This window comes from Peromyscus eremicus, chromosome 6, assembly GCF_949786415.1.
Source record: "Peromyscus eremicus chromosome 6, PerEre_H2_v1, whole genome shotgun sequence".
In the NCBI taxonomy this organism is placed as follows: Eukaryota; Metazoa; Chordata; class Mammalia; order Rodentia; family Cricetidae; genus Peromyscus; species Peromyscus eremicus.
The window spans coordinates 4,454,580-4,526,668 of NC_081421.1; positions in this window are offsets into that span (position 1 = coordinate 4,454,580).

Sequence of the window (72,089 nt, forward strand, 5' to 3'; positions counted from 1 at the left end):
TATTTTGGCTTACAGCTTGAGGGGATACATCCCATCGTGGCAGGAGGGCTTGGGGCCAGGACTGGGAAGCCAGCTGGTTATATACTGCATAGGCATCCAGGAAGCAGACGTCGGACAGGAAGTGGGGCTGGGCAATTTTCTTAGTTAGGGTTACTATGGCTGTGATGAAACACCATGACCAAAGCACTTGGGAAGTGAAGGGTTTATTTGGCTTACCCTTCCACATCCTTGTTCATGATTGAGGGAAGTCAGGACAGGAACTCACACAGGGCAGGAACCTGAAGGCAGGAGCTGATGAAGAGGCCATGGAGGGGTGCTGCTTACTGGCTTCCTCCCTCCGACTTACTCAGCCTGCTTTCTTATAGAACCCAGGACCACTAGCCCAGGGATGGCCACACCCACAGTCAGCTGGCTCTTCTCCATCAATCGCTAATTAAGATGCCCTACAGGTTTGCCTACAGCCTGATCTTATGGAAGCAGTTTCTTAATTGAGGGTCTTCCCCTCCCACTTCCCACTCCCCCACCTCTGCTCCAGTGACTCTAGCTTGTGTCAAGTTGACACAAAATTAGCCAGCACAGGAAACCCTAGTCACCCACTTCCTCCAGCAATGCTCCTCGACCTTCCCAAACAGTTAGGCACCCAGTGTTCAAACACACGAGCCCACGGGAGACATTTAATATTCAAATCACAACACTTCTGAAGTTTTAAAAACCTCAGACTCTAGGGAAAGGATGCAGGTGAGGTGAACAGCAGGAACTTATTTCTACATGGTAGAAATCCCTTTGGAGCAGGGCGGTGGTGAAATGTGCCTTTAATCCCAGCACTTGAGAGGCAGAGGCAGGCGGGTCTCTGTCAGTTCAAGGCCAGCCTGTTGTCTACAAAGTGAATGCCCAGGACAGCCAGAGCTGTTACACAGAGAAACTCTGTCTCAAAAATCCAAAGAAATCCCCTTTGAAGTAGGGCTCTCCCTTCCCTGGAAGCTGACTTTCTCTGCTTACCCATTTGGTCTCCAGTGACCGTTGTAGAAGTTGCCACAAACAACAGGAATTTCCCCGTTTATGTACTCAGAAGTCTGAAATTCGTATCATTGGTTTGAAGCCAAGGTGTCAGCAGCAGGGCCATCCACTCTCCAGAGGCCTCGGATGAGAGTCTATCCATCATCCTTTTCAGCTTCCGGTGGCTGCCCAAAGCAGCCACATGGCTTTGCCTCTCTCTTGTAAGGATACTTGTGATTGTATTTAGGGCCCATCGAGATTATCCAGGATAATTTCTGCATCTCAGGATCTTTAACTTAATCACATCCGTGAAGTTGTTGCCAAAGAAGGTAACATTTACAGGGTCCAGGTATTAGGAGCGCCACCTCTGGGGCCGTTCCGCAGCTGGTGACACCACCTCTGTTAATTTTTCTGTAGCGCTGTGTTTGACTGTGAGTGTAGCTCTAATCACTGGTAATTGTTGAGTGGCACTGGGACACTCTTCTGGGGACTGCCTGCCAATTCAGGGCTCTCTGGCCTTGAAGCATACCGAGGGGGTGAGGAGTGAGATAAAATACGCTGGCAGGGAGGAACGATTCAGCATAGACATTGCTTTCTATTGCCTGGGAACCGCGATTTTAGGAAAAACCTGAGTGGCTGAGTTTTGATTTTAGTGTTGTTTAAAGAATGTCTGACAAGAGTCCTTGGGCCACTTTGGTGCCCACCAATCTGGCTTACTCCTCAGTAAAGGAGCCAGATCCTACCCTCTGCTCACCACAGGTCCAGAGGTCTGCCCTAGCTCCCAGAGGGAAGCACAGAAGGAGCTGTAGAGAAGCATGTGCTTTCTCATAACCCAGGGCCTAGTCCCCATCCAATGTGTCCCTCATCAGGACCTGTAATGGCTCACCAAGCTTTAAAGACCCAGAGATTCAGCTGGATCTTCATGCCCCTTCTCAGAGCTATCTTTTTTTTTTTTTTTAACTTAATTTTATTCCCTTGAAGGTTTTGCTCCCTCCTCATTTGTCTTAATAACCTGGGGAGGAAGAGTTTATTTGGCTTACATGTCCCAATCATAATCTATCATAAACAGAAGTCAGTGAGGTAGGAATTCAAGGCAGGAACTGGGAGGCACAAACTGGAGCAGAGGTCATGGATAATGCTGCTTACTGGCTTGCTCTCTATGACTTCTTCAGTTCACTTTCTTATACAACCCAGGACCACCCACCCAAGGGTGCTGTGCACACCCACAGTAGGCTGAGTCCTCCCACATCTATCATTAGTTAGAAAAATGCCCCCCAAACTTGCCTCCAGTCCAACCTTAGGGAGGGATTTACTTAATTGAGGCTTCCTCTTCTTAGATGACCCTAGCTTGGGTTAAGTTGACAAAAACCTAATCAGAACACCACTCTAGTGTGGGAGATTCTTCCTCTAGGTTTCCGGTCTCCTGAACATCTGTTTCAAGAGTTTGAATGAATGCCACTCACTGCTGGGACACAGAAGAAGGCGCACAAAATAGCAACAGAGATGTAGCAAAGATTCAAAGTATTTTATAACATTTCTACAGCAGTGGTTCACAATCCAGTCTATCTTCCCTCTTAAAATGTATGGGAAAACCCTCTAGGAAGTTCCTGATTCCTTCTTGTTTTATCTGCCGGTTGTAGCTACCCATGTCTGATGAGGCTGGATGCTTACATGCTAGCATGGATAAACTCACTGAACCTTTTGGCCGCATCCCTTAATCTTTCTGGATGTGAAACTCTTAAATTAGCCGTCAGGGTCCCTGAAATTCTTAATGGGAACTGTTTTACACAATGGCTTGTGAAGGTTGTGCGTTTGTTTCTCTCTTTTGTAGTTATTCCAATGTTTTCCCCAACTATACGCACAAATCTGAGGGCAGGCTGATTTTCTTCACCACTTCATTTACACTGAAAACACCAATGTAGTTGCTGGCTAGCCTGGGCAGAATACTTAGTCACCCAGTTTTCCTAGATTAGAGCATAGTCATTACTTATCTATTGCTGTGACCCGATGTCATGACCAAGGCTACTTACAGAAGAAAGGATTTATTTTGGGCTTAGGGTTCTAGAAGGTTAGAGTTCACACTGGCAAGGGCAGCAGGCAATAAGTGGCTGGAGTTGGAAGCTGAGGACCCACATCTTGAACCACAAACAGGAAGCAGAGAGAACACATTGGAAAGGTTGTGAGTCTTCTGAAACCCCAAAGACCCCAGAGACATACTTCCTCCTGCAAGATCACACCTCCTAATTTTTCTCAGGAAGCCAGCACCGAGGACCAAGTATCTAGATACCTGAGACTTGTGAAGGATGCTCAAACTGCCACATAGAGGCAGCGTCTGTGTCCTTCAATGCTGCAAGTGGCCAGGTGACGTCTGTACTTTTTGTCCTTGATTCCGTCTCTATATTCCTTTGTATTAATTACCTTTCTCTTTGCTGTGACCTGATAAGAAGCAACTTAGAACAATTTATTTTGGTTCATGGTTGAAGAGGGTATAGTTCATCATTTTAGGATCCCAGCCCATGGGACTGTCCACATTCAGGGTTAAACATCTGGGCACGGGGAGGCTGACCTCAAAGATATACTAGTAGCTGTATCTCCTACATGATCCCAAATCTAGATGGGTTGACAATGAAGACTACTCACACCCCTTTCCCTTGCCCCAGACCATTCTTAATGGAGGGGCAGTTCTCATGGGGAGATATACCTATGTTGTCACACCTCTATGGTGTGGTGGTTTAAGAGAAAATGGCCTCCAAAGGGAGTGGAACTATTAGGAGGTGTGGCCTTGTTGGAGGAAGTGTGTTACTGTGGGGGCGGGCTCTGAGGTCTCTTGCTCAACTTCCCTCAGTGTGGTAGTCAGTCAACTTCCTGTTGCCCACAAGATGGAGCACTCTCAGCTCCAGCACCATGTATATCTGCCTGCACACTGCCATGCTCCCCGTCTTGATGATAACGGACTGAACCTCTGAAACTGTAAGCAAGCCACCCCCATGAAATGTTTTCTTTATAAAGTTGCCACGGTCATGGTGTTTCTTCACAGCAATGAAAACCCAAACTAAGACAAATGGGAATGGATCTCAAAGGAAGTAGTCATATTTATTGTTCCACTTGAAAAGCTCCATGCTGGCGCTTTCAAGACAGAATCATGTGCTTTAGTGTGGCTTCAGAGCACGTGTGTGTGTGTGTGTGTGTGTGTGTGTGTGTGTGTGTGTGTCGGGGGGTGTTAGGAAAAGGAGAGAGAGAGAGAGAGAGAGAGGGAGGAGATGGGATCTCACAACCTCCTCCTAGGACAAACCTCCAGGGACAGACGGCCTCCCTGCAGACTCCGCTTCTTCCCGGTTCTGCTGCCTTCCAATAGGACCAAGCATTTAACACACGGGCCTTTGGGGAGCACTCCAGATCTGAAGTCATGGCGCTGCCTTCCTGCCCCATTCTTCCTCTCCTCCGTCCTTCTGTGACCTTGCAGCTCTTGTTAGAAAACTCATTCCCCCGTGTCCCCTGCTGTTTTTACATTGGTCCCTGAAGCTTCTTGAAAGTTTCCTCTTTGCCTCTCTTGGGAAGACTGTTACCCCAGGAGTCTCCTGTTCCTCTAGAGCCCGGTTCTGCTCCGCGCCCCCCCCCCCCTTGCTGTTCCTCACTAGCCAGCCTACTGTGGGATTCTAGTTAGCTGAAAGCCAAGTCTTTTCCTATCACTTTGTGTCACTGGTTCAGCAGCTGTTTGAGACAGCTTGGCCTTTTGGGAGAGACCTGCTTGCTTGCTTTCATTCTTTCTTTTTATTTTCTAGAGACAGGGGTGCAGCTCGAATGTTAAATGGTCTTTAAATAAAAAACCCTGGACCAGATATTGGGGTAAAAGCTGAAAGATCAGAGAAGCAGAGCAAGCCACAGCCAACCTCATCTCGCCAGCTCCTCAGCTGATCCTGTTCTCTCCTCAGAATGAAAGCCTCACCTGAAAGGCCTCAGCCACAAAGAGCCTTTAGTTCCTGTCTCCTCATGCCTTATATACCTTTCTCCGCCCTGCCATATTGCTTCCTGGGATTAAAGGCATCTGTGCTTCCCAAGCAAAGGCATGACATCTCAAGTGCTGGGATTAAAGGCGTGTGCCACCACTGCCTGGCTCTGTTTTCTCTCCTAGACAGAGTCAATCTCATGTAGTCCAGGGTGGCCTTGAACTCACAGAGATCTAGACGGATCTCTACCTCCTGAGTGCTAGGATTAAAAATGTGTGCCACTACTTTGTGCCTGGCGTCTATGTCTAATCTAGTGGCTGGCTCTGCCCTCTGATCCTCAGGCAAGCTTTATTAGGGTACAAAATATATCACCACACAGGGGTCTCATGTAACATAGGCTGCCCTCCAATTGCTATGTAGCCTGGGATGACCTTGGATTTATTACTCTTGCCCCCACCTCCAAGTGTGACGATTAGGGTTTGTCTCCATATCGAGTTTACATGATGCCGAGGAACAAGCTCAGTGACGTGTGTGTGCTAGGCAAGCGCTCTACTCACGAGCTGCATGCCCAGCCTGAAGGCATCTTGCTTCATAAGAGCATCTCCTTCCTGCTGCTCCCAGAAGTTTTCCCTCAGCCCATGCCCCTGTCTTCTGCAGACGTGGCTCCCTCTGGAACAGCGGTGGCATGATCTGGATGTGGTGGCTCGCATGCTGTGGGCAGTGGCCCTTCTTGTGTCCTCTCCCCTCCCTGGTTCTCTGTTCCCAACAGCCTCCTCAGAGGAGTCATTAGAAAAGAAAATACTTCAGGATTGAGGCTATCCAAGGCTGGTTTGGAGGGTCACTGCCTTCCCCGTGCTTTCTAACAGTTTGGCAAAGATGCTTCCCAAACGTCGGCTTTGAATCCCCCCCATCCCCCACTGGTACGTACGTCATTCGGTCATCAAGTGACTATCACTCAGGATTGCAGTCACTTCATGGCCTGAGAGCAGCCAGGCCAGCTTTCTGGACTCACTTTGGTCCATGACCCACTTTGGGGCCATGAAAGGTTTGGCAGCTGCGGCTCATGGCCTTGGAAAGTGGCGACATTGTCTCTTTTCTAGCACAGCCCCTGAATGCCGACCTGCGGGTAATTTAGCTCCCCGCGCATCCAGCTTCCGCTTCACAGATGAGAAAAACGAGGCAGTGAGTAGTGAGAGATTAGCTCCTGAGTGCCTGGGCCTCCATCCTGGAGCTGAAGAGGATGGACGAACGTTACCTCTCGTTCTGAAATGGGCTGATTCTATGAAATCACTCCTTCCAAATTTATACACGGCTGCTGATGAGTGCGGCTGCCTCTCTAATTTCCGTGGGATGTGAAGGGTTTTCTAGCAATCTGCAGGCTGAGCTGAATGCTTCTTTGTGCTTTCCAGTGTGTCTAAAATAAAATCTGTGGAATTGTAGGAAGGGGGAAAAAAAACCCTCCTGAAAAAGTCTCAGTGAAAGAAAAGTGCCTTCCTCGTAGCCTCTGCTCCACAAAAGGAGAAAGATCTTGACATTTTCCCAGGATTGAACGAGCAGGTGCAGAAATTGCAAGAGGTAATGGCAAGGTTTCCCAAGAGCTCTGGGGTAAGGACAGGATCACGACCAAACTCAATGAGCTTTTCAGGGGAGGACGCACAGGCTGGAGTCTTGGATGCCATTATGTCTCTTAGGTGAGGAACAAATAGCTGATTTAGTGGGTCTCTTGCTCTGTTCCCTCTCAGTGGTCTGACGATCTGGTTCACTATGAACCTAGGTACCAATGTGTATATGTAGACATATATGAATATATCTGTCTGCTATCTGCCTATCTATCTATCTATCTATCTATCTATCTATCTATCTATCTATCTATGTATCTGTCTGTCTGTCTGTCTATCTATCTATCTCTATCATCTATCATTATCAGCTGTATCATATTTACTATCTATGTTTATAATCTACCTCCACATCTATTATCATCTGTATCTATCTTCTTTCTTTTCTTTTTACCTATCATCTAGGTATATGTCATCTATCTACCTATCTATGTGTCTACAAATCATCTATGTATCTTCTGTTTTTCTATAAGTTATCTGTCATCTGTATAACTATTTTTGTCTATCATCTATACCCGACCTCTTTCTCTCCATTGACCCATCAATCAACTTATCTCTCCTCCATCCATGCATCCACTCTCTCCTCTTTCCTTTTATCTCACTGGCTTGTTCTTTCTGCCTCTTCTCATTTTCATCTTGCTGGGCTGAAATCGCTTGTCTTCCTAGAAAGATGAATAATGAATCAGTGTTTCCCCACCTGTGCTCTGTCAATCTTTCTCCTGAGTGGACTGTTCAGTTATTTTCATCGAATTAAAAATTCTAGTTCTGCCCTGAAAGATAAGACATCCATTTATAATGGTTCCTAAGGGTTTTCAGAAATTCCAAGAGAGGTGAACACTACTGCTGACCGTGAGGGCCTCTTCTTCTGAAGGCCCCAGGGCCCTCTTAGTGTGATCCTCAAGGGGACGTCTTTAGGTACCTGTTACATTCCAATTTTCTTTGCCTCCTGAATTGCAGGTGGGATTTGGTGGCTGTGGAGTCCCACAAAGGTAGTATTTTTATTAATTCTTTCAGAATTTCACACAATGCATTTTGATCACATTCACCTCACCTCCTTCCCCTCACTCCTCCCAGGCCCACCTCCATCTCCCCACCCTATTCCAACTTCTTGTCCTCACCAAAATAAAATTAACCCATTGACTCTACTTGTGTTGCCCGTATACTTATGAGTGTGGTTCTACCCACTGGAGTGTTAGTGACCACCAGGAGCCACACCCTCAAAGAGAATCGCCTCTCCCTCCCCCATCAACTGTCACTAGCTCCTCAGTTGGTGATGGGCTTATGGACCTCTTTCCAGTCCGTGCTAGAGTGTTTGACTGGCTTGATCCCATTCAGGTCTTGGTGAAGGGAATCACAATTGCTGTGAGTTCATTGAGTTTAATGATCTTGTCATGTCCACAAGATACTGTTTTGCTCTGTTCCTTCCTGACCTCTGGATCTTGAAGTCTTTCATCCCCATCTCCTGTGCTAGTCCCTGAGCCGTGCACGTGTGCACATGTGTGTGCATGTGCGTGCGTGCGTGTGTCCGTGTGTTCGTGTGTGTGTGTGTGTGTGTGTGTGTGTGTGACACATGTCCCATCTGTCCCATCTGTGATTGAGCATTCTCTGCTTTCACTTTGAGTGGTTGTGAGCTTCTTTGTTAACTGCTGTCCACTGCACAAAGAAACTTCTCTGATGGGATCTGCACCCGTCATGGGCACAGAGAGAGAAGTTTAGAAGGCAGTTTGATGCTGTATCCAGTTAGCAAACTAATTGTAATAGGCTCATCCCGAGTGGGAGCCCTAAGACAGTTCTCAGGTCTGAGAAAGGAGACATGCATTTTCTGGAAGCAGATGTACTCACTCAACCACAGAAAGACTTTTTGAAGGGCAAGTCCTCCACGGCTCCCCCAGCTCAGTTTGTGCTCATGTCTTAGAAGCTACAGCTGACATGTGTTAGTGAGCATTTAGTACAGTCATGAACATTTAACATATGCCAACACACTTGATCCTCAAAGTGACCCAGTGAGCAGGTCCTTTAAGTAGTCCTGCTTTTCAGGACAGGAGTTAATAAGGAAGCCACAGTCCTTTTTATGGGAAGGCATAGAATCTTCTAGGAGATGAAATAGGCAGGGAATCAGAGTAGTGGATTTCTATCCTACCCACATTTTACTTTTACATTACCCACTGATAGTAGAAAATAATTACAAATGATTAAAATAGGGCAATAAAAATAAACAGGGCACAGAATGAAGCAGCAGTGACTACTTATTACGTGGTCTCTTGGGTTGAAGGGAGTAGGGGAGGTGCTTGTGACCACGCTCAGCCACTGGCTGGATCTTGAGAGCATCTCCATGATAGGCATGGCTTGAACTTTCTGTTCTGGATGTTCTGAGCCTTACAGTGTCAACAATGATTTCTCACCATCTCCAACTCCCTCCTTCGCAAAAACAAAAGATTGGCGTGCTATGGAGTCTATTCCCATCAGCGTCTGAGTTCTCTTTGACCTTCCGCTCAAGGCTGAGGGCCATTGTGTTAGCCAGCTCTCAGATATCGCATCAGAAGATGACATTTTCTGGGCTGGAGAGATGTCTCTGCCGTTAAAGGCTAGGCTCACAACCAAAAATACAAGAAGATGACATTTTCTAAGAAAAAGGCGTGGCTTGGGGGCCATGGTTTCCATCCATGGTGACTTTGCTTTGGACTTGTGGCCTCACACTACACCATGGTGGGAACACACAAAATGGAGGCGGGCTCCCTCTCGGCAGCCTAAAAACAAGAAGAGATGACGGGGTCCTAGTAGCACCTCAATGGCATGCCCCAAATGGCCTAACTTCCTGCCGCTAGACCTCACCCCTTAGAAGTTACACCACCTCTCCGTATTCAAACATGATTCTTAGGGAGACATCGAAGATTCAAGTTACAGCAGCTAAAGTGTGACTTCTGAGTGGTGGGCTTGACAGAAAAGGAAGGGGAATCAATCCATAGGCCAAGTCCTCCGGCCTCTGACCGCTTGGCTTCTGGGCTTCTGGCAAGTATAGGGCTGAAGAGGAGGCGTGAGATGGAGACTCTGCTTCCATGAAGCTGGCAGGTTCCAGATCACATTCCATCAAGGGCAGAAGCTGCTGTCTATCACACCCCTGGACCCTCCCATTCCCCGACTTTCATGTGGACTATACCTGGCTTCTGTGTTTAAACCTTTAAACCATAGTTCAGAGGAAGAAGGCCTCTCTAGTGCAGGATTCTGACAGATTGCTTAAATTTAGAAGTCGTGTGTAGTGTGATTCTGCATATGTCCCTTCCTGATGCCACTTGGCAATGGAGCATTTCAGGCTCCCCTTGTGTGGCCACACAGACACAACACACACACACACACACACACACACACACACACACACACGATACACACACATACTATACACACACAGACATATACAGACACACACACACACACAAACACACACACAAACATCATACACACACACACACACACACACACACCATACAGACAGACACGCACATGCACACGCACACCATGCACTTCAGACAGCTTGCTTCCAGCAGATGACTAAGCAGGGGCGGCTATGGGATCTGGTTGCAGCTCTCTCTGGGAGCCAGTATAGAAATGTCATGTATCCAGCACACTGTTTCCAGGCACAACAGTTCTGGTGTGGGCCAACGCTGTTTACTGCCAAGCCCATTTAGAACTCTGAGTTTTCTGTGCCAGGGCTTCTCAGTCTCTTCAAATTCCTAGAGAAAACCATTGGTGAGACATGACATAATATAACCACTAGATGGTACTGAAGGTCCATGGAACTTTTATTTTTGGGTGGCTCTGAAATCTTTAATTCTGCCTTTTAGAGGTGAAGAATCCTTACAGGAGAGAAGAGACCTCGACCATAAATCCCGCACGCAATAGCAGGTTCATAATGCATTGGAGTGACTGCATGCCGTATTTTTTTCTCCTCGAGAAATAAAATTTCTCTTTCAATGGAGAAGGTTGTTCCTTTACATCTAACAGGAGCTAATGTTAAATCTCTCTCCTAAGCAGCAGGAGGACGGAGCCTTTAATATGTGCACTGACCAAGACACCTGGGCTGTGTCTGCAGTGAAATGCAGATTGATATCTTGAGGGACTGAGAATGAGTAAGCCACATATTCTGGATAGAGAGGGCCATTTCTCCTCTTAATCACAGACATTTGACTTGTCAAAAAATGTTTTCTCATTGATTGCCCAAGACAGAATCTGCAGGTTGGAGAGACAAGTTTACCAAAAATATCCTTCATTTGGAAGAGATGTTAAGGGGGGAACCAGTGACTAATACCTTTCATTTAAAACACATTTGCCTGTTGGACAGTGTGACAATAAAATATTGGTGGGACAGAAATACATTTATTTATTTTTTTGCCCCTGCTTCTTAACTTTCCTTTGGTATTACCTGAGAAACAGGGCTCATAGACATTAAAATTAGTGGTAAAAGAAGCGAGCCTATCATATAAGCATCCAGGAGTCAGGGCGAGAGAACCAGAGTTCAAAGTCATCTCTGGCTACGTTGAGTTTGAGGACAGCCTGGACTGCGTGAGCCCATGCCACAAAAAAGAAGAAAAATTGAAATGAGACATTACCAATAGAATCTGTATGTATGTATGTATGTATGTGTGTGTGTATGTATGTATGTATATATATGGTACCATTTGTTCCTCTACCTCCCAACTTATTCATACTATCAATCCCTTTCTTAGTAGGGACGTACAACCAAAGAGCTGAAATGTCTGGATTATGATATTATGATGTACTTTTTGGCACCTTACCGGTGAACTCTTGGCTTATCAACTGCAAAATGTGAGATTAGAAAAACAGGAAATCTGTAAGAGAAGAAATGAAATCCCCCAAACTTATTTTGCAGCCGAGTTACGGTTCTTTTGCCATCTCGGCTGCGGTGGGCTCACAGCTGATTCCTCACACTGATCGCTTGGCACTGGAGCAGGAGGGCAGGTGTCTTGGGCGTCATTTCTGCTCTGCTCTGCCCAACTCTTGGCATGCCGTCTGTGGTGTAGGGGGGTCACTGCCTGCTTGATGAGTGAATGGCATGCGCCTGGCTGCCGGCCTGGCATGGCGAGAATATGTTCATTCCCACATTTTGGAGGTGTCATATTCTGAAGCCTGCTTGTTTCACGTTGATGCTCCCAGACACAGAGATCTACCTAGAGGCCCCCAAATAGTTTGTGATTTGAAAAACTAGGATAATCCCCATCACACTCCCACTCCCCAACTGAAGATGAGTCTTGAAACTTTTCCAAGAAATCAAAACAAGATTTTCAAGGAAGATTGTGGCAAGTCATTTGTGTGTGTGTGTGTGTGTGTGTGTGTGTGTGTGTGTGTGTGTGTAGGCCAGAGGTCAGTATCACTGCCTTGTATTGCTGTCCACTTTACTTCTTGAGACATGGTTTTTCACTGAACTTGGAGCTCACAATTGGCTAGACTGGCTGTCCAGCAAGCCCTGGGCTCCTTCGGCCTCTGTCCCCTCCTGGATCCAGGATCATAGGCTTGTGTACCACCCTCACAGTTTTTATATATGTGCCAGGTGTCCAGAGTCAGGTCTTGGCACTTGTACAGCAAGTAGTTCACCGGCTGAGGCATCTCCCTAGCTTGTGGCAAGTTACGTTTAATAATTTTTAAAGTTTGCTTTTACGTGTATGAGCTGCTGTATCCTAGCATGGACTTGAACCTAACAGGGACAGCAAGGGAATGAAGAAAAAACAGACAGACAGACACATAGGAAAGCTGGGGACAAGAGGACTGAGAGCTCTGTTAGATCACAGTGGCCTGGAAGCTGAGCATCTTTATGATACAGAGTTGAATGGAGAGGTGGGTTACTGTACACAGTTGAACAAGGTTACTACATGCAGATAAACAGGGAGGCAGGGCTTATGGTCTACAACTGGTCAAGAAGACAGGTTTAGCTGATCTCAGGGGAGCATTTTCTGTAGGGGAACAGACTTCAGGGGGAAACTATTAGGGGGGAAGCCATGGTGGATATTTTCTGCACATTCTATCAATACTAGCACTTGGTCCCTGGAGGAAAGTGATGTGGGCTGGCTTTCTGTGTGCTGTGAATATGTGTTGCAATGATTGGTTAATGAAGAAGCTGCTCTGGCCTATGGCGAGTCAGGTTATAGCCAGGCGGAAAATCCAAGAGAGAGAGAGGAAGAAGAAAGGCAGAGGTGGAAGAGACACCGGCCACTGCCCATGGAACAGCAAGATGCCAGCAGACTGGTAACACCACAGCCACATGGCAAAGCATAGATGAATAGAAATGGGTTAATTTAAGATGATAGAGCTAGCTAGCGAGACACTTAAGCCATTGGCTATACAGTTTGTAATTAATATAAGCCTCTGAATGTTTATTTTATAAGCAGCTACCAGACTGAGGACTGAGGGGCCGGGTGGGACCGGAGAAACTTTCAACTACACGAAGGCGTTGCCATCTCTCTCCTCCTGAGGCTATGAGGTCCTTGACATGGCTGAGCCCATTTGCTCAGGACTTCACTCACTCCAGGTTTTTGCTCCTCCCTATAATGAATATTTTTCCTCCATGTATGCACGTACATGCAATGAATCCCTGGTGATGGAGGAGGCCAGGACAGGCCACCGATCCCCTGGAACTATAGTTACAGGCGATTGTGAGCTGTCATGCGGGTGCTGGGAACCAAATCTCAGTCCTCTCTAAGAGCAGCTAGTGCTTGGAATTTCTGACTTGTCTTTCTGGCTTATTTCTCATTCTTGGCTCTTACTACTGTGTTATCTCAAGGAGGAAGCATTTACTTTGCTACTATTTTTACTTTCCAGAATTTGATAGTGTTTCACCAATTTCCAGAATATTAAGTAGTCATTCCAAGCTGGGCAGAGGTGGTGCACACCTTTAATCCCAACACTTGGGAGGTAGAGGCAGGTGGATCTCTGTGAGTTCGTGACCAGCCCGGTCTACAGAGTGAGTTCCACGACAGCCAGGACTACAGAGGGAAATTCTGTCTGGGAAAAAAAAATAAAAAAAAGTAGTCATTCCACATTTTGTTCATTTACAAAAGGGATGTCAGAGGGTGTCCTGGGCATGTCTTCATGGTTGGAGTCTGAGCTACACTGAGCATTGACTCTCTTTCAGGCAAGAGAAGGGTTTCCTCTTTGTTTCCAGGAACAGAATTACAGGAAGCGGGTGATTCATCCGATCCAGGATATATATGTCTCCTACCTACAACGTTTCCTCGTTCCCTCCCTCCTCCTTCTCCAACATCCCTTCCAGAGACCCCGCTACAGACCTCAGGATTGTCAGTAAGTCTGTAGAGGGAGCAGCTCCTTCCAAAGCCCATCAGGTCCAGTGGCTGGTGGGAAAAGGGGAGCTGTGATTCTGTGGAGAAAGCAGCCAGCGTGCTGAGGAGCTGCCCCGACACAGGCTGTGTGAGGGCAAATAATGACAGATCGGGCAACTGGGAAAGAAGGGTGCTGCTCTTTCCTGATGCCCAAGGGGGAAACTCCGTCAGCTTTTAATCACTGAAGGAGTCAGGAAGGAGTCAGAGTGTGGGTGCAAATGAAAGTGATAAGGAACTCTCTCTCTCTCTCTCTCTCTCTCTCTCTCTCTCTCTCTCTCTCTCTCTGGTGAATGAGGCGTGTTTGTGGTGTATAGTGTTTGTGTATGTGTGTGTATATAGTGCACAGTGTGTTCGTGTTGTATGTGTAGAATATGGTGCATTATGTGTTGTGTACTTGTGGCCTGTAGTGTGCTTATGGTTATGTGTGGTATGTGGTGTGATAATTAGCGGTATATGCTGTTCATTATCTTGTATGTTTGTGATATGCATCCGGCATCTGGTGCTGTGTGTGTGTGGGAGTGTGCATTATGAATTGTGAGTGCAAAGCGTATTGTGTGTGATGTATGTTACTCACGTGTGTTTATGGTGTGTGGTATGTGGTGTGCATTGTATTGCACGTATAGGGCATGTGTGCCTAGAGACGGGGAAAGAGTTGTTAGACACCGACTTAGCTTGTCATAAGTTGGTGGAGGTAAGATCTGAAGGGTGAATCGACTTGTTTCTTTCAGAATAGATTTTTCATCACAAAAGAAGAATGTACATAGAGCAATGAAAGACAGAGATAATCGGTGTAGTACCACACATAAAACATGCTACACACCATAAACACACAATGTACACACCACACATACCATACTACACACCATACACCACACCCCATACATACACATACCACATACTGAATCCCATGAACACACATAACATACTGCACACCATACATCACACACTACATACACAACACACTATACACCATATGCCACACACTACACAATGTAAACACACATTGTATACCACACACACACAGCAGAACAAGAAAGAAGGGGTGAGGAGTCAACTTTCTGGAGGCACAGGCCTGTCATTCCAGCTATTCTGGAGGCCGAGGCAGGAAGTCTACAAGTTCAAGGCCAGTCTGAGCAACTTAGTGAGTCCCTGTCTCAAAAAATAAAAATCTGGGAATGGATCAGTGGCAAAGGATTTGTCTAGCACATATGAAACACCAAGTTTAACCCTGACCACCAAACAAACCAAGCCAGACTTTTTCTATCATGCCTTGAATCTAGGTTAGGAAAGTTGTACCACGCACAGTCACCCACCAGAGTTCTAGAAGTCCCCAGGGGCTGGCTGGAGAAGGTGCAGCAAGATCAGCCATGACAAGGAGAAGCCCACATCAGCAGTTTTGTGGGGACCTGACTTGGACCCCAGCAGGGCCGTTTCACCCTGATGTCACTGTCCAGCCTCATCTGCTCACCTGGTCTGGGGAAAGACAGTGGCTTTGAGTGTCTAGCGTTGCTGGGCTGGGGTGGAGGAAGTGGTCTTATGAAGGATGGCTGGGGGGAGGTGTGGAGGTCACACTGGGTCAACTCAAGGGGACAGGTCAATGCCTCTTTGGGGTGGACATTGCTGGTGACAGACCAGCCTTGGTGACAGGTCCCCTCTCCATGAGGCAATGACAGCTTGCTGCAGGAGCTGGCCAGGCTTCTTGTGTGTGGGGTCCTGGCATCTCCCAGCCACCCTGTCCTGTCCCAGTAGCACCCTCTCCATCTAGTCTGTGGGGATTTTTCTTAAAACTTGTGGGTGTCTGTGCATAGCAGAATCTTCCTGCCTTGGATGTTTGAGAGAAAAAAAACAAACAAAAAACAAAAAGCTTTTAAAAGTTGAGTCCTTACACTTGCTTCTTGTGTTGTATGTAGCTTATGGCAGGGTGCTGTTTCAGGTCTGGGGTGAGTCTAGTTAGGAGGAGAAGCATTGATTAATAACTCTCAGTATCCAAATACGAGTAATTTTAGAGTGCCAGTCCTCCAGAACAGTCCCTTAGAAAACATCAATGCCGTCGGGTGGTGGTAGTGCACGCCTTTAATCCCAGCACTCAGGAGGCAGAGCCAGGCAGATCTCTGTGAGTTGGAGGCCAGCCTGGTCTACAGAGCGAGATCCAGGACAGGCACCAAAACTACACAGAGAAACACTGTCTCTAAAAACCAAAAAAGAAAACACCAGTGCCCACGTATCTGTGTCTTTTGTTATAGTTTTAGTGATGTGCAAATAGAATAACCAGCCACGATGCTTCTGCTGACAGAAACAAACTCTTCTGCATCTAGACTTTTCCACTTTCCACATCTGCACATCTTTCTGCATTCTCAGCTCTCCATTGATGTCCAGATTTCCAGGGGGAGAAGAGTGGGACTTGGAGAAAGCCTCCCAGACAATTCTGCTAGTGGTAACGAGTTTACCTGACTCCTCCCACCACTTGCTGCTGGTGATGGTTTTTCTTCATTGTTGATTGGAGTGGATTGAGAACCACCTATGAGATATACTTCTTAGCTTGTTTGAGGGTGTTTCCAGAGAGGAGTAACAGAAGAGGGGAGATCCACCCGAAATGTGGGCGTCATCATTCTGTAGGCTGAAGTCTTTCACACCCAAAGTTGCTTCTTGTCAGACACTTTGTCATAGCAGTGATAAAAGTAACTAATACATCTCCTCCTGAGTCAAGATGCTCAGTTCTGTCTTTTGGGTCCCCTTGGATGCTTTACTTTAGCACCATATCAGCCCCACTTTCCTCTTCCCATTCTTTTTTTTTTTTTTTTTTTTTTTTTTTTTGGTTTTTCAAGACAGGGTTTCTCTGTGTAGTTTTGGTGCCTGTCTTTGATCTTGCTCTGTGGCCCAGGCTGGCCTCGAACTCACAGAGATCTGCCTGGCTCTGCCTCCCGAGTGCTGGGACTAAAGACATGCGCCACCACCGCCTGGCCCCCCTTCCCATTCTTAGGAGGTTTACATTTGTAAATATGTGGTGAGTTCTTCCTGCTCATGCATTTATAGCTGGGCATCTCCATTTTTATACTTCTGATATAAATTAATTGAACTCTGTGCTTTGCAATCAGTTTAATAAGCCCTTTACTAAGAAACTCCTGAAGGGTCATCCAAGCCAGAGAATCACAGATCTTTAGACACAGACTGCAGCGGTGTTGACCGTTGGGAATGTAGGGTTTGTCCCAAGTGGTGTTGCCGAACAAGCTTAGGTTACTGAGCTTGTGTTGGAGGGATTTGGCCTTCAGATCTCTTCTGTTTTTGCTCTTGGGCTCTGGATTTGTTCCCAGGTCCTTGTCTTCATCCTTCTTGTGTCCTTAGCTGGTGGGAGAAGCTCAGAGAGCAGTAGTGACCATTGCAGGCTTGCTTAAGATGTTGAGGAAATACGTGCTGTCACTGTCTTTTCCTTCCCCATCATGTATATACGTGTGTGGTGTGTATGACTGTGTGTGTGCATACATGTACCCGTGTGTGCATGTGGAAACCCAAGGTTGTCATTGGGAGTCCTCTTTGATTGCTCTTCCCCTTATATACTGAGGCGGTGTTTCTCACTGTACCGGAAGCTCACCACTTTGGGATTACAGGTGGGATGCCATTTACATGGTTTCTGGGTCTCAAGCTTAATCCAATGAGTTATCCCCCCAACCCTCTATCACTTTCTTAACTTTAAAGTATCCTTTGAAGTACTTTTCTTTCTTTCCTCCCTCTCTCCCTCCCTCTCCCTCTCCCTTCCTCCCCCCTCCCTCCTTCACTTCCTTCTAAAAATGACAGACTGTGAAGGATATCATCACTGTGGAACAGAACCACAAAAGGGCTCTTCCACGCCCTCCTTTTCTGTACATAGAACCACGACTGAACTTTGTTCACCCATGGAAGGGGAGCCACCATCCTTACGTCACAGGATTGTGTAGGCTCTAGAATGTGGCTTTCTCCCACATTTTCCTACGCATGGAGCCTCACGGCCGAGCTAAGGTTCCCCTGGGTCTTGTGAATATTGGATTCCTCTTCTGTCACTGGCATTACATTTCCTCACAAGATGTATTTTGTTCCTGCCTGGGAGTTTAGAGAGCAGATAGAGTCAGAGGAACCTTGGGGCCCTGTGATCTCATCCCTGACCCAGTGTTGTGGAGAGCGGCCAAACAAACTGTCTATCACCTGATTCCAGGCCCTTTTCCCACCCTCCCCACCATACTTGCTTGAATTCCTCTCTCGAATTGTGAGGCTCGTATTTACAGGCTGGAATGACATCTCTAACCCAGCATTTCCTGTGTCTTCCCATTGTTTCTTTCGCCATCTTCAAGATCAATGTTATTAGAATCTCAGCTTTTCCCTGAGAAAAACCTTAGGAAACACTTTGAGCATCAATGTTGTGCTTTGTTGGAAAGATAAAGGTTTTCTTTCTTTTTTGTCTTCAGTACTATGGGTGGAATCCAGGGCTTCATGCATGCTAAGAAAGAGTGTTACCACTGAGATATAGCGTTAGCCCGGGGGAAATGTTTGTCAAGAATGATGTGCAGGGTTTTTTCTTTTGTTCCTTTTGTTTTCGAGATTTATTTATTTTAATTTTATCCATATGAATGTTTTGCCTGAATAAATGTATGTGTACCATGTATGTGCTTAGTGTCCACGGAGGCCAGAGGAAGGCACTGGGTCCCCTGGAACTGGGGTTGCAGGTGGCTGTGAGCCGCCATGAAGATGTTAGGAACAGAACTCAGGTCCTCTGCAAGAGCAGCAAGTGCTCTTAACTGCTGAGCCATCCCTCTAGTGCCCTGACGCTCAGTTTTTAGGAGTAAATTAACCTTTAGCTGGAGGGGAAAGAGTTTTACGCCATGACAAGATGACTCTTGGCTTTTCCCTTGAGGTCTGTGGAAGGAAGGAGAGTTTTTAAGAGTAATGGGTGGTGAATTGAGTCTTTTTGCCTCTGTGACAACTCGATACAAGGGCCTTCTTAAGTTCAAGTACTGCAGCTAACAGCAAATGGTACAAGCCATAACACGAGCAATAACCAAGAAGGGAAAGGGACATTCCTGTAGAGTAACGACAGGAAAAGGGACAGCGTTCTATTACTGTGTCTGAGAAGGAGCTGTTTGACACGTAGATGAGGTTTCCATTTGTCTCACTTGCCTTCCACTCCTGTGGCTGGTGGTTTACTTTTGTAGCTCATTCTCTACGTGTGTCCCAGTTAGGTTTTTATTCTGTGAAGAGACACCATGACCATGGCAACTCTTATAAAAAAAACATTCAATTGGGGGGGGGGCTCGCTTACAGTTTCTGAGGTTCAGTCCCTTATCATCATGGCGGGGAGCATGGCGGCATGTGGGCAGACATGGTGCTGGAGGAATAGCTGAGAGTCCTACATCTTGCAGGCAACAGGAAGTTGATTGACAGTCACAGTGAGGAAAGCCTGAGCAAAAGAGACCTCAAAGCCCGCCCCTACAGTGACACACTTCCTCCAACAAGGCCATACCCACTCCAACAAAGCCATACCTCCTAATAGTGCCACTCCCTATGAGATTATGGGGGCCAATTACATTCAAACTACTACAACGTGGTAGCAGTGAAGAATTGGAAATTGCTGGTAAGTGTGGTAAGTAGGCAGGTGCAACTTGAAACCTTTGTTCACAGCTTATCAGGAGAGCCCACCTCCACCCCACCCTCTCTCTTCACCCAGTCTGGTCTTGAGCATACTACATAGCTGAAAATGATCCTGAACTCCTAATCTTCCTGTCTTCAGCTCCCAAGAGCTGGGATTACTGGCTTGTTCCTGCCTCAGGGATGATTGCATGATCCCCACTTTCGTGTTCCTGATAGATGTATGGCTCAATCACAGATGGATGCCCTTTGGAGTCCCAACACAGAAGTAGCAAGCCCGCTGGGTTTCCAAGTGTCACCTCATGGGACAGTTTGGTTTAGACTGCTCTTACTTAGTGGTTTCCTGTGTAAAGAAGCCTGGCTTGATATTCCCTGGAGACCATCTTTCTCGTTGTTAAAGTGTTAAGGTGCTTGGCAACATAAAAAGGAGTTCTGTGGAATCGTGATTGTGGATTTTGGATGAAATGAGATGTATGCATGCATCTTTTAGAAGAGGGCTAGAGAAGAGGAATCTGTGAGCCAACCAGAACCCTACGCTTCAAGATATTTGGAGGAGAAGCCTTCCCTGGGGCAGACGGATTGCAACTCTGAAGCAGATGTATTAAAATGATTGACTGAGAGAGAGGTTGTCTATTCAAAGTCTGAAGATGAAAGTCAGTGCTTAGCAACTCGAAAACTAACCGAGCCTTGTTAAAAATCAGTGCATTAAGTGGAACCGAATTGGTAGATGAAGTCCCAGCCAACCTGAGCCTGGGATTTGGGTACCTTTGTCATCTTTTCTAAGTATCATTTAGGTCAGTGATAAGCTGTTAACAATTCTGCATGCTGATTGGCTGGGGGAGGTTCTTTTCTCATTCAATGAGAGGATAATCAATCATGTTACTAGCTTTTGCTTTGGTGAAGATTGCAGCCAGCTGGTTAGCTGCCTCGAGGCACCTGCTTGACTGAAAAATAGGAGTCAGAGTCTTTGCTTTTGCAAGGAGAAGCAGGGGAGAATCCCCTTGGATGACAATTTTAGGTAGATGATTCAGTTTGGCCTCTTAGTCTCTAGCTGAAAATTCCACTCAGATGTCTGGGTTTTCTTTTTATAGGTCTTTGACAATCCTCTGGACTGCCATGGCTAATGTCCCTGGTGCTTATTGGTCCTTTCTTTTTAACCAAATGCTAGGTCCCCAGCTCACTTTGTAGCTCACGGGCTTCCGGGCTGCAGAAACACAGTATTCCTTAGGTTAGGAATACTTCCCATGAAGACTTGTGCACACAGGAACACAGTTGCTGTGTAGGAGAGGGTGGGGGTGGGTGGGAAATATTTCTCTGATGACAATTTACAAAACATATCACTTTCCTCGGATGTAGTTCAAATTCACAGTACAGTTGGCCATGCACTGGGCTTCATTTGGCTCAATCATCACCATCTCAGATGCCAAGTAAGCTGATCCAGTGTGCCCAGAGCCAGCCAAAACCCCGAGAACCATCCCTGCCTCCCTCATCGCCATAGCAAATCCATCAGTGAATCCCGTCAGTCAGTCTCTAGAACCTTTATCTGAACATCCCTCATCTCTACCAACGATCGCCTCTGCAGGATCCCACCGTCACTCACTGGACCACCACAATTACCTCCTGAGTGGCCTCCTCTCTTCCATCCCACCTTCCTGCAATCCACATCCCCTATGGCAACCAGAGACCCAGACTAAAAGCCTGTGAAACCACTAGGCACCCATTTTAAGAGCCTCCCTGTAAATCCTGTACTAAGTAGGTCTAACTGGAATTCTCATCTGTCTTCTGCCCCCTCTGAGATGTGGTCTCTGTCTGCCTTCCTGATCTCTGGTTTCTTTCCCTTCTTCACTCCTTTCCAGCTGTTTCTTAAAAAATTTAACATAAAAGAAATAAAAAAAAAGTATAAGAGGGGCAGGTTAGGAAGAGGGAGGTGATCAGCAGAGTGGGAGGGGATAGACGGGGTAAGTAGTTGGGGTGGATATGAATGAAATATGTTATGGACATGCACAAAAGTGTCATAAGGAAACCACTGTTAGAATTAATACATGATAATAAAAACAGAATCTCAAACCCCATGAGGACGAAGTTAATGGCTGTTGAGGAGGAAGAATTGATTTGCTTTAGTGGTGTAACCACTGGCAAGCTATCTATGCTCTAGTGAATAACCCCTCACCTATGTACATACCAGCAGCCCTAATTAAACTCAGTGGTCAGGAGAGATGGCTCAGTGGTTAGGCATCCTTCTTGCTCTTCCAGGGTACCCCAGTTTGGCTCCTCACATCTATATCAAGCAGCTCATAACAACGTGTAGCTTTAGCTTTGGGAGATCTGATGACTACTTCTGGCCTCTATGGGCAACTCATGTGAACACATCTCCATATGGACGTTCATGTTTCTATAGAATCAAAAATAAAATAAATGTCCAAAAAGAAAGAAAGAAAACTTTCACTGTTTTTCTTTGGGCCTTTCTAGTAGGTATTTTCTGTGCCTGGAAATACCTGTAGCCAGATCATTACAGGGAACCATGTGAAGTTCATGTTCCATGTATTTATTTATTTACTTACTTATTTTGTGGTATTAGGCATTGAACCTAGGACCTTGTGTATTCTATTCAGGTTTCATTCTATTCATGTTTCATCTTGAATGTCACAGTCCTTGGATATATATATATATATATATATATATATATATATATATATATATATATATATATATATATATATTTTTCCCTCTGTGCTGATGATTGAGAACTTAGGGGCATGCACATGCTAGGCAAGCTCTTTACCACTGAACTGCATCTCCAGCCCATGGGAACGCCTCTTGACTACTCACACTAAAGCACTAACACCCTTTTGGAGTACAAGCCCCTGTTCATCGTCAAAGCAGCATTGACTTTTTCTGCTCATTTTCCTCCTTTGTTTATTGCTGGTCCCCACTAGAAGGTAAAGTCTGTCACACTCTAGACTTGTCTAGTGTGTTCAGAACATCCCCAGCACTAAGAGTCGTACTGTGTCAATACTAGGAACCTAAGAAATGGCTATCAGTTAATGAGGGAGCAATTTGTGTGACCCAGGAACAGATGTTTTTACACACTGCCCTATCAGGAATTTAGGGACAAAGCTGAATGACTTTTTGTAGGTTGATTCTGGATCCCTGTTCTGAGTTTTTAAGCTGTTTTCTGTGGCCTAATGACTGTGGTACTGTTGAAGGCTCTCACACAATGGCAGCTCTTATCTGGGGGAGGTAGGACACTGACCTCATTCTCACACGATCTGATCCACTGAGAAGCAAAATGTGTCCTTAATTTTAGGCTCCATTATATGTGACACTTTTGTCTTGCTAAAGGTTAGGGGCCAGTAGGCGACTTGGAGGAAGCTGGCAGGCAATGTGTCTTTAGTCACATTTAGAAATTAGTCGGCACTGGAGAACAGTCAGTGCGCTCACCCTGATTTGAGGGCTAGGTCTTATTTTTCCCGGAAGGGCTGGTGTCTATGCTGTGTCCTCAGTGTCTGAAATGTCTTATTCACGCATAAACAAAGGGCAGGCGTGATTCAGACAGGATGAGTCCTTGCACCTCACAGACAGGAGAAAAATGTAGAGTCGTGATACTTAAAACATTTCTCAGCTTTACTTGTCAGCTCCGGTACCCACTTCAGCACATTTACAGAGTGAACTCTGCTAAGTCTAGGTCAATGACACCATAAAGAAGAATTTTGCAATTAAAAAGGCTTAGAGATTACTGGCAAGATGGCCTTTTTCTTCTTTCTTTTTCTTTTTCCTTTTCTAAAAAACCATGCCACTTAAAGAAGTAAACTCGATACAAGTGTTTCTTTACATCGCTTTTGCTTATCAGCTAAAGCAAAGGCTAAAAGAGCCATCACTTAAGACAAAGCAAAACAAAACAAAATAAACAATTTCATTTTAAGGCAGAATTTCACATAGTTCAGGCTAGCCTGCAACGCACTGGATAGGTAGACAAGGATGACCTCACTCTTCTGATCGCCCTGTCTTTATCTTCTGAACATTGCGATTACAGGTGTGCACCAACTGGGCCCTGTTAGTGTGCTGTGGATCAAACCAGGGCCTTGTGCATGCCAGGCAAGCACTCTACCAAAGCTGGCTGTATCCGAAATCCAGTAGTTGTTATTTAAGGTGCTTTATCTCAAGGGTAGTGTTTAGAAACCTATTTTTTTTTCTGAATGAATCACTTTTAACCTAGTATAGACATCTCTCAGATCATTTCAATGGTCCTTAAGGTTTGGTAATCTACCGAGAATGATGATGGGGTTAGGAAATAGGAAAACAGATCAAGTAGTTTATTGGGAAAGCCTCACTACTTAAGAGTATTTTATTTTGTTTGTTATTAGTGTGTATGTGGGTCTGAGGACAATTTGGGGGCATCTTTTCCACAGTGTGTTCTAGGAATCATCAGCCTTGCATGGCAAGAACGGTTATTCTCTGAGCTATCTTGCTGGGCATTCGGTCCCCCCGACCCCTATTAAGAGCACGGCACCACTGAGCCACATCCCCAGCCTCTTTACTGTTTTCTGTAATATTATCCTTCATTGTACATATCAATGAGATACAGATGCCCGTTCAACATACAACACAACGTGTGATGATCAAATCGGGTTTTGACATTTCTTTCAAAAAATTTTTAGTGTGTGTGTGTGTGTGTGTGTGTGTGTGTGTGTATGAGTGTGTATGAGTCTGAGTGTGTTCACATGCACACGCACATGCCACAGTCTGTGAGTGGACATCAGAGGACAGCCCTGTAGAGTCAGTTCTCTCTTTCTACCTTTAGGTGGATTCCAGGAATTGAATTCAGGTCACCTGACTTGTCTGGCAAGCACCTTTACCAACTTTGTGCCATCTCATTGGCTAACGTTTGCCATTTCTATATCCTTAGACATTACCTTTTTGTGTGTGTTGGCAACAGTCAAAATCTGGTTCTTTATAACATATACCATGTTGTCATAGCTGTCGATACCCCAATGTGCAATAGACCGCTATAACCAATTCTTACCGTCAAATGGAGTGTCTGACATCCAGCTACTCTGCCTGACTCCTTTCCTAGCTGCTAGTGACCACTGTTCAAACCTATTTCCATGACATCAGTGTTTTAGAAGATAACTTTGGCTGTGGTTCCTCAGGGGCCTTCCTCCTTGTTTTTGAGATAGGGTCTCACTGGCTTGGACTTTACCAAGCAGGCCAGGCAGGCTGACTGTGGAAACCAGGGATCTGCTTCTCTCTGGCTCCCCAGCACTGGTCATAGGCAAGCACTATACCTGGTGTTTGTTTTTATTTATTTATTACGTTATTATTCTTTAAACGTTGTAGAGTTTCTCAAGTTTATTTTCTCAGTTTATTTTCGTTTTAGGATTATCTTGTATTTATTCTTTGACAGTTTTATACATGTATACATTATATCCTGATCATATGCACCCCACCGCCCCTTTACTCCCGCGAACACCTCTTAACATGGCCCCTCCCTCCTTTGGGTCCCACCCCCTTCGCTGCCCGCTGGGATGGTGATTGATCTTGCTGACTTGTACAGTGTTTGTCACATAGCCATAGCTGTATGAGTTCGTGACTGTAACAGCCATGGGTGTCCAGGGGACAGCATTTCACAGCGCTCCTCCCCACCCTCAGGGTCACACTTTCCTTTCTCCTCTTCTTCCCCGACCTTTCCTGAGCCTTGACCTAACTAAGCACTCATGGCCATTTATTCTCAGCATTTTGACTAGATATAAGTCTCTGCATTATCTGCTGCCCACTGTGTGGTTCTGGGATCCCCTGGGGTCTCCTTGACCAATAGCTTGTAGAGTGGGAGCCCATACCTGGGTCTGAGATGCTCATGTAATAGCCCATGTCTTCTGGGAAAGTACTGTCCACTTGTGCAGGGAAGCTGGGTTCAAACACCTCCTTTTTTATTTATTATATTAAAACTTAGTTATACCTTTGGCCCCTTCCTCTATTCTATCCCCTATTCCCTTCCCTGATTGAACCTTTTCTCCGAGACAAGGTCTCGCTATATAGCTCTGATTGGTCTGGAACTCATGATGTAAACCAAACTGGCCTCTAACAAAGAGATTTGTCTACTTCTGTCTCCTGAAAGTTGGGATCAAAGGTATGCACTATCATACCTAGGCAAGCTTAAACCTTTGAAAACATTTTGTTTTATTTCTCTCTCTCTCTCTCTCTCTCTCTCTCTCTCTCTCTCTCTCTCTCTCTCTCTCTCTCTCTCTCTCATGTACATGTGACATGTGAAGGCCGGAAGGGGTATCTGATCTCCCAGAGCTGCCTGACATGGGTGTGGGGAACCGAACCTGATTTAAGTTATGAAGAAATTTCATACTATATTGTTTCTTTTTAAAAATGATTTTTTTATTGTTTTTAGTGATGTGAACATGCACATGCACAGGTCTGTGTAGGGTATGTGTGTGAGAGTGCAAGTACCCGCACTGTTAGATCTCTCTGATGCTGGCGTTACAGGCAGTTAGGAACTAGTAGACGTGGTTGCTAGGACTCCAACTCAGGTCCTCTCTCTGTAAGAGCAGTGTGTGCTCCTACAGCTGGGCCATCCTTCCAGCTCTGATGCTGTTTCTTAAAACACTACCTTTTTCCAGTGCTGAGGCTTATATAAGGAAACAGATCTAGTGTTTGAATTTGGAGGCAGTCACTTGTGCTCTGAACTTTCTGAGACTTGATGAACCACTTAACCAGTCTAACTCCCTGTCCCCCTGTCTTTGTAAAGAATATTCTAGCTAGAGATGAGCAATAGAGACAATGTATGCAAAGGCTGGTATACGGTAAGTGCTTAGTAAGAGGAAGCTATATTTTTATTGTTATTATAGTAGCACAGATATTGTTTCTTCATTGAGAGGACACACTGGAGTCAGAACAATGTCTTTCAAATCCTGCTTTCCCACTTCAGAGTCCTAGGAACTTAACGCTGTAAAACCTGGGTACTTCCCTTGTAAAATGGGGTGAACAAAAGTCCTTCTGCCACAACTGATGTAGAGGTCTAATGATATAATTCATGTAATATGTTTAATAGTACATTGATCATTATCATAATTATTCAAAATTTTGCCATGGAAAATATGGGACTGGAGTCAGTAGGGGTGAATAATGAATAACCAATGCTTTACAGGCCATGAAGTCTGTGTTTTGACTTCTCAACTCGGCTATTGTAGCAGGAAAAGAAGCCTCATGTACACAAAGGAATACAGAAGAGTTCCAGGAAACTTTATTAACAAAGGTTGGCAGTGGGGCCAACTTGACTTCTGAACCATAGTTTGCTTTTTTCTGGATATGGAGAAATTAGGAACTCCAGATCTATGGTTTTTGGAAGGAAGACCTCTTGATGGCTGGGTATGATGGTGCATACTTTTAATCCCGGTAACTGAGAGGCAGGGACAGGCTAATTTCTGTGTTCGAGGCCACCCTGGTCTACACAGTGAGTTCCAGGCTAGGCAGAGCTACACAATGAAACCCAGAAAGAGAGAATGAAAAAAGAATGCTCCTGACACAGGAAGAGGGCAGGTGTCAACCTAGAGGGGAAAGAATGACGTCACCTGGGGGCACAGATTCTATTTCCAGACCCTGTTCATGGTGGGATTTACTCACTAGGGCAAAGGATTTGTTTTTGCACCCTGACTGTAGACTGATTTTTCCCACTAGCCATGGCTCATAAACAGGTGAGAACCCAAGGAATCACTGCACAGTCACGTCCACAGTTTACCCCGCTGAGTGCTGCCTGAAGTTTCGTTTCATGATGTGTGTATATATATATATATATACACAACTTCACAGGTGCTCCTTGCAGACGTGGTGTGGGTTGGCTAGCAGCAGTCTGCCCAACTTCCCCGTTAAACACGCAGGCAGGCTCTCCATCCTCCCGTGTTTGAAATATGAGGTGTCTATACCCTTGCTTTGATTCATGGAACCCTTCGTAAGAAGAAGAAGGCCTTCAGAGACAAGGTGTTTTGACCTTTGACACGGCCTGGTGATCTTTTTCCTCTTGTTCACGAGCCTAACGAGTGGGAGGCTGGGTGGCCCACTTGGGAAATGATTAAAAGTGGCACTTTGCTCCGGAGTAGAGATGTAATCTTATTAATCCTCCATCACAGTACATCTTGCAGGCAGAGAAATTTAATCTTGGTCACTCTCACATAACAATATCTAGACAATTTATTTCCTCCTCACTGATCTAGGTTCTGGTATTATGGGAAAGAATATCCTGGGCAGCTGCAGAAATTAAGGAGTGAGCTATGATAAACAAGCACCCAGAGTCTCTGTGCTGAGCATGGTAATTGCCGATAGCACTTTCCCCGGTGGTGAGCTAATCTTGGGGGCTAGCATGGCGATTGCCAACAGCACTTTTCGCTGCTGGTGAGCTAATCATGAGTGCAAAGGCTCCAAGATTCTGTTTGCAGCAACAGGTCTGTGTGCTCCTGTGGAGTACAAGTGCAAAGGAAGCTGTGTACAGGGAAAAGTAGTCAGGACCCCATGGACTCACAGCCAAACCGGGACCACTTTTTCTGCTTACGTATAGGGATGGTTTAAAAAGACCTGCCATATTTAGTAAATTAAGAAAAATTATCTTTTACACATTTTTTGGAGGGTGGGGACTACTGGAGACTGAACAAAGGATCTTACACATTCTGCATAAGCACTCTACCCCTGAGCTGTTCCAAGCCCCCTTTTAGATTTGACTGAGTTAACCAGGCTGGACTTTGAACACACTCTGCAGCTCAGCTCACTCTGCCTTTGATCTTTCAACCTTCCTGCCTCAGCCTCCTGAGTACTTGGGATTATAGGTATGTACCAATAGGCTGGACTTCCTTTTCATGTTTCTAATGGTTAATTCTTTCTTTCTTTCTTTCTTTCCTTCTTTCTTTCTTTCTTTCTTTCTTTCTTTCTTTCTTTCTTTCTTTCTTTCTTTCTTTCTTTCTTTCCTTTCTTTCTTTCTTTTCTTTCTTTCTTTCTTTCTTTCTCTTTCTCTTTCTTTTCTTTTCTTTTCTTTTCTTTTCTTTTCTTTTCTTTTCTTTTCTTTTCTTTCTTTTTGAGACAGGCTGGCCTCCAATTCAGGACCCTCCTGCTTCAGCTAAGTGCTAGGACTATGGGGGTGTACTACCAGACCTGGTGGAAATTTGTTACCTTGCTTTAATTATAGGAACAATGTTTCTATAGGTATTAAAATATATTCATTTTCTTGAAGTCAATTTTATTTTGTCCCACTGGCCAACAGTGCTGGCATTCTTCAGAATAGACCTTGTTTCCCTCAAGATGTACTTTGTGATTTCTGAAGCAACACTTAATTATCTACTAACCTAGTTTTGTACTAATACATGTTGACTCAGTGCACAAGCTTTTAAAAGTGTTTTAATCTTTGGATAGAAAATCCTGTGAGATGCAGTTCTTGGACTCAAGGATGCAGATCTTCACTCAGATACTTGATGGGAAGGAGTGAAGGAATGGCAGATGGGGGAATGGCGGGGGTGGAGAGGGGTATTGCATCGTCTCCGAAGCCATCACCTGTGGACCTGGATTCCTTGCTAAGAGTAAAGCTGCAGGTCCCTCAGCAGAGAGGTGGGATTGGTCAAAACAGAGACAGAGAAGAGCAGGCAAGGTGGCAGTGTGGCAGCCTGCCGAAACAGCTTACAACTGGGGACTCTTTGATCTGGCAAAAAGGTTGGATTTGATGGCATCACAGGGTGATTTGAGTGGCCTGATGTGCAAGATGCTGAAGATGCAACCCTCCCCAGAGTCTTGCCAGCCCTTCCTCCCTCCCTTCCTTCCCATTTCCTGAGATCCAGCCTGGGACATTCCATCAAAGGTGAACACAGAAATATTTGAAGACAGGAGAAAAGGAACAGTGGAGCCTGGGGTGAGAACAATGGACAGAGAGACAGACACAAGGACAGAGGGAAGGGCACCTTTTGGTCATGCTCTTTGGGAGGATCCACATTGATGGTTAAGTGAAATCTCTCCCTCAACACACATATGTGAGCATGCATACACACACACACACACACACACACACACACACACACACACACACATCCCCGACTTACTAATACAGAACAGTGAACCATGGGTTGAGAGGTAATAATTCTAGCTTGAGCTGATTGGGTAACTCTTTGAGGAATGATTCTTTTTGTTTTACATTTTTTTTTCTGTGTATGAATGTTTTGCCTGCATGAATGTATGTGTACCATGTGCATGTCTGGTACTCGGGGAGGCCGGAAGAGGGTGCTGGCTCCCCTGTGGGAATGCAGTTACAGGCAGTTGTGGGCTGCCACGTGGGCGCTAGGAACTGAACTTGGGTCCTCAGCAAGAGCAGCTTGTGGTCTTAAACCTCTGAGACACCTCTCCAGCCCCAGGAGTTTTTATTAAAATGATCACTGTCACTAGCTGTTATGGATTTTGTTGGAGAGAGAATATTGTTCCTATTTCCACGAGACAATGAAATCTTTTTTTAAAATTTTATTTTATAATTTAATTTTACGTATCAGCCACGGATTCCCTTGTTCTCTCCCCCGCCCCCCCGTCCCCCCCCCCCGCCTCCCCCCCGCCCCCCCCAGCCCCCCCCCATTCCCATCTCCTCCAGGGCAGAGACTCCCCTGAGGATTGAGTTCAACCTGGTAGAGTCAGTTCAGGCAGGTCCAGTCCCCTCCTCCCAGGCTGAGCCAAGTGTCCCTGTATAAGCCCCAGGTTTCAAACAGCCAACTCATGAAATGAGCACAGGACCCGGTCCCACTGCCTGGATGCCTCCCAAACAGATCAAGCCAATCAACTGTCTCACCCATTCAGAGGACCTGATCCAGTTGGGGGCCCCTCAGCCATTGGTTCATAGTTCATGTGTTTCCATTTGTTTGGCTATTTGTCCCTATGCTTTATCCAACCTTGGTCTCAACAATTCTCGCTCATACAAACCCTCCTCTTTCTCGCCAATTGGACTCCTGGAGCTCCACCTGGGGCCTGGCCATAGATCTCTGCATCCAGTTCCCTCAGTCATTGGATGAGGTTTCTAGCACGACAATTAGGGTGTTTGGCCATCCTATCACCAGAGTAGGTCAGTTTGGGCTGTCTCTCGACCATTGCCAGCAGTCTGTTGTGGGGGTATCTTTGTGGATTTCTGTGGGCCTCTCTAGCACTTTGCTTCTTCCTATTCTCATGTGGTCTTCATTTATCATGGTCTTTTATTCCTTGTTCTCCCTCTCTGTTCTTGAACCAGCTGGGATCTCCTGCTCTCCTAAGCTCTCTTTCCCTCGACCCTCGCCCTTCATTACCCCCACTCACGTCCATGTTGTTCATGTAGATCTTATCCATTTCTCAAGACAATGAAATCTTATCCTCCTATCATCTCCCTCCCTCCCTCCTTCCCTCCCTCCCTCCCTCCCTCCCTCCCTCTCTCCCTTTCTTCCTTTGTTCTTAAAATGTTCAGCACATTCAAAGACTAGGATTTATGAATTAAGATTCACATTTAAAGCAAATAAATAAATATTTTATTTTTATTTCATATGTATGCATATTTTACCTGCATATATGTTTGTGTACAACATGTGTGCCTGGTTCCTTTGGGGGCCAGAAGAGGATATTGCGTCCACTAGAATTGTAGTTACAGATGTTTGTGAGCCACCATGGGGGTGCTGGGAACTGAACCCTGGTCCTCTGCCAGAACAATAGGTGCTCCTAACTTCTGAGCCAGGTCTCCAGCCCCAACCTTCACCCTTTTACCAGCCCTGATTTCTGTACAGCACAGCAGGATAATACTAATACGAAGAATTACCAGCTCTACTCCAGGTAACACTGGCCAGCAGCAGCCAGCAGGGACATTCTGTGACTGTCTCCCAGCATTGGTTTGTGTTGGCTTGGTGGGAAGTACCATGGAAAAGATAATGTGTGCTTTACAACTGCCCTAAGAAAAGACACGGATCCTTTCCTTCGGTGTGTCTGGGATGACAAGCTTGTGTGCCTGCTCCATCTGCTCATTTCCATCTGCAGTTCCAGGACAGGGAGAGAAGAGCTAAAAAGATGCTCTTTGTGGATTTGTAATCTCAGGATAAAATGCAGATCCCAGAGACGAATCCTAAGCTCCTGTTTATCCAGAGTGCGGACATCTCAGGCATTGCAATTAGTGGGGAGTGTTTCTCAGAGTGCTGGCTGTGGCAGACAGGTCTCCCCATGTCACCCATGGCTCCATCTAGGCCTCAGATGCTGTGTGGATCCCCAAAGAGTCTTCTTTTGCTCACTTCTACTATTGGGTGTCATTTGGTTTTCTGGTTTGCTCACAGCTGATAGAGCCAGACCTGTTTGATCAGCTGGGCCCCGAGTTTCCTGCCATTTGTCTATGGATTTGGTTTACTGTACAAGGGGGAAGAATTCTTGCAGATGCAACAGGGATGAGGAACTAGGACGTTTTTTTTTTTTTCTTTCTAGCTTGTTGTTGTGGAAAGAGGAAGAAAGGAGGAAGGAAGGAGGAAGAAAAAAGGAGAGAGGAAGGAGGAGGGAGGAAGGAGAAAAGAGGGAGGAGGAGGAAGGAGGAGGAAGAAAGAAGGAGAAAGAAAGGAGGAAGGAAGGAAGGAGGAGAGAAGAGGAAGGAAGGAATCATCTCAGCTACCAGCTCAGTCCAGGGTTTAACTGCCAAAGGCCGGAATGACTCACAGAAGGGTTAATTTCTAGGCTCCTGCTGATCCAGGTGAAGGGACAGCTTTCCTGGTCTAATTACTCCCTGAAAGCAGGTGGGAAGGAGTCTCCAGTCTCGGCAGGAGGCTCTTGCGCTCCCCACCCGAATAGTTAGGCTGAGCCTCCTTTTAAATCCCCAGCAGCCCTCTCTTCTGTTGGTTGTTATTTTCCTCTCTCACCTCTGGACAGTTCTGCACATTCACTTGAAACATCGTCACAGGAGAACTCGGCTTTGGCAGAGGCTCTCTGAAATGATTTTTATCCTGTTCTGGCTTGCACTTGAATAATTCTCCATCAACGGCACGTCTGATTGAGTTGGCATCACAAACCCTTTTGTATGCTAGTTTTTTTTTCCTTCAAGAAATATTAAAGTCTGAATAAAATTGGAATAGCTGCCTGGTAATGATCTCATTATATATAAATACAGAAGTGCTCGCAGGGGAGATAATGACTCCAAGACTCAGGTATGCCGCGAATACCTATTATCTTCCAAGGAGTCAGCAGCACTCAGCGCTCAAGCTCCCCCAACATCCCTTTCAGTTGAAGGTTCAAGTCACAGAAAACGAATGGCTGATTGAAGCTGGGAATAGGGATCCCCCCCTTCCCCCAGCATGACATATGTTCCGAGATGAAAGGAACCTGGGCTGTGTGTTTACTCTTCATTTGGGGCTTCACATGTTCTGACTGATCGGAAAGACAAAAAAGGCAGAAGGAGAGACATTTGGTGCTGGCTGAAACCCATATCCATTCTCAATGTGAAGTTCCCTCGTTTGGTGCGGATAATTGTGATGAGACAGTTCTGGGGATAGACGCTACTAAAGGCTTTTTAAAAATAACAGGCCTGTCACCCAGTTTGAGTTCTTATGCAGCAAAAGAACAAACACAGATGGAGGCAGGAGGAAGGCGGCTGGGTGGGGAAGGCCCCCTGAATGTGGGAGTTGACTGGTTATTAGTCCAAGTCAGCTTTCCCAGTCGCCAGGATAGAAAGAGAGGTGTTCAGCACATTACAGAAAGAAATATATGGACACACACATGCACACACAGACTCCCAATATGGGCTAAGCATCTCTGGAAAAGTCTTTTGTTATTAGCATCAAAGAAGGGAGTTGAGCGGGGCTGATAGTGATAGGATCAGACTGTATTGCTCTGAAGGTCCCCATAAGGTCCTGGTGGGACCATTTATCTAACGGGGAACCACTGCCTGTCATCTGAGATCGGGAAGAGAGGTGAGTGGAGGATGAGTTCGGCTATTACTATTTTCATGGGATCACACATCTTATGAGTCCCTGCGATGTCCAAATCAAGGGCTATCAAAATACAAAATGACATTATAGGGGCCAGAGAGATGGCTGAGGTTGGTAAAGTGCTTGCCATGTGAGCATGAGGGACTGAGTTTGGACCTCCAGCACCATGTACAAGCCAAACATGGTGGCATGTATTTGTAATGGCAGTATTGGGGAAGCAGAGACCAGTCTAGCCAGACTGGTGAGCTCTGTCATATAAAAAATGAGGTAGAGAGCAAAGATGGATGCAGAGCATTGACCTCCGGCCTCCATGTGCACAAATATGCACACACATGTGCATGCATGCATGGACACACGTGCTTATCCCATACAATCAAATGAAAATATTATGAGCACAGTTCTTTTGCAGAAGACTGGGCTTGATGGCAGAAAGATTTTGTTTGTTGCTAAAAGTCTTCATATACTGTACCTGGAATGCTGTTGAGACTTTGTTGTGCCCATGTCACAAGACCCCCAAGCAAGACCATCATAGAGCTGATATCCGATGCAAAACACAAAGGGGTTTATTGATAACAAGCAAGCCCGGGCTTGATCTGTGTCCAACACTCTGACACAGTGGGTGGAGGAGGACCGCCCTGAGCTCTCAGAATGAGGGGTTTTTAAAGGGAAAAACCACAAGCAGGATGATACGAGCTTTTGCATCATATGATTGGGTAAGGGTGTGTAACCTTTGAATTTACTGGTTGGGGGTTACAGTTATCATTTTGGGGCAGGTCTGGACAAGTCCCAGACTTTGTCTTTGAGCTGCCATGGGGGCTGGCTGGCTTCACACGTTCACACTGACCCATGTATGTAGCTCTAAGTTGGTGAGGGGTCCTAGACAGTCAGCAATTGGCTGAACCTTGGGCAGTCAGAGTACGTGCAGAAAGGGAGCTACTGCAAGGACTATGTCATAACCCTCCCAGAAACTGCCTGTTCAAGTCTCAGGAAACTGAAATCGAGGCCTGATCTCTGAGAGAAGACTGACAGCCTGCTGTAACATCTGCTTGGTCCTTTCACCTTGACAGGCAATCCCTACAAAGAGTTACAGCCACCAACCTCCAAGAAGCAAAAGTGACTTTGAGCAGGTGTGGTCAGAGGGAAGGGCCCCCCCCCCCCCGCCCCTTCCCCCGAGTGTTGGTGCGATCATCTTGTCTACTGCGAGGAGAGTCAGGGGACGTGTCCTCAGCCACAGATGCATCCACATGTGCCAGGCTGCTTGATACACTGCCAGGTCTCCACTCACTTTTTAAAGTATTGGCATAACTAAGGCTCCTTAGTCCCAGGGGAAGACTCTTCTTTCTGTCCTTCCAGTTCCACAGGGACTGTTGGGACGTGTGTGTGTGTGTGTGTGTGTGTGTGTGTGTGTGTGTGTGCACAGCCCTCATTTGTGCTTTCGCTTGGGTGATGACACTCAAGGGTGAGCTCAGTCATTTGCAGACGTTGCATTGGAACTCACCTCGTGTACTGTCCCCATTATTTCCGTAGGGACCTAAGACGAATCCCTAGCTTGGCATGTCTTTCCTGATGCCTGTTGTGTCCCAGGATAGTCAATCTTTATTCCAACCCTCCTATGATGTGACCTAGTGCTGTCTCAGTGTTTACCGGATGCTGGCTCTATACCACACGCTCTTCGTCTCATCGGGTCCTCACAGCCCTGTGAGGTGCTGCCGCTGTCATTCTGTGTATATCCTAGATGGTGCTTTGCTATCTGTCAATGATTCACTTGTGGCTACAGCTATTTAGAGGCTGTGGAGGCAGAAGAGGAGATGGTTTCCACTGAAGTCTTCACGTGATTCATTATCTAACCCCTGCTGCGTTATTTAGTTAGCTTTTGTTGTGAGACAGGGTCTCACCATGTTGCTCAGGCTGGTCTTGAGCTCATAATCTTTCTGCTACCGTCTCCAGAGTCTGAGATCATAGGCACGCACTACTATACTCAACTATTTAACTAGTTTTAATGGAGTCTTCAGTGTTTAGCCTGTGATTCAACATGAATATGAGGCATGATACATGTCTACATAGCATCTATGAACTAATAGGCAGATAGGAAGGAATAGAACCTGAATACACTGTCTTGTGGGATAAACTTATATTTGGCTTCTTGTCTGTTATTAGTTAGTCTTCATGGGTCTGAGATTCTCCAAACTAGGCTTGGATTAGATCATAGGTTATTAACTTCTCCTGTAGAAGGCCACATAATATGTATTTTAGCCTTTGTAGGTAATATAATCTTTGTTACAACTATTCAATTTTGCTGCCACATGGAGTCAGAAAAACAACCTAATAGACAGGCACAGCTGCATTCAAATAAAACTTTATTGACAAAGACATTTGTAAATAGAACTTGAGTAGGCAGGGTGTGACCACAATTAGCCCTTGGGCCAGATGATGCTGGTAGATAATGCTGTTTGGAAAATGCTGTGATTTCTCTATGTGTCATATGGATCTTAGTGTGGGAGTAAGAAGCCATTTTTTCTGGCCTTTGTCAAGATGAGAATGGTATTTTTGTTTTTAAACCAACACAGCTTGGCAACAGACATGCTCCTGGAGAGGCGGTAGAAAGGCTTCAGCAGTGTTCTGACTGCAATTGTAATGGGAGCAAGCCATGAAGGAGGGTGGGGGATGGTCTCATTCTCAGAGATGGGAATCACGGTTGCAGTTGGATGTCTGGCCATTGCTCAGCAGGACGAGGAAGACTACCCATGAGGTAGACTGGAGACATGGATTTCCTAGGAGCAGAATGCAAAAACAAAAATTTCATTTTAAAAAGAAGTGTTTCCATAACACCTTATGTAAGCCTTAGAATCCAAGATAATGTAATATAATTCTAACGTTCATAACATACCCAATATAGTTATGATAATTCTACCTAACATAATTCTGATAGTACAACAAAAAATCTAAACATAGCTTTGTTTTTTTATTAGCACATATTCATTGTCTAAAACAATGGGTTTCCGTAGGACATTTTCATCCATGCATGTCCCGCACCTTTATTGCGTTCCTGCCCTTCATTGTTCTCTCCTGTTGCTGCCTCTCTGCAGCAACCCTGTTAGTCCCTTTCTTCCCCCAAATCGCCCCCCTCTACTTTTCATGCCTTATTTCATAGGTGTGATTTTAATCTCTTTCCATCTAAAATGTATCTACCTAATCTCCATTTGAATACACTCATTTATTATTTCCATATATTTGAATAACTCTCCTATGACTTTGAATGGATGCACAATTTTAGGTCTCTTCCTGCTGACAAGGACACAAAAGACTCGTTCAGCTGACTTGAGAGGTGGTCGAAGGGCTTGGAGTCCAGGTGATTGAAGCAGAGAGTGGACTTGAGCTGGGCAGGTCTGAACAGTTCTCTCAAATAAGGAGGTCACGAGGGCGAGTTTCTGGGTTTCTTTCATTTCCACCTCCTCTTGGGTTGCTTCACCACCAAGTTTTTGTCTTTGAGATAAGGTCTCGTTAGCCCATGCTCAAACTCAAACTCAAGGAGGATCTTGAACTTCTCATCCTCCTGTCTCCCTCTGCCACGTGCTGGGATTATAGGCTTGAGCCACCAAGCCTAGCCCAGTTCATCTTCATCTCTAGGCCGACATGTCCCTGGGTAGTTGGATGGTATTGCAAAAATCAGCTTCTTATTTGACCAAGCATCTTCCACCCGAAGCCCTGGCATGGTGTCTTTAGGCATCACCAGTTGTGACTGGGTGGCATGGCTGTTCATAAGCTGATGTGTGGTCTCGGCTGAGTGGGGCTGAGACTTGGCACGTGGTGGAGTGGAACTGAGGCTGCCCAAGGAATACTGGATTGTGTTTGTCAGTAAGAGGAGGATGGTTGTTGGTTAGCAAACAGCAGATGTCCAGTACAATGGCACTTTGTGATTTTCAAAATGTTTTTATGGGAACTGACTCATTTGATTTTATAATTTTATGGGAATATGTTTGTCAGCTGTTGTTATTTCCATTTTCAGATGAGGACACAAAGCATGAATCACTCGACTCATTCAAATTCATGCTTTGACAGTAGAGATTGTATGAACCCTTTGCCCTGAATGGTGTTGACATCTGACCACAATACAGAAAAGTTATTACTTCTATCCTGGACTAGATCTCTATCAATGCCACTTAAAGTTGATTTGCTATGTTGATTGGTCACATCACATTGGCTTGTACTGATTTTATAGCAAATTAAGACCCTTCTGAGTTTTCATGACTTCTAATAAAACATAATATACCTAATTTTTTACACTTAAATTAGGAAGATGCTTATCCTTGTAATATCCCATATTAAACTCCCTTCATTGCTCTGAATAGGCTAGAAGCTTCGAGTCGTATGGAATGCAGAGCATTAAGTATCTTTTCCAGATTGATGCTTTCTTCAAGCTTAGCAGTCATGACCTATTTTGTCTTCTAAGTAATTGCTAAGACGATTGAGCACTAAGGTATATGTAATGCTGAGTAATTGCCAATTTCAGTCTGAAATGGGGCCCCCAGTGCTACATCATAGGGTTCCATTTCTGCTTACTCAACAGTTTGTCAGCTGTGAGGATGGAGGCCAAACTGAGATGTAGTCAACGAATCATTTCACAGACAGGCTGCCTTTTCCCTTCCGACCTCTTTCCTTGTGTTTCTAATATAAGCAACATCTTCACTGAGAGTATCTCCTTCAGAAATGACACCATTGGCCCGAAGCCAGAGGTAACTATGCTCTTGCGAAATCCCCTCATCGTTTGCTCTGGATTAAATCAGGAAAATTGTGACTACTGAGTTAGTGTTAAATTCCTGTCAAGACGGTAGGAAGAGAGCCACAATGGTGAGTAGGCCTGACAGCCTGTGAAAATCTGGCATTAAACAAAGTCTACAACGCACATTCCTTCAGTGGCTTGATTTTCTTTTTTAAGTTGGAAAAGTTAAATTCTGTAACTCAAATGTTAGGTGATAAAAGGATTGGGGAATAATCAAATACTGTATTTCGGACTTTTGGTCTTTAACAAAATCTGTAATTTTTACAGTTATTTATTTGAGTGTGTGTGTGTGTGTGTGTGTGTGTGTGTGTGTAGGTCATTTGTGGAGGTCAGAGGACAGCTTGTGAGAGTCTGCTTTTCCATTCCACCATGGTACTGGAGATCAAACTCAAGTTGTCAGGCCTGGCAGCTAGAGCCTTACTGTACTGACTCAATTTCATTGGCCTTGACTTTCAGTCTTAGGACTCTCAGGCAGCAGAGTGGGCGGGTGTGTGAGTCTTCTGGTGGGCAGAGCTGCAGGGAGGCTGTTAAACCAACAAAGACCCATCATGGAACTTTGGTTTGTGCTTAGTTCCAATAGCTTTTAGAGGAGGAGGAAAGATCTGTGTTAATGGGAGTGGTGGTGGGATACATATGTGTTTTCATAGGTGTGTGTGTGTGTGTATGAGTGTGTGTGTGTGTGTGTGTGTGTGTGTGTGTGTGTGTGTGTGTGTATACATGTGGAGGCCAGAGGTCAATGCTGGCTGTTTCATCAATTACTTTCCACCTTGTTCTTTGGAGAAAGATTCTCTCATTAAACCTAGTTCACACGTTCAACTAGGCTGGCTAGCCAAAGAGATCTAGGGATCTGCCTGTTTCTGCTGGGATTACATGTAACCCTGTGGAGGCCCAAATTACTTAGGGTCAGAGAATCTGAGCTTGCTTTACCCAGCAGGGCTATGAAAGGAGAAGATTTGGCCACGGGTGTGTTTACCAGGTGTTTGGAAAGGTCAAACTTGGCTGTATGGTGTGCTTTGATCTTGCAAGGGGGAGGCCTTTTGCCTCTCCCCTTGACGTGTTATAAAAAGCCCTTTTCAATAAAGGTCGAGGCAGTTGGGTATTGATCCAGGCCCTCCCAAAGCTATCCTGTGTTTTTGTCTTCTTCTTGTCGGCTAGGTCTCTCTTTCTTTTCTTTTCTTTTTTTTTTTTTTTTTTGGTTTTTCGAGACAGGGTTTCTCTGTGTAGCTTTGCGCCTTTCCTGGAACTCGCTTTGGAGACCAGGCTGGCCTTGAACTCACAGAGATCTGCCTGGCTCTGCCTCCTGAGTGCTGGGATTAAAGGCATGCGCCACCACCGCCCAGCTAGGTCTCTCTTTCTATTCAATATTTTCTTATCCCTCTCTCCTCATAAGAACCCTTCAAAAGGTAGGAGCGGGCTCCCACATAATCCCATGCTGGTTTTAATGTGGGTGCTGGAGAGCTGAACACAAGTCCTCATGATTGTGCAGCAGGCATTTTACTGACAGAGCCATCCTTCTAGCCACAGTTTAGGAAAGTCAGGATCCCCAGTTAGGGTTTAGATGAGAATAAGAACTATAGAACTTAATTTCTCAGAGTTGGGGAGATACTCAGTGGGTGCAGTTTCCATACACAAATGTACAGACCCGAGTTTGGATCCCTGACACTTGCAGAAAAGTCAAATTTTGTTGCATGAGTTGTAACCCTAGAACTTGGGTGTTGGAGACAGGCAGATTCCCAGCACTTGCTGCCCAGACAGTCCAGCCAACCTGGTGAATGGCAGGTTCAATGAGAGAATCTGCTTCAAAGGATAAGGTGGAGAGTGTTGGTTGGAAATACCCGATATCAACCTCTGGAACACATATGCACACACATAATCATGCACACACATACACTATATACACATGCACAAATACACATCAAAAAACAAAGCCCAAATCCAATCCATCCAGCGTTGGTTTCAGACATGGTCCCTGACTCATTTGCTTTTCTTTAGGAGGGTATAGAGAGGAGGCCTGTGTGGCTTTCTCCTTGAGGACTGCTGCTGTGGGTGGCCTTGCAGCCACTTTCTGTGGATGGATGGAGGTGGTCCCGTCTCCCACAATGACCTGAGCATGGCTATTCCTAGGCTTTGCCTCACTTCACCCATGTCTGCTCCCTCTCCAGCCTTACCCTCAGATCTTGTTAAAAAACCTCCACCACGCTGTAGGTATTTCATAGGGAAATTCTGCTTTCAAACTGCTGAATAGGTTTCAAAGAAAATGAATGAAAGCCATTCTTTTCTTCCCTTTCCCATGAAGCTATTAGCTATGCAGCTTGGAAAAAACAGTTTCTATTTAAAAGGAGAGCTGTGCAGAGAGCAACATCTTTCCTTTCTTCCCGACCACACTCTGAAAACAGCAGCTCTCCTCTGGCTCAGTGCTGTGGCCCGCCCTCCCTTCTGGTGGCTCCCCTCTGCACCCCCTCCTTCGTGACACCCCTTCCCAGCTACAAGAACAGGTTATCAAGGTGATAATAAGCGAGAAAATGTTCCAGCCTTGTTTTAAACCTCGGCCATAGCACACTGCTTAATCAAGGTTAAATGCCTGGGTGAACCTATGTTTTCTACCCCTCTGGCCATGCGGCTCTAAGCCAGGCTGATCCGGCCTTACTTTGCCCCCTCTCCACCAGAGACCAGCTGGTGTGGGATGATTGAGGTGGCCTCGGCATCCAGGCAGCTGCTGGCTTGCATTTGGAAATTCAATCCTCTCAAGGTAATTCCTCAGCTTATAAAAAACTTCTGCAATGAATTCTGAATTTGATGCCGCCCACTCCAAGCTGGATAATGACAGGCCCACTGACTTCCACAGACACCGAGCCTAGGCTGGGTAGGGAGCATAATACTGCATAAGGCATTTTATGAAAAAATTTTTTGAGATGGAGTCTCATGTAGCCCAGGCTGGTCTTGAATGCATTGTGTAGCTAGCGAAAGATGGCTCTAGACTTCTGATCCTCCTGCCTCTACCACTTAGCATTGGTGTTACAGGTGTTCACCACTATTCATGGCTTATATGGTGCTGGGGGTTAAACCCAGGGCTTCAGACACGCTAGGCAAGTTCTCTGTTAAGCTGTACCCTTGGCTCAGAAGCTAAGACCTGTAAGATCTCATAGCAGATTTCTAGCAAGTTCCACAACATTATTTGCAATCTTCTTCTTATTCTGAGGTCTTCTGGATTCTAAACAACTTAGGATGTGTCTGGACCACCTGTAGGTGACAAGTGTCTGATTTTATGATCCTAGGGAAATCTGGGCCTCCTCACTTCTCAGTCTCATTAATAAGAGTTTATGAATGGACTCACATGGAAGTTCAAGAAAAAAAATTGTTCTGTTTAAAAGAAAAACCCCATGGTAGGTCAATTGTAAACTTCAGCAGTTGTCTGGAGGAGGAGCATAGAAAAGAGAAGGAAAAAACCAAACCAAACAAACAAAAACCCATGACCTTTTAAGCTGCATGGAGGTCAGACCCAGGACAGGGAAGGAGGCTTTAGGGAAAGGGTGGAGAAGTTCAAAATGTTGGAGAAGAAAGCCCAGCATGTCAAGGAAAGCATGCTTAGAAAAGAGAAAGAAGAAAGGGAGAAATTGCTCTGTAGCAGGCAAACGTTCGTTCTGTAGCCCTGTGGCTCTGCCAGTTACTGTACTAGGGGCAGAGGGGGGAGAGCAGGGTGCCTCATCACAGGACTGACTGTTTCACCCACCTCTTCAGCATGGCTTGAAGTTAGCCTGCCTTCCTAGGGGTAGGACCTTGGCCGAGTGAACACCCTGGCCCCAGCTGGCATGTTAGGTCTCCATGCAAGCCAGAGATGCCATTCACTTGACCAGGAGTTGGTTTTTCTTTTCTTTTCTTTCTCCCCGACCCCTACACACTCTAACACTTGTATTCAGAGGAAGTGAAAACGGTTCTTGAGTCTTGACTTGTGTGAGGTCACTCTCCTTTTCTTGCTTAGAGGGCCACTTTGGTCCTACATTTGGGTACCAAACTAACAGGGAAAAAGAGGTGTGGAGTGACCATTGGAACTCCACTGGGCACAGCATCACAGACAAGTGGGATACTGGGCCTGGAGATGTTCCTCTGCATACAAGAAGGTTGCCTAAACATTGAAACAACCGTCGTCTTCATCAAGATGCTTTGCAGCAGCAGTTGAGGCTTGTTTTTCTTTCTATACCCTTAAAGCTGGTCCCATCCTCAAAAGCAGCATCTCAGGGGTGGTGGCAGATGCTGCAGTATCAGTCCTGTGTCCCCTCATGGAGATGGACGTCCTTGTTGTTTCCAAAAGCTTCAGCTCTAAGTTGCAGGATGTGTTTTGGCAAGTGCAAAATCCAATAGTCATTGAACCCTTAATAATCTTCTATGCCCTGTAGAAGTGTGTTTTTATTCATCCGTTTCTTCTGGAGGTAAGAAATAAAGCCGTTCGGTTCTAAGCATAAATTAGCATTTTTAACAATGCTGCGCAAAAAAAAAATGTAATTTAAATAGAACTGATTAGAATTTTGATAGGGCACCAAGGAACTTCTAAACAAATGCTGATCAGGTAATGAGTGGAACAAGTCATTTATTTTAGTGGTGGTGCTATGTGTTCCGTGATTGGGTCACCGTTTCCCAAACATATATAGTGACTGTTCATTAATTATGTACTTCTCGCTTGGTAATTGTCCAATTTAACTGCACACTGTGAGCTTATGGGCGAAGCCGCAGATGAGCACAGGAAAAAGTAACAACCTAGATAAAAAGCATATTTTCTTTCTGTAATAACATTCACTAATTCAAGGACTCCGAGAGAGGAGAGCTATTGTTAGAGCCCGGCCTTGGTCTTGTCTTTGTGAGACGGGCTAAATTGCTCATCATTTGTTAAGCAGGGGCATTTAAGCCCCAGAGTGCAGAGCTTTGCAAACAAGGCCGTGCGCTGGCATTTAGCCTGTCTTCACAGGAGGAGCCACACCTTCCGGTCAGCGTGCAGCACGCTGCCAGTGGGGCGGTCTTGGAATGTCGTCCATTCAACGGCATGCTTTTCTTAGGCCGTGTCATCCTGGAAAATGTTCTGAACCAACCAAGGTTAATTTTCAAGATTTTCTCCTTTGCAATGTTGGAGGTTTGCTTTTACTAAGAGGGCTGAAATGTTTTCTTTTTATTTTGCATCTGGGAAATTGTTATGATTATTTTGAGACAGGGTCACTTTTAGCCCAGGCTGGCCTTGTACTTATTGTGTAGTGGAGGATGATCTGGAACTCCTGACCCTCTCGCTTCCACCTCCAGGGTGACGGGATTACAGATGTGTGGCACCACACCCTGCTTACATTAGGTGTGTTCTGTTTTACTTGCTGATTTGTGTGTGTGTGTTTATATGAATGGTGTATGGACATGAGTGTGCACAGGAGCTTAGGTCCACACGTGTGCCTCCACAGACTAGAGAAGGTTGTCAGGGGTCCCTTAAAGCAGGCTCTCTCACTGAATCTGGAGCTAGGCTTCCAGCCAGCAAGTTCCTCTGATTCTCTCGTCTGTCTCTGCATTCCCCACGACACTGGGGTGGCAGGCATGCCTGGACCCATCTTTTTACATGGGTGTTGGGGATCATACTCGTGCAGCAAGTGTTCCTAACCACAAAGTCATTTTCCCAGTCCCTATGGACCATTTTTTTTATTGATAATTAAAAAATCGGCATTGATGCCTTGATACAATATTGATATTAATAGAGCATGCCACTTTCTGGAATGCAAGTTGGAAATTAAGACTCAAGAAAAGAAATAATCATAACGTTTTCCCCAATACAGGATGAAATGTTTTTTAAAGGGAGAACTATCTCTTTATTATAGTTTTAATATTGCCCTTTTACCCTAAGCGTTTTCATGTGTAAAAGGCTTCTAGGGAAGTCTTTTTTGAATGAGTCAAAAGAGAAAAAAAGCACTATGTAGTCTAATGCTTGGCGTAGTGATTTATATAAACAGCACTTGTGTTTGTGTGTGTTACTATCACGAAGGGAACATCTTTCATCCTTTCAGCTTTTCAGTAATCACCAAGTACAAAGCAAATGCATTAGTTACTTTCATGTCCTTATGACAAAAATACCTGACCTTAACAACTTAAGGGAGAAAAGGTTGATTTCAGCTCATGGTTTTAGAGATGCTGCAGTCCCCGCTGTGGGAAGGCCTTGCAGAAGAAGTAAAGTGGGGATTTAACAAGGCAACTCCACATAGTTTATCTGGTAGTTAAAAGGAAGTTTATTTCGGGGTGACTTACAACCAGTAAAGGGGTCGGTTACAGGATCTGGGAGAAGTGAGATGCAGTCCAGTGTGGTTCTCTGGAGAACTCTGACTCCATCTGCAATCCAGCACCCAGGATCACAAGGAGCCAAGAGGGCTGGCACATATGCATCTCGGGTCTTAAGGGCTCCTGTCTCAGCCACACCCCAGGGGCAGGTCATAGGTAGGCGTGGCAGTCGCCAGCTGCCTCATTAGGGGCAGTGCTTCAAGGTCAAAGCTGGAACAGCTACCCACTATAAAGAAGTATTGTGGCAAGAGCATGGGGTGTGTGTGTTCATGTCAGCGGACCTGGAAGCAGATGGTGGGGACTAGAACTGGGGTGGGTATAATCTTCAAAGGTCTGCCCCAGTGACCCTCTTCTGAGAACCACCTCTTAAAGGCTCCACAGCTTTCAAAACAGCACCACATGCTAGAGACCAAGTGTTGGAGACATGAGCTTGCTGGGGACACTTCACATTTAAACCATAACAGCCACCATGTTAGGATGTGTCCAGTGGAGATGAATCAACACAGCTGGGATAAAGTAAACCCCAAATGCAGGTGCTGGAGTGACAAGGGTGTGTATTTAAAGAGAGATTCTCCCCATTCCACTCTGTGTGTGGGTGTGTGTGGGTGTGTACACGCATTCCTGCGGATACCCATAGAGACCAGAAGAGGGCGCTGGATCCACTGGAGCTGGAGTTACAGGCAATTTTGAGATACCTGATACAGATGTCGGGGATCTAACTCCAGTCCTCTGCAAGAGCAGTGAGTGCTCTTCACTGCCAGCAGAGCCATCCCTCCAGCTCTGGAATGTCTTTCTTCTTGGAAAACAGTAGCCACACTTTCCTAGACAATGTCTGTTGCCCACGCTTACTGGGTCAAAGGGGAGGGGAAGGTAACAGTTCATCATTGCTGAAGAATCGGTAGTCCCCTCACGCTCACAGAATCTGACCATCATCCGAATAACCGTTTCTTCTAGCAGTCCATTTTACAGATGAGTAAACTAAGACCAAGGGGGATGAAGAGAATTTCCACGCTCAAAATGGGTCCGAAGCCCTGGATCATGGCCACCTCAGCAATTTTAAATCCTTTTGGTTGTGCGGGTCCCTCCATCTCCCTTTTAAATAAAGTCACATGGAACGAGAAGCCGTAGGGGCTGCCGATGTTGTTTTCTACAGCTCTAATGAAATAAACTCTTTGGAAATATGCAAAGAGCAGATTTGCTACCTTGAAACAAACAAATGGCAAATAGAGAAAACATTGTGTTTGGGCTAATTTATTTTCTCTGGCTCTGCTAACTCTTGAGCAATTAGCTAGATTATTTCCCTAATGTGAACAATGACTGTATTCATACTCAAACAATTAATTGGACAATTGTTCCGGGGTGGGCATTTACTCTCTTTCTTCTCCCTTCGCATGTCACTTCCCTTTCCACACATGCCTGGCTGGCTCAGTGAGAGCGGGTTTCCACAGTGTAATGTGTGTGGAAGATTGTGAGCTCTCAAAAATCATCACAGAGAACTATGGCTGTGCATTCATTCTCAGCAGATCCCCCCGTATCTTTGGATTTTTATGGTTTGCTTTGCTTTACAATCACTGAGCTCCGAGTTATAATGTCTCCATTATTTTGGTGGGCATATTAGAGTTGATTGTTTCTCTCAGCAGCCGTCAGCCGCCCCCGTGAGACCTCCACGGCTTACCTTATCATAATATTGGAAAGCAATTTCTCTTGACTGCTGTGAACCAACGCCAGAAACCCAAAACGCTGCCACAGTCATTAAGTGATTTCCAATTAGTTAATTGGTTTCACAGGCTGCTTCTTTCTAAACTGCACCTTAAATGAAAAGCAGAGCCATCCATTTTTGAAGGGAGGAAAAAAAATCCTGGGGCCTCTGGGTTTTAAAATTCGAAAGCACAGCATACTTTGGAAGAAACTTCACTAAAAACTACCAGTCCTGAAGTAAGAAAATGTTCTGACTCCGAGCAGAGAAGAGTGGAGTCGCCTTCCGACTGCCGCTGCCTGGCGTTTGCTTTGCCCACTTTTATCTGGGAAGCCATGTAGACTGTCACAGGACGGGGCGGGGGTGTCTAAGAGTAGGGTGCGTTCTTCTCTGCGCCAGCCTCCTGGCTTCAGTACTGGGTGCTTCAGGGCTGTCTGGGCGCGGCGGCTGCTATATTAAACCTTGCTGGGAAGTAGGGCAGAGCCCTTGAGAATAGTTCTTTAAGAGGCCCCCCCTTCTTTTCTCCCCCCCACCCCTCTGTCACATTTGCTGGGTGTGACAGCTCCCATCTGTAATCCTAGCATGCAGGAGATGAGGATAGCCCAGGCTACATAGCGAGCCTGAGGCTAGGGTAGCCCTTATAGTGAGACTTTGTTTCAAAATACACAAAACAGAACAAACCATCACCAAGCGCACCGTGACCACCTCCAAGCTACTGTGGGGAGCTGGGCCTATGTCTCAGCGGGAGGGTGCTTGCCTAGCACAAGACTGGGTTCCCAGCACTAGGGCCAAAAGAAAAAAAAAAAGCTGCTTTTGGAAAGGGAATGTGATGGTTCTGTATGTGGACTGGCAAAAAGAGTGAGCTGGAAGAGAAGGGAAAGGTTGGTCTGGAGTAGTTCCCGTCAGCAGACGTGTTAAAGGCAAGATGGTACTCTTGAGTCTTGAGCATACTTGATTTGCACAGTAGGGTAAATAGTTACCCAATAGGAGACATAAAATAGGGTAATAACTGATTGACTTGTGATGATCTGGTTTCCCCCATAGAGAGAAACTGGCTCTAATAGTGGACAGAATGCTTGTACATGGGGTTGCAAGCATCCCCAACCCTTTAGCCGAAGACGGCCCCTATACAGCAGAGCAGCAGTTGAAAGAACGGACTTTGCTTTTCTCTTTCTACCACGTGGGTCCCAGGGATTGAACTCAGGTTCAGCCATCTAGCTGGCTGTGACTTCTGCGTGTGTCCTGTGATAGCCACATGTGTGTCCCCTCCACTCCGCCCCCCTGCATCCCCTGCCAACCTTATCCAATAAATAAATTGAAAAAAAAAATAAGAACAGACTTTGGAACCTGACTCTGCGTGTGGACATTCTCACAGCTGCCTTCCAGGTGTGTGGCTTTGGGCAAGTTGTCTGACTTCGCTGCGCTTGGCCTTCTGGGAAATGGGGTGAATAGAAGAATCCTTTTCCTAGGGCTGTAGTGAGGAGGAAGCGAGTCAGGTTCGTAAATCCCTTAAAACCACATCTGCTACGTGGCTTGTTAAATAAACTGCATGGTGTGATTTCAGAATCTTCTTTGTTCTCTGAGGGGGGAGAAATCCTCTCATGTTATGGCTGGTTACCTGCTGGAGCTCGAACTCAAAAGAGGGCCACGCTGGCAACCCAGCTAGTCAGCCAGCAGTCAGCTGGGCTCCCTGACCAGCTCTGTAAGATGCTTTCTTTTAAACTCAGCCAGTGCTGGGTATTTTCGTTGGAGAGCAATGTTGGGGGGTAGGGAGAGCAGACCGGGATGTAGTTCAGTCGGTAGAGTGCTTGCTTAGCATGAATGAAGCCCTGGGTTGGATCCCAAACACTACATAGACAAGGTGTGGTGACCTGTGGCCAGAATCCCAGCACTAGGGGAGTGATGGCGGGAATGTCAGGAGTTCAAGGCAGCATAGTGAATTCTGGGGTATCTGAGACTCTGGCTCACGGCTGTAATTCTAACACTTGAAAGACTGAGGCAGGATTGCCGTGAACTTGAGGCTACCCTGGGCTACACCATTAGCCAGGGAGGGCTTGAATGAGAGAGACTCTCAAAGAAAACAAGGTAAAAACAGCACAGGCCTGTTTGGGGGTTGGAGACGAAGCTCAGCTGGTAAAATACTTGGCGAGCAAGCATGCATGAGGCCCTGGGTTTGATCTCCAGCACTGCATAAAGTGGACACTGCAGGGCGTGCTAATCCCAGCTCTCTGAGCCAGGAGTGAGCAGCAGGAGTTCAAGATTATCCTTTGCTACATAGTGAGTTTGAGACAAGCTTGGGTTATGTGAGGCCCTGTCTCATTAAAAAAAAAAAAAAAAAAAAAAAAAAGAATGTTTATGTATAGAAGTATATTAAATTTGAATGGTACAGGAGGCAGTAATTTGGTTGTAGGGCTAGAAAGAGGCAATGATCTCTCTCTCTCTCTCTCTCTCTCTCTCTCTCTCTCTCTCTCACACACACACACACACACACACACACACACACACACACACACACACAGAGCCAGGAAGCAACAGAAAATCTTTGGCATGAGGGGAAGAACATGCTGAAAGGGAAGAGTGGGTACCTTGGTGAGGGAACCAGAGAGGAGGGAACAGTCAACAGGGCTGGGGGTGTGGTGGGATGGGGGGCGAGCGCAGCAAACCCTTGCCTTGGCCTGGGAGTTTCCTTCAAACCCTCACCCGCCCGGCCTGAGCTTTCCTTCTGTTTCAGACGCGTCAGTTCATCACGTTACCAGCCTGGACTCCTTCAGTAATGACTTTATGGATTAAAAAAATTTAAACCAAATCAGACATGTTTATAAAACATAGTCTTTGCAGAATGGAAGACAAGTTGCCAGTTGAGCACTGCTGAGCTGCTGGAGACTATGGGGGCGCTTCCACCTCCTGGAAGTTGGTCCTCAGGTGAGGTCAGAGGATAACTGCCCCCTTCATCCGGTGTGACTGTCTGACTACAGATGTTTCTTTCAGGTGACTTGCTGGTGGGCACAAGAAGGGAGTTTATTTAGAGGCATGCTTTGCTGGCCTTGACAGTAACTGTTAGAAATTTGCCTCTCCTCATGTGTTTTTTTTTTTTTTAAAATTATTTTTAGGTTTCCTTAGACAGCACATCCATTGCAGTCAGAGCCGTGGCTTGAGAAATACTAAGTATGAAATCTCATCACTATGCACCATTTTTGACATTGTGTGCTTCGAAAGTGGAATGTTTTTAGGAGTAGTGAGTCCCATGGTTCCTTCCCACCCCCAGCTTTTCCATTGCTTACCACCTTGTTATTCCAGAGGTGGGGGGAGAGAGAGAGAGAGAGAGAGAGAGAGAGAGAGAGAGAGAGAGAGAGAGAGAGAGAGAAGAGAGAGAGAGAGGAGAGAGATTTCTTTTGTTCTTGTGGTATAGAACACAACACTTTCTACTCTTTTCTAGAACAGCAAATTAGAACTCTTTCAAGTTGTTAATCAGCTCGAAGGAAAGAAGAAGTCAAAGGGAATACAACTTTGTCTTTTCTAAAAGAGCGGTCTGTTCTTTTCTTCTTCTTATAACGAGGTCTATTGATACATTCACTTGTAGGGTCTAAGAAGATGGTGAGGACTTAATAAATATTAGATCAACCAACCAGGCATCCTGTCCCTGCCCTCCAGGAACTTACGATCTACCTCAACAAGGTCAGCACCATAGCCCTTTACTTTTTAAATATTTTATTGCTTCCTATTTGTGGGAAACAAAAAAAAATCTCAATTATTCCCATCCAGGGATGCTGAATTAGATTGGCTTATTAAAGAATTGGATTTGTTTATGAGCCAATTGGAAATTTCCTTGGAGTTCTGTCTGACTAATACTAATATCCTTTAAAAAAAAAAAGAGTATGATACTAAAAATAGCACCACTGAAGGATCCATGGCTGACAGTGATGGCCCAGATGCGCGTCTGGGGATTCTCTGAGGCTGAGGAGAGGAGGCCCCAGTACATGGGACAGAATTTGGCTTTCTGTTAGTCACAGGACTTAAAACCACAATTCAATTACATAGGATTCTCTGCTTACATTCCCTCTGTTGAGTGGCTTTTCTGCTTCAGAAGGCAGCAGGATGTCCTGATAGTCCATGCGTGTCTAAAAGCCTGATTTAATGTATTGCGGTGTACATGGAATATTCTAGTCTCCAGATATTATTTATGTCGAGGTAGGGCCAGTCTTGGGGGACTAGCGATGCATTAAACCTCATATACTTAATGGATGATCTTTTCCTTCTAGAGATGCTGCACGTGGCTGTCTGGGCTCCTAGGCCTTCGGTAAGCTCTTGGCTTCTTCCTGACCTGCAGTAAACCCATGTTCCCTGCTTGCTATGCATTAGAAGTAAACAGATGTACTCGCTTGGATCGATATTGGCATTAAGCAGCCCTTGGCTTTCTGTCAGGGTCTCTGATAGGCGAGGGTTATTCTTTGGTTGCAGTGGGGTTGGGTGACAGGAAATTTAAGACTAAATGGGCTGGAAGTTTAATCCTTGGATGCACTTAAGTCTCATGATTTTTTACCTCAGTCAGTAGGAGGAGGGGGATACCCTCTGTTAGCATTATGTTCTTTCCAGCTGCTCTGCTTCTTCCTGCCCATTGCATCTAGCTAGAATGGCCTTCCTTCCATCGCTAGATGTCTGGGCTCAGCTCTGTTCTTCAGGGGCCAGCTGAGACTCACACTGATTCTCATACTGACCCTCCATAGCGTCTTCTTTTATTAATCTTGCGTTTTATTTTCTACTAAAAGAAAAGAAAATACCAAGTGACTAAGTACCAACTGAAGTTTCTAGAAAAAAAAAAGCTATACTTGTGTTAAAGATTTCACAGGGCTGGTCCAATGCCGAGGACATCTAAGATTGTGGAGATAAAAATGTCGCTGGTTTGGAGCCAATTGCCTGGTCTGTTTTTCATTCCCTTAACAGTCATCCATTGTCCACCTCTGTGTGTGACCTGACATCCTCACAACTGTCAGATAAAACCCTTTTTGGAATGTACAAACAGACCCTTAGCTCCCACCAACCCGAAGGCCAAGAATGTCATCATGTACCATTTGAGACCGATAACAGAGACGTCTCTCTTTTGCTATAACCACCTCCCTGGTATTTCCATCACTGAATTAAAAAATAAGCCTTGATTTATTACTTTCTTTGTACTATAAAAAAACATCATAAAACTATTTCTACGTTGGAACATGGCTCTTTGGACAACCTGAATCTGTGTTCTACAGCCATGGTCACTCATCCTTGGCTCCAAAATAAACTTTCATACTCCCTTTGAGGTGAGAGCAGTGGGTTTGAGTTGGTACTAGCCTCTAGGGTTTTAGGAGAATGACGTCAGCAAGTGAGAGCTTGGCGGGAAGGGCTCACCCTTCACGGCAATTTCAGTTAACTGGATCATTTGTTTGGTTATTTTGTGGTGCTGAGGATTTAAGCCAGGGCCTGTGAAGTACTTTACTACTAGTCGGTGTTCCTGTGTTTAATTTAATTTAATTTATGTTTATGGGTGTTTTGCCTGCATGCATGTCTGTGTATCATGTCTGCACCTCATGCCTGTGGAAGCCAGAAAAGGGTGTAGGATTCCCTGATACTGGAGTTTTATAAATAGTTGTGGGCAGCATGTGGGCGCTGGGAATTGAACCTGGGTCCTCTGGAAGAGCAGATGGTGCTCTTAACCACCAGACCATCTCTCCCCCACTTTTTTTTTTGAGATAGGTTCTCACTGGGTAGACCTGTATAATCTAGAACTCACTATGTGGAACAGGTTGGCCTTGAACTCACAGTGGTCTGTCTGTGTCTGCCTCCCAAATGCTAAGATTAAAAGTATGCGCCACCATATGGGGCTAACATTTTTTTTTTTTATTTCTTCTAGCTTTGGCTGTCCTGGAACTTGCTCTGTAGACCAGGCTGGCCTTGCACTCAGAGATCCGCCTCCTGAGTGCTGGGATTAAAGCAGTGCACCACCACTACACACTCGGCTTTAACTGTGATTCTTAACCTTTTGTGGATCATTGATCTTTCTGAGATTCTGATGAAAACCATGGATCTCTTCACAGGAAGAAATGTCAGTATGGGCGGCAGAACTCAACAGATTGCAGCCCAGGGTTTTCTAGCCCAGGCTCAAGAGAGGTCTCCAGTCACACCTCGGAACCAACCAGAAGCCCACCCTGCACCAGGAGGTTGGGCACTAACTACTATGATCTTGTGATGAGGAAGCATGGTCCTGCCCAGAGCTATGACACTCTAAGTTGGCATGGGGCGGTTGGCATGGGGCAGTCTGCCTTGGGCTCTGAGGAGAAAACCCTGGCCCACCCAGTACCTTGCAGCACCAGGCAGACGGCACTGCTATGGTGAGCAAATGTATGGAGCGATATGGGAGAGAGAGACAGAACAGTTCACGTCCTGTGGACAGAGGCGTAACTGAAGGGGCGAAAGAGACCGAGGAGTGGGCTGAGGTGGGTAGCTTCATTGCCACTCAGGGTCATGTGATATCTGGGCCCAGGCTTCTGCTGCGGCCCTTGTCTGGGTTCCGGCTCTGAAGCAGCAGCAGTCCCTGTTGATGTCCATGGCTCCTGATACCACCGAAGGCAGAGAGGATAGGGCTGTGCGGCGTTGGCCCCGCCCCTCACTGACTGTGGCACTGGGGAGAACTGGTCCTGCCCATCACTGGCTAAAGCACTCAGGAGAGAGGGTCCTACATCACACCTGGGCAGCACAATAGAGCTGACCCTGTCTGCCGGGGCATGGGAGAACTGGCCCCGAGGGAACGAGAACGGGAGAGCGGGCCAGGCTCCTCTTGTATGCCCTGTGGTGGCATGGGTGAGGGAAAGATTCCCTCCTTCCCTCGCTATCTGCAAAAGGTGGGGGACCTGACCCAGCCCCTCACTAGCTGCAATACTCAGGAGAACAAGCCTTACACCTTGCCTGGGCAGCACAATAGAGCCAACCCGGTTGGCGGAGGTGCGGGTGAGCCAGCCCTGAAGTTGTGACCATGGGAGAGCTGTCCCATGACATCTGTTTTGTGGTGACATGGGTGGGGGACCCATCAATGCCTGAGGCAGGTGGGAGAGCTGGCCCTGAGGTTATGAGAGTGGGAGAGCTGTCCCTGCCCCTCACCAGCTGCTGCACTGGGGAGGGAGGCCCCTATGCCTTGTGTGGGCAACACAGTAGAGCTGGCCCTGAAGGTGTAAGTGTGGGAGAGCCGCCCCCGAGGATGTGAAAGCAGGAGAACTGGCCACACCCCTTGCTCATGGCTGCAAGGGATGAGCTAGCCAGGCAATGCTGGGGAGCCTACTCTGGTGATGAAGACAGGGGAGAGCTGGTGGACTGACCAACCCTGCAACTACCCAGGCTTATGTGTTGGCCCACCCCATCTGTGATCTGCTGGAGCATGGTGTGTGTGTGTGTGTGTGTGTGTGTGTGTGTGTGTGTGTGTGTGTGTGTGTGTGTGTGTGTCAGTCCTGTGGTCCCAGGGCTGTAGGATCTCTGCCACACAGAGCAGCAATGGGATGTCCAGGAAGATTCCCAATGAAGGCCCAATGTCGATGGTGCAGCAGAGACCAGGGGCCTGGAACCAGACCAATGATTCTTTTTGATGAACGCCTGCATGTAAAATGTATGGATAAAGGGATTGACTGCGTGACTCACTCTGTCACACTGCAGCTTCCATGACGAGATTTCCCCTTTATCTCCTCTCTTTTTTATTCCCATCTTTTTCTCTTAAATTTTTTTTTTTTTTTGTTTTATGTTGGGGTGAGACAGGAGATGGGTGGGATTAGGAGGCATGATGTGAAAGACAGAAAGAGTAAATTTTAAATTATTCATTTTTAAAAATTTACGTACATTGGTGTCTTGCCTGCAGGAGTGTCTGTGTGAGGGCATCAGACCCCCCTGGAACAGAAGTTACAGACAGCTGTGAGCTGCCATGTGGGTGCTGGGAATTGAACCTGGGTCCTCTGGAAGAGCAGCCAGTGCTCTTAACTGCTAAGCCATCTCTCCAGCTCCGGAATAAATTAAAAAAAAAATGTCAATATGGGCAAACATTTGTAGTCAACTTCAGGAATGCCTGAGCTCCCTAGAGTCCCAACAGGGGCCCAGGAGGGCCTGTCCCCTCTTCTAATGAGCAGTCGACGGAATGTACCTGGAAGGCCTTGTTGCTTAGGAGGGACTGAACACGTACCACGTCATCTGCTGGCTTTCTAAATTGCAATCAGAACAGACTCTGTGCCCCCAGGAAATCTAGCTGTAATTTCCCCTTGTATTTAGGTTTGAGAAGCTGTCATGTCCAAGTGACAGAAATACCTCTGAGCAGAGAGCCTCGTCCTTGACTGACATATCTTCCAGCTGGCCCGCCATACCTTGTTTGAACAAATGTGGCCAACAAACCACCCTTCCCTTAGGTTAGACTCTTCCCTGCAGCCCTGAGCGTGTTACTACCCAGCCAGGTGGAGTGTTCTGCTGACAGTCCTGTCTCTACTCTCTCTGTGGGATTTACAGCAATTATCCTCGGGCCCATCTCTGTGTCTGTATTTTGGCAGGCCACCCTGCCTTCTGTGTGATAACCACTTTACAATCCGGGTAGCGAGGCTCTTCCTAAGCCTTACGTCATTCTTCGTCAGAATGCTGTCGTTATACGGGGTGACGAGTGCCCTTGCCTCCCTGCCCACGCTCGGGTGCACTGTGTGTACCCACAACTGTGTGTGTCCCTGTGTACCATGCTGAAGTCTGCAAAGGGTGATGTGGGGGGCTGGCTGACATCCAGTTTATCGGAGCTGCATTAGCAGTTAACCTGGAGGATGCTGGTATCTCGGGTTGTATTTTTATAGCCGTGTTACCAGGATTGGTTTGTGTGCTGTGGAAAGCAGGTAAATGAGCTGGATAATCGCCATATTTCTATTCCGCTCCGTGCTGTGTATCTCGTGCCTCTGGAAGCAAAAGTTGTTGTTTTTTTTTTTTTTTTTCTACAACAAAGTCACTTCTCAAGAACAATTATGCCCCCTGGGGGTGAGTATCTCTGCCAGTGTGTGCCGAGGATGACTAAACAAATTGGCTCCCAAATCACCTTTTCCTCACTTAACTCTCCGTTGATGTTTTTCACCACAGGTCACTGAAGACAGCAACAGAAACCTCCACAATACAGATCAACAAACAAACAAACGCCAACCCCATTTCACCCCCATCCAACACAACCAGCCACCCGAAATACCTTCACAGTGACAGGAGCTGAGTGGTCCAGGCATTATTCAGTTATCCTACCTCAGCATTTTAACTGTCTGCCTCAGTGAGTTTATGTATCACGTGTTAATATGTGTAAAGATCAACCAGAGGTCATGCTAAGAGGCCTATCTTTACTCATGGGGTCTGGGCAACACCACGAGTCCACATTTTGGAGAAACCCCCAGCCAGGTGGTTGCTGCTGGTTTGTGATCCGAGGTATCTGTGCACATCCACAAGGCCATCCATGCATGATGCTGGCCACCCAGTGCCTCTCACAGGCCCTCTCTTTGTCCCACTGTTTGTTTTAACCCAGTACTGTTTTCTTTCAGCCAATGGTAAATGGAAAGGTACTGGTCTTGAGAGAAGAGTAAATAGGTTTTAATAAAATCAAGGCAGATTCCACATAAATAGAAACCATCATCCACCAAGAATCCCCATTGCCTGCAAGTCCTCATTGTCTCCTCAGTAGTTATTTAAAGTTCTAAGTAGAAAATCGTTCATCACTTGGAATTTAGAACAGATCAGAAAAGCGCAGTGAATGCAAATTCTCGAGTCTTAGTCCTCAAGGAGCAAACTTGTGGAGCAGGCGCTGAGGACCTGAGCACCCTGGTTCCACCCATGCATTCTCTCCTCACCTTCCTTCAGTGCCCTTGTTGCTGTCTCTTAGATGACAAACCACCCCAACTCTTTCCTGGAGTGAACTGGGGATAGGGGAACAAAAGACTCCTGTAAACATGTATTCTTTCCATCCCCAGGGCTGCTGCTCTGAGGAACTGCTAGTGACTTTGCCTCTCTAATACTAAAGCAAGCCATTATTAGCCTTTCTGAGTTCCTCCCTCACAAGGCAGTTCCCAGGGCCGGACCTCAGGGTCTCACGTCCTCTGGTGTTTTGTGGTTCTGAGAACAGGGAGAAGTGGAGCACTCAACTGTCTACCCGTCTGCTGCTTTTTCCTGCGAACTCAAGGGCCTTGGTTAGTCCTTTTTGTTTCATGGCAAGCAGAAATGGCACCATCTTTGTGTGTGCATGCATGTGTGTGTGTGTGTGTGTGTGTGTGTGTGTGTGAAAGAGAGAGAGGGAGAGACAGACAGACAGGCAGACAGACAGAGTGTTCATAGGCTGGTAAATGAGGAATGTTTCCCGTTACTTCCTGTTGTAACAAAACACTGTTTTATCTTTATTCTTAAAATAAAAAATAGTCTTTTTTTTTTTTTTTTTTTTTTTTTTTTTTAAATCCTGCATTGGAGAAATGGCTTCGTTGGTAAAGTGCTTGGCGTGCAAGCTGAGGGCCTGAGTTCCACCTGCAGAATCCTAAAAATTAGGGCAAGGTTGTATGTTCATGAAATCCTAGTGCTGGGTAGGTCGAGGCAGAGAGAGAGAGAGAGAGAGGGTGGGGGTGGGGGAGGAAGAGAAGGATGATGTTTGAGGTTGACGTCTGGCTTCCAGTTGCACCCATGTGCACGTGTGTTCATGTACACAGCGTCCTACAAAGAATTCCCGTGTGTGAAGGTGAGACATGGAGAAGGGGAAGCCCACCCTGTCCATTTTCTTCGTCTCCTCTTCTCCGAGTATGACATGGAAACCCTAATGTCAGTTCCCCAAGGTCCAAGTTTCAAAATCGTTACATGTTTCTGTGTAAACGATCGCATTAGGAAATTGGATTTAGGAAGTAGATTGTTTAAGACTGTGTAAATCTGAGTAGGACCAGGGATAGGAGAAATGAGTATAGAGAAGCCATTTCCTCATGGAACAGTGAAGGAAATAGGTATGGCCTCAAGCCGTGCTCACTGCTGAGCAGATCTGGCTGGCTTTCACCTCACTGCTTTTCCTGTGTGGGGACTGGTTTGGGGGATTAGGTGGTTGTAAGGAAGAATGGGTGGGTGGGTAAGAAGGGAGGGAGGGAGGGAGAGAGAAGGAGAGAGAGAGGGAGAGAGAGGGAGAGAGGGAGAGCGAGCCAGTGAGCGAGTGCACCGGTCTTTATTCTTGAGGTCTGGTGGGCAGGAAATGAAGCAGAGCCACGGGGAGTGGGTGATGGATGACCGGAGGGGCCTCCTCTGTCCTTGCGCTCTATCTGTTGGATTGGCTTTGGAAGTCCCCATCTGCAAACCACAGGGGCTGGGTTGAGATTCTAAATCAAGCATGTCTCTGTCCATTGCCTTTGGTGTCCGGGAAGTGCTTAAGCAGTGAGTGAAAAGAGCATCCCTAGTTTTTATATGGATTGGTAGAGCATAGGCCCTGCTGTGGCTGTTAGGCAAATGGCTTTACACTTCCTTATATATATGTGTGTATATGTATGTATATTATCACTCTGTCTGTACACACACACACACACACACACACACACACACACACACACACACACACACGCTCCCCCAGTCCCCCTTTCCCTTTTCTTACTGAAGACTAAAAACGGGGTGTTCCTTTCGGGAACACTGTTGTGAAGGCTGCTGTTTAGTTGAGTTGCTTCTGACACTCTGAAATTAATAACAGTCAGTGTCGTTAGTTTCTCCCTGTGCTGTGTGGGCTGTAGAACATGATGGATCACGTTGCCACTCCAAAATGGGAGCCTTCTGAGGCAGGTGGGTGAGTGGGCTGGCCAAAGGCTTTGGGGAGTTAATGTGCTTCTGTTGTTAGCTACAGAACCACCCCTGGGGAGGTGGATGGTGTTTTGGGGGAGTCTGAGTGTGAGGGACTGGGCTGCAATCCAGATGGAGGGGGATGGGGATGCCCCTCACACGCAACTGAACCCGAGGCCTGTTGAGGGGTCTTCCTTTAGGGTAGAACAGGGTCTGGTTAGTGTGTGGCTGGAGGACCATCCAGGATGGAAAAGGGACCAGCAATGGTAGTGTACTTGGAAGAGATCAAGGGTCAAGCTAATTTAGTGGCCAAAGAGCAATTTCTGCTCTTCTCTGTGTCCTCTTCATTAACTTCAGCTCTTCCACGGCTGTTGTAGGGAAGGGTGTGCAATTGTTCCACATGGCTGCCGAGGAGGAAATGGAGCCCGTTTTGACTCCATGGAGAGAACTGCTGAGCTAGACTAGGCAGCTTCTTGTGTGAGTGCATTTCACCTCAGTCGGCCACTTCCAGGGGAATGAGGAGACCAGGACGCATGTGGCCCAGATGACCCTTAGGGAATGTCAGCCAGAGGTTCTGTGGTACTTCTTCTCCTCACTCCCCGAATGACAAGTCATGGGCAGCTTCCGGCCCTGATCAAACTAAATGTTCTACCTGGGACAGACTCTAATTTCCTGTGGAAACGGAGTCATGAAAGGATTGTTTTGAATTATTTTTTTTCTTTCCCCTTTCAGAAATTAAAGGACCGAAAAGAGTCCTCGTTTCTGTGTAGCCACAGTTTAGAAGAAAGAATACAGAATGGAGAATCGGATTCTATCTCAAACATTAACTTTTTATGTGGTTCTGAGCAAACACCAGATCTTTACGGACAAAGCTGTGGCTGCTGACCGGCCCCTGTATGTGGCAAGCATTAGCTGAGGGGATAGGTGTGAGTGACAGGGTCTGGGTGAGCTCAGGCAACAGTGCAAACTATTCTCTTTCATCTCTGGGACAATGGGAAGTAGAAGGCTGGGGTTAGGAAAGACTTACAGACAAGGCTGCCTCAAAACCACAGAAAACCTTTGTATTAGCGGCTGCTGTGACAAAGGACCGCAGGCTTGGTGGCCTAAAGCAGTAGAAATTCACCCTTTCAGTCCTAGAGGGGAGAATCCCCGCAGCAAGCGGCCCGTGGGCTGTGCTCCCTTCTGAAGAACCGTGGGCAGGCTTCTCTTTGCCTTTCTCAGCTTCTGGGGCCTGCAGGTGGTTCTCGGGTGTGGCCCTGTGACTCCCATCTCTGCCTCTGTTTTGACATGACCCTCTCCATGGTATGTGTGTCTTTCTTCTTTTTCAAGGACAAGATTGGTCCATAAACATGAGACCCTTTTGCATTGATTTCCAGGTCTAGTTAGACATAAAATGCCTGCTTGTGGGTTTCAGCTGGGAAAGGAGGTGAAGGAGGTGTGGCTCTATATCATAGCCTAGGCGTTCTGGGACAGAATTGGAAATGACAATCTTTTAAACACTGGTCACTCTGCCCAGTGGTCCATCCCGCAGGGATAATCTGTGATTCTCCACAGACAGACTACCACATAGCCTCGAACTCAATTGTAAAGGTAGCTAAGCTCTCCCGGTCGAGAGTCTAACCCATCTCCTTTCCTGGGCTTAATGGATGTCTGTCCGAGGCGCCAAGCTAGAGGCGTGGGAAGGGAAGAGGGCTTCTGGAAGGATTGTTTGTGTAAAGGATCCAGGAAATCCCAGGAGAAGATCCCACTCCGGTGGAAAAAAGGAGGTAGATGACAAGCCCGACCTTTCAACTTCCGAGTTCTTGTCCTGGGTAGTATGGCACCCCAAACCCTGCCTATGGTCTCTTCCCAGGTCTCAGGCAGAAGGTGAATCAGGAATGAAAACTGAAGTACTCGGGTCATCACATTCAGTGAGATGTTATGATAGACTCCATGCAGCATTTCTCAGGCTAACTGTGTGTGTGTGTGTGTGTGTGTGTGTGTGTGTGTGTGTGTGTGTGTGGTGTGTGTGTGTGTGGTGTGTGGTGTGTGTGTGTGTGTGTGTGTGGTGTGTATGTGGTGTATGTAGTGTGTGTGTGTGTTATGTGTTGTGTGTGTGTGTGTGTGTGTGTGGTGTGTGTGTGGTGTGTGGTGTGTGGAGTGTGTGTGTGTGGTGTGTGTGTGTGGTGTGTGGTGTGTGGGGTGTGTGTGTGTGTGGTGTGTGTGTGTGGTGTGTGGTGTGTGTGTGTGTGTGTGTGTGGTGTGTGTGTGTGTGGTGTGTGGTGTGTGTGTGTGTATGTGTGTGTGTGTGTGTGGTGTGTGGTGTGTGTGTGTGTATAGGTGTATGCACCTGTTTGTGCAAATGCAGAGGAGGGTGTTAGTGTCTTTCTGTAACTCCCTAGTCCTTGTCTTGAGGCTGGATCTCTCACTGTACCTGAAGCTTGTTTCAGCTAGGCAGGCTGGCCACTGAACTCCTGGAACTCTGCCTGTCTGTGTCTCCTCCTTTCCCAAGTGCTTGGGTTGCAGGCATATGCGGCCATGCCTGGCTTTTATGTGGATGCTGGGGTTTCACACTCAGCATGCATACTTGCACAGCAAACACTCTTACTCACTGAGACGTAGTGTTCCCAGCTCCATCTACGCAGTTTTTATACCTCTAGTTCCCAGCTCAGTCTATGCAGTTTCTATATCTATAGTTCTCAGCTCCGTCTATGCAGTTTTTATACCTCTCAGACAAAGAAAGATAGAAAATATGGAGAAGCTCAGCTATGGGCCTCCAGTGGTGCTCCTGGCGATGCCCAGGGCCCAGGCAGATACCTTTCTGCCCACTGGGATGTGGCATCACTGTGACAGATACAGTTCTAGTTAGTGGAAATGACAACCATGCTCAGTGATGTGGTGTCACAAGGGTGACATGGTGACGTGGGCAGCTTCCAGCAGAAACAACCCAACAGATTTCACTGTGGGGAGTTTAAGCATTCACTTCATAGACTTCCTGGGCACCTAGCATATTTCAAGGTAACTGTAACACAATGGTAAGCTGGTATGATGTGGTCAAAGTACACCATGGTCTGCACTTTGGAGAGCTCTTCAGGGACTGGGACCTTGTTTGAACAGAAGCAAAGAGGTAAAAGCAAAGCAGAATTCCCCCCTCATTCTACAGTCCAGTTAGAGTTGGAGTCTGGGGTTCTATATACCATAGTTTGTGAGGCTTGAAGTATAGCCCAGAGGCCTCAAAGAATGATTTCATACTTGAATACTTTCTTATTTTTATTTTAGTTTGGAAAATTTAATTGAAAATTTGAATATACTTGTCATGTATAAATGTTGTTTTGAAATATATATGTAATGTACAATCTATACCACATTTTGAAATCTATCCAGTGATGAATATCTGGGTAGATACCATTTCTTGGCTGCTGTGAACAGGACTGTAGTAAACATGGGAGTGCATATATCTCTTTGATATATGGAGTTCAGTTTCTCTAGGTCTGCCTGCCAAGGAGCTTGCTGAATCATATATACTCTCTGTCCCTCTCTCTCTCCACATGTGGAATGGCTAAATTGAGTCTCTTCATATATGTATTATATGGCTTTTTTTGTGTGTAAAACTCTTAAAATTCACCATTTTAACAATTTTTGAGAAGGTATACACAAATCACAAAAGTCTCCCCCAAAGCAGCCAAAGTAGTCCTGGACAAAAGGAATAGGGCTGGAGGCATTATAATGTTGAAATTAAAAAAAATACTATAAAGTTGTGACTGAAACAGCAAGGTTCTGACAACAAAGATCCTGATACATGGGCCAATGGGATAAACCACAGAACCCAGGAATAAGTCTACACATCTCTCTCCAACTGATCTCCGCCAGCGTCAGCAGGAATATGTCCTGGGGAAGGACAGTCGAGTCAGTAAGTAATTCTGAGGTAATTGGACACCCATATATGAAGAGGAAAGAAAGTATATCAGACACTCATCTCGTACTACATCAGAAAATGATAAAGACGAAACTGTGAGACCCCTACACTATCTAATGACTAGAAAACTCTTCTGAACATTGGTTTGGGAAAAGGCTTTTGGGACTACGACCCCCCCCAAATTGTAGACAACCCAAGAAAACCAACAAATAGGATTCCATCAAACTGAAAGTCTGTGTTACAAAGGAAACAGTTTACAGAGGGAAGTGGGAGCCTACAGAACAGGAGACATTCCCGGGCCATTCATTTGACCACAGATTGATTTCCAGAACCTTTAAGGAACCCGATCAACAGCATAACAACAAGAGCAATGGAACCAAATAATCTGATTAGGAAATGGGAAAATGACCCAAATTGACATTTCCCAAAAAATAGACAAATGAACAATTTCATGGAAAGATGTTTAACTTCACTAATCATTGGAGAAGAGCAAATAAAAAAACTCAATGAGCTATCTCATGCTAGTCAGAATGGTTATGAACAAAAAGACAAAAACCATCAATCTGGGCTGGGGTCCAGAGTCCAGGGAGCTCCTATATACTGTGAATGTAAATGAGTTAGCAGTTAAGAGAGAACTGTGGTTCCTGAAAACACTAGAGGCAGAATGTCTAGGTGATTTAGCAAGTTTCCTCCTATAGATCCTTAGGAACTGAAGTCAGTATGTCAAAGAGATACCTACACTCCCAAGTTTATTGCAGTACTGTTCATAGTAGCCAGGAAATGGAACGGATCTAGATGTCCATCACTGGGTGAATGGATAAAGCATTTGTGGTATAATACCCAACAGTATATTTTTTTTAGCCACAAAAGAGTGAAATTCTGTTATGTGTGGTAACATGAGTGGAACTTGAGGATATTAGGTTAAGTGAGGTAAGCCAGGCTGATGAAGACACTATATGCTCTCATACATGGGAGCTAAAAAGCTGATCTCAAAGAAACAGGGAGTACAATAGTTGTTGGATCCTGAGATGGAGAACGGGGTGGTTAGTGGGCACAGAGATACAGCCGGGTGTGAGGAACGACTTTCTACATTCTGGATCAGTAGGACACTATTGGTGGCAGCAACTGATTGACTATTTCAAAATAGCCAGTAGAGAGGATTTTGCATATTCTAACACAAATGGTAAGTAGCTGAGGTAATAGATCTGCCATTCACCTTGATCTGATTGTTACACAGTATTTTCACGTACTGAAAGTGACACTGCACTGCAGAAATTCGTACAATTACTACACGTCAATTAAAACTGTACTTAAAAAGACTGCGACGGGGCTGGAGAAATGGCTCAGAGTGTGTACTGCTTTTGTAGAGGACTCAGCTCACCACCACCTGTAATTCCAACTCCAGGGGATCTGGTGCCCCTTTCTGCAGGCACCTGTACTCAAATGCACAAACACTCCCTCACGTATACACATAGTTAAAAATAAAACCTTAAAAAATGCAATCCATTCTGACTAACTGCAGCTTACTAGGCACTACAACAGACCCTCTAAATTTATTCTACTGACGTAACTGAAAATGCGTACTCTTGACCATCTCTTCAAACGCATTCAGCTCGCCACTAGCACATCCACATGCGATTTGTCTTCCTGTACCTCGCATAACATCCTCTGGGTTCATCCATACTATCTCAGTTAACAGATTTTCTTTTTTCATTTTGAGGCTGAATAATATTTCATTGTGTGAATACGCCATGTTTTTTTTTTTTTTATTTCATCCATTGACAAATACGTCATCTAATCTTATAAACTGGCTGTTGTGAACAATGCTGCCTGAACGCAGCTACCTCTGTGACCCACTCGATTCCCTCTGGCTGTAAAACCGATAGTGGGGGCTCTTGCATCACCCCGTGGTTTCGTTTTTAATTCCTTCTCAATGCGTTTTGACGTGCCAGCCTTTAGGCTGCTTAGCCACTGCTCTTCACTCGGGGTGAAAGCCAGGTATGGATCCGAAGCTGAGGGAAGGTGGGATGAGCTGGGACGGAGGGACCAATTGCTGGAGACGCCGGTCTGCAGGCAGTCTTTGCAGTTTCACTTGCCCTGGGTAGCGTTTGCACCCTGTGCATCCTCTCTTCCCACTTCTCTTAGGCACAAGCTGGGCTGACCATAGCATCACTGCCTGCAGCCCAGTGCTGGCCAAACTCCAGTAATATACGTGCCAATGCTTTGAATCATGCTAAAACATGGATGTGGATGGGTCCATGTATCGTGGAGGGGCCTGAGATACTGTGTACTTTACCCCCTCCCCCGACTTCCCAGAGTGGGAAGCCCGGAGGACGTGTGCACAAAGCCTTGGACTCATTTCCTGTTGGACGACGATGACTTGAGCAGGTCCCCCATTGGCCAGGCTGCACAGGGGAATGTTTCCTTATTTTACGGCCCAGGCCCATTATTTACAAATGCTATGTATTTTGTTGTTCTTTCTCAAAGATGAGGTCTGCCTACACTCTGTAAAGTTCATGTCTGGGCTTCCTGCAGCAGCACAAACTTTTCTCCTGGTAGTGCTAACACGGTTGGTGGTGAAACCCCAGGAAGAAACCTGTTGGAGGAAAGAGATTCATCTTGTTGGAGGATCTGGGCTGCTTACAAGGCAGATAACGTTCTGCAGCTTGCTGAATTGATGGAGAGAAGCACCGGGACTCAGACTCACCTATTTTTCATTCTTTGAATGAAGTCTATCTTCTGAATTACATGAGCCGTGTGAAGCAGGGGAAGAGAGCAATGGTTCTGGAAACAAAAACAGAGTTCTTATCTTTTAATACGGGAGAGAATGCCTCAGGATATTATTATTTGTGATTTATGGGGTGCATAGCGATATGACCAGCGTCTCGCCAGAGCCGACAGAGGACTCTGACCCCTCTGCCTTTGATGAACTCTTGTAGTTTCCCAGGGGCAATTTTCCACTGCAGGAGAGCCACTGCATCACAAAATTCTGACTTAAAAAATCATACTGAATGAGCTGCTAGTAAACTCGGCTTCTATCCTGATCACAGATTTACTCTATGACCATCCACAGTTCCTAAACCTCCTCACCACCAGCGGGTTAGGATAATCTTAGTGACTCTCAAGGTTTACTTATCCATGAAATATCTTTGAGTTAGTCTTAATTTTGAGCAGGGCTGGGGGACATGACTTGACTGGGCATGGTAGCATATGCCTTTAATCCCAGCACTTGGGAAACAGAGACAGGTGGATCTTTGAGTCTAAGGCCAACCTGGTCTGCAGAGAGAGGTCCAGGACAGCCAGGGCTACACAGAAAAAACCCATCTTGAAAAACAAAAACAAAAACAAAACCCACACAAAATAGTGCTTGCCACACCATGAGGTTCGCATCCTCTGCATCCACGTCAGAACGACCGGTTGCAGCAGTGAGGTGAGCACCCACCGTCCTGAGGAGGTGGCGACAGGTGCATTCCTGGGCTCGTTGGCCAGTCAGTCTAGCTGAATTGGTGAATCCACGAATGTCCTGGTGAGAGACCCTGTCTCAGTAAACACAGTGGAGAAAGATTGAACAACAGAAACTGATGCTAATCTCTAGCTTCCACATATTCATAGACACACATGCACCTCCAACACACACACACACACACACACACACACACACACACACACACACGCCCACGCCCACGCGCAACCCCCATGAATACAGATACATACACCATACACAAAACATTGTTCAGGACTCACTCAACTCTTTGAATATATGTCAGGTTTTTTTTTTTTAACAAGATCAAACTATGCAAATAAATGGAACCAGCTCAACAAACAAAGTAGAGGACTGCTTCCTTTCGAGACTGAAAGAAGAGGTGATCTCCGTGCTCTGCTGCCTTCCTGTTCTCTGATTTCCCAGAACTTCATCTAGGGATAATGTCAGACTTACAAATTGCAAGAACAGGCCAATGATTCTGGCATAATTTCCACCCTAAATTTAATCCCATTTGCTTCCTCTTTCTCTTTGTGTGTGCGTCTATATTTAAATGTTGTTTTCTGACCTGATTAAGAAACATACATATCCCTTTATGCATAAATACTCTAAGTATTCTAAGCATTAAGTTATTTTCTAACATAACCACAGTGTAATATCAAATTTAGCAAATTAAATGAATGATACCATTAGATCTAAAGACACATCAAAAATTGTCAATTATCTTAATGTCCTGTAACCACAATAAAATATAATTTTCTTTGGTTTAAGATCCAGGCAAGGCTCAGGCATTATATATAGATGTCCTGTTTCCTTTTCTTTTCTTTTTCTTTTTCTTTTTTTTTTTTTTTTTTGCTTCCTTAACCCCAATCATCAACCCAGTCGTTCTCTGTTTCACAGAGAGGGTAAATTCTTGACCTTAAGAGATTTCACGGAGGCTGAACAGACAAATGTTATTTTAACAAGCAACTGTAAAAGTCAGCGAGGGAGGCCCAAGGTTGAATTCTGAGAATACTAAAGTTATAAAAATAAGGCAGTTATTATGAAAGTTATAAAAACAATACAGTTATTATAAAAAACACAGAAATGACTCAAGCAAAAATAAAAGTCCTCTGCTAGTCCTTGTTTTCACCTGGATAAAGAATTAAAGTTTTTGCTGTTTCGCTTCAGGTATTTTTCTATGCTCATAAAAAATATGAATTTACAGTGTGTGCTTTTTAAAAAGAAAATGAGGCCATACTATAAATTTTATCCCGTACTTTTCTTTTTAAAAATATGCTAGTATGTTATACAGCCTTGTGAGAATGGACTTTTGCCATCCATGTTGAGGAATCCCAGTCTGAGTCCGGCTCTTCTGCCTTGCCCTTGGTGGTAACTCTGATTTATTGAGAGCACTTGGGAAGAACCTTGTTTATAGCTAGGTGTTCAAGCACCGAGGAGAGTTTGGGATGCAAAGCCTTTCTGGGATTTTGACTCTTTCTGCCTTCTCTTTAATGGTACACAGTTTATGTCCATTCTTGGAAAACCTCCTGTGGCTGACGAACTTGAGAAACCTTGATGACACTTGGGTCGTATATCCTGACACCAACCCATTTCCCAGGTTGAAAACAGAAGAATGAAAAAAAAAATGCTCAGATAACACTTTCACTCACTAAAGTCTGTCTCTTGACAGTACTGGACACACACACACACACACACACACACACACACACACACACACACAAACGCACTCACGCACACACGCATGCACGCTCACACACAGACTTTGTAAAGTTTCTATGATCACGTCCCCCCACCCTGGATGTTGATTTCTAGCTATTTGGATAGTCTTTGATCTGTATCCCAGATTAGCAGCGCAGCTGTTCTCCAGGCTTAGCCGTACTTGCTGGATCTGGGGGACTTTACCGGGGTCTTGCAGCTGTTGGCTGAGCCCCTTTAAAGAAGCCGGTCTTAAGGATTGCTGTGGGCTGCTTTTCCTTTGGTCCCTGTCTTCATTCTTCTGGACCTTTCTGACCTTCAACTTTATTTGTTCTTTGCTCACCCTGACCTTATGGTGCTTTTAAACCCAGAGGCCACGAGGCTGTGAAGAATCCAAGTTATGTGTGCATTTGATGGCCATATTAGTGGCTTTCCCATTTTGCTTCTCCTCCACAGCCTTTGGCCTTGAAAGCTCTTTGGAGCAGGGTCTGTTTTCCTCTAACTGCCTTCTTGCACTTGTTGGGCAAAATCGGAGCAGTGATTGAGTCCTCAGCACCCTTATGGCACTGCAGAGTAATAACATTTATCACACTTCTTGTTTAAGCCCTTTAGAGAATGACATTTCACAGTGTAATTTTGCGCCGCTGATTTGTCCCTCGTGAGTTTTAACTTTCAGGGTAGAAATCCCTCGTACGGCTTCACCTTTTTCCTATTTTGTGTATCTATGAGAAGTCGTACAAGTCAGGCATAACAAATGGAATCAGGTCATGCTCCCAAGTGCCCTTCACCTCGAGATTCCTGATTGTTTTTTCCTTATGAGTCGTGAGCAGGCCCAAATTACCTCACCTCTAGCTGCCCTTTCCACTTTATGAAACAAGGCACTAAGAGCAACGCTGCTCTAAAAATCCCCGGATGACCTGCAGTTTGCTCCTTTTGATTATCCCTTAAACAATGTCCCAGTAATTGAAATCTCAAGTAGCAGAGTTTTGTGATCTTGTCACTTAGCATTTAGTTATGTTTGGTTTGTTTATATGTTTATTTATTTATATTTAAACCCCAGAGAGGTTGGAGTCTGCCTCTGGGACCTGAGGGACCCAAGCCAAGAATATCGGTCATTCACTCAACATCAAGAAGTTAAGCAGGGGTCCTTGTGACCACACTTATTTGAGAGTCAGAAGGAGGAAAAGATGGAGAGGAACTCCAGGATCCTCAGGCCATTTCAGCGGGAGCAGCAGGGGGAGGTGAGACACAGGCATTGAGATTTATACTGCATGATCCATTTTATTTATTTATGGGGACATGGTATCTGTTTTTTTCCCCCGTATGGTAATTTATCAGTGAGTTCATCCTGATTTAGTAGTGCACGGAGGACACCTGCTGCTAATTCCCCTTTATTTCATATATTTCTTCTACCTTAGCTCATAAAGCGTCAACACTGCCACTTCCTTTATCATCCATCTGTATTTCCTTGCGAGTCCCGCTCTCCTTGATCTATAGTGCAAGCCCTCCTTTCCCACCCTTTGTCCTTTCTTCGCAGATTGCATTCCTCAGTATTGACGTTTCACTCACTTGATTTATCCCAACAGCTTCCCTGATGCCAACCAGCTCATAATTCCCTCTCTGGTAGCATCACTTCAAGGCCTTCCTGCTTATTTCCCTTGGCTCCTCGGATTTGTGGATTGACGCCTAAGAGATTTACTGGTGATTTGTCCTCTCTTCTCATTCTCTGTTTGCTTAGATCCAAACCACAGGTGCTAAGTGGCGAGGCCCCCAAGGGTATTTGGAATTCTGTGAGTTTTAAGATTTTTTTTTTCTTGCTGGGAAGTGCTGGAAGGTTCCATCCTGGCAGAAGGGCCATCCTGGATTTGCTTCAAGGTGAAGGCTTGTCCTTCTGCATTCTGTTAAACCTGGTTAGTTTGGTGCTCCTTACCCGAATCCCATGGAGCTCCTGGAAGGGGAGAGCTGGATAATGGGCTTCAAGGGGAATTATCTTTGAAAAGGAGGGACATATCTGTATGAAATGCATATGAAATTTTGCTTCTTTCTCATTTCAGAACTATATTTGTGTGGTCTGACCACAGATAGATGTGGTGTGGAGGGACCCAGGAGAAAGGAGAGATTTTTTTTTCTCTTCCCGAATTCTCATGATAATGACATTAAACTATTGACTGGTACATTGTCACAGACTTCCAGCTGCTCTGACTTCATGAGCTTTCTTAAACAGCTCTTATGGTTCTTCACTAAGACATCCTAGGCCTTACATAGGATGTAGTAGAGATGGTCCATAGGTAAACTTGCTTTAGGATCCTACCCATCACTTAAAATTACACAGAGGGCACTCATCATTCTCCATTCTGTAGCTGTGCTCCATAAGACAAGTGGGGCTGGAGTCTCTCAGCTCTGTGTTAGCTGTGGGCTATGATATTGATCCTAGCTTATCTCCTCATAATGGATAAAAGATTTTCTGACTGTGAGTGGTATGGTTTGGATTTGAAGTGTCTCTCAAAGGGCTTATGTGTTGAAAACTTGGTCCTCATCTAGTGATTCCATTGTTGTGTGGGGATTGGCTTACAAAGGCTGTGACTACTCAGTGGACTAATTCATTGATGAATTCATAGCTGAATGGATTGTTAGGAGGTGGGGCCTAGTTGGAAGAGGATCCCTTCTGTCCATCTTCATTTCCTGGCCACTGTCAGGTGAGCAGCTGTGTTCTACCATCCATTCTCGGCCACGATGCTCTGCTTTACCACTGGCCTACAGTGACCACAGGGCTAAGTGACTATGGATTGAAATCTCTAGTTATGGTTGGTTTTAATGTCTACTTGCCGCAAATTAAAATCACCTGAGTCGCAGGCCTCCACAGAAAGACTGTCTTGGTTGCCTAGCTGACGTGGAAAGACCTGCCCTGATTGTGGGCGGCACCTTCTTCTCACAGCCCAGACAGAAGAGTGTGGCCGAAGGAATGCTCTTCCTTGCCTTTTGCTTGCTTGGCCTTCCCTCCTCCGCCTGGTTGGTTTACTCTGTTACTGCTGCTACTGCTGAGAATTCCTTCGCTGATATCAGGACCGGTGCCTCCAGGCTTCTGTTGTGAACTAAGGACCAGCAGCTCTGCAGGAACTCTCCAGGCTTTTCAGCTCCAGATTGGGATTGAGAAACTACTAGGATGTGGGTCTCCCCATTGTGAGGCAGCACTGTGGGACTCCTCTGACCGATGAGTACTTATTCAGTCCACTAGTGGGTTCTCAGTCTCTCAGGTGTGAGGAAGCTGCTGGATGTTTTCATGTGAATTGACATAATGCATTCTTTCATTCATCCCACTGGGTCTGTTCTTCTAGAGAGCCCTGACTAACACAGCCCTGAAAAAACATGAGCTTAAACACACCTTCCTTGTAGTTGGTTTGGTCAAGTATTAGTCACAGTGACAACAGCGGACAGGCACACTGAGTGAGGAACACTGGTCAACAAGCCATTTCCTGGCTCCATATTGTTGAGGAAATACCGATGGAGGAGGAGACACTGCATTACCTGTCCCTCACTTGCGTCCGCCCATCTGTGGAATAAAAGAGACCAGTTGACCTCTACATCCTGAAAGCAAATTTAAACAGGCTCCCGTTGTAGCTGGAGGAATTTGGGAAGCTGTAAGGAAGAGTTTCCCGGCTCCGAGAAAGTCACGTAGCTCTCACTGTGTATCATCACATTCTCAACGGCACTTTAAAAGTGGTCTTTCCTTGCAGGGAAGACCACAATAGGTAATTTCAGCTTATGTTTTCTGATAGCAATACACGGATTTCTGCCCTCAAAGTGTTCCTGGGAGCCCATGAAATGAGGGCAGCCAGGCTTATTGGTAGGATGCCTGAGTACAGAAAAGCAAAACAGTGACCCCAGACGGCAAGATGAAAAGAAGCCAGACGGCAGAATCAATCTTTAGCATAAGAGACAATAGAAAGTCAAATTATTTTCCTTAAACTCTACTTTTGGAAAAGAACAAAAATTATAAGAAAGAGAGATAGTGTCTCTCCTAGAATGTACAAAAGGGAAAATAGTATTGCCAATAACATTCCAGTAATCAGCAGTTGAAATCAGAAGTATGACTCTTGTGTCCGGAGCAGAACACACTATGCGCATGCGTCTATCACAACTACCCAGAGAGTCCCAAGAAGCTGCGTTTGTCACAGCACTCCAACACTTAGAATCAGTTTTACAAGTTCAACCAGTCCTCACCAGTAGACTTTCTGGAGTTGTGTAAAGAATTTAATTATCCTCCTGTAGGAGGATATACTCTCTGTATTTAGAAATGTGCTTCAGGTGTTGACTGAAATGCGTGGACTGAGAGTTTAGCAAGAATTGATGTCAGGATCCGAAACAGAGCAGACTCCTCCTAAGTGTTGGGCTGTGACTTCTCCTTCAACTGGCTTCTTGAAGATTTCCCTTTTAAAGTCAGTGAGAGGTACTGATTTACCATTTATAAGGGGCATAATTTATCTGCATTGATTAGAATGATCAAGTGAGCAATGACAGCTCCTTCTATTCCAGGTAAATGCCTCCTTTGTGCTGTGCAGACACGAGTCTCTGACATGTCACAGGAAAAGCTGAAGAAGTCACTCTTCGGGGTGTGTTTTCCTCCAGGAGGCGGTGTGAGATAGATTAATGGCAAATCACAATAAATTATTTATCAGATAATAAGTGTGATAATTGTCCTTATTTATCACCGGTATAACTTGCCTTGTTTCCCTGTCATGTGTTCCATCAAAGCCTCCCCACAGATTTGCTGGTTAAAATAGACAGCCAAAAGGTCATCCCAACAATTTTTACTCATAATGACACACTGATTATCTCCTAATTGAGAAATGTAAACCAGAGGCTCTGGAAGTAATGTGAGTGACCCTTGGATTGCTAACGTAGTGCACAGAGTCACTCTGAACCTCATTCAGCCTGTTACCCAGCACAACTTGCAGTCATTTTGATGTGCTTCTAAAGTAATT